Source organism: Ranitomeya imitator, chromosome 9, assembly GCF_032444005.1.
Source record: "Ranitomeya imitator isolate aRanImi1 chromosome 9, aRanImi1.pri, whole genome shotgun sequence".
Lineage (NCBI taxonomy): Eukaryota > Metazoa > Chordata > Amphibia > Anura > Dendrobatidae > Ranitomeya > Ranitomeya imitator.
The window spans coordinates 101180472-101252560 of record NC_091290.1 but is presented as its reverse complement, the minus strand read 5'-3'; positions in this window follow the sequence as shown (position 1 = coordinate 101252560).

Sequence of the window (72089 nt, the reverse complement as noted above, 5' to 3'; positions counted from 1 at the left end):
TGCACCATGTGACATGCACCATGCGACGACATGCGACATGCACCATGCGACGACATGCACCATGCAACGACATGCACCATGCAACAACATGCGACATACAGTACATACATACATACTACAGACATACAGTACATATAACATAGAGTACATACTCAGCATCACTTGTCACTTTGTTCCCCGAAGCCATTGTCACCTGTAAAAAATATTAAAATAATAAACAAACAATATACTCCCTGTCCGCAGAAATCCAATTAAAACGAGTGTCCCACGACGATCTCCCAGTGGAGAGCAGGAGCATCAGTTGATGCGACCACTCTCCAGGGGCTCCAGGAACACAATGATGGAAGGTATCCTTCCATCATGTATTCCTCACAAGGTATTCCTACGCCCCTGTGAGAAAATAGTCCCTAGTCTCACTATTGGCATTGCTGGGTGAGACATTTTCCCATGCAGCAATTGCCATAAAGTGAGACCAGTGAACTAGAGTAACCTCAGTGATGCACTGCAGGAGCCATTGTCTCCTGTCAGTGTGTCACTGAGGGTCCTATAGAGCAGTGACATCACCCAATGCAGTGGCGTAGGAAGGGGGGTGCGGGGGGGGGGCGGGCCGCCCCGGGCGGCACAGAGCGGGGGGCGGCACAATGAGGGGGGTGGGCCGGCGCTGGCTGAAGAAGAAGAGGAGAGCGGCGGCGCTATCTGCGCAGCCTGGTGTCCGCGGCGGCCATCTTACGGCGGCCGCACGTGCGCAGATGGTAGCGCTTCCCGGGGCTTCAGGAAAATGGCCGCGGGATGCAGATGGAGATCGCGGCGGCCATTTTCTTGAAGCCCTGTTCGCATTACCCGGCGTACTTTCACTTTCGATCTCCTGAGGCGATCCCAGGAAGCGCCGCCGCCGGGGGGGATCTCTGCAGACAGTGCACAGCAGCAGCTGCAGAGACAGTCAGTCTGACAGTGACTGAGTCAGAATGAATCTGGATCACAGCGGAATCGGTCGGATCAGATCAGAGGCAGACTCACTCTCACAGACTCACAGGCATGCTGCACTGCAGACTGCAGTCCCTACTCCTAGCAGGTATTTAAGCACAGTTTATGTGGAATGTTATATGTAATATTGGTTGGTTTGTGACTTTAGAGACTGAGAGGCATCTAGGGTTTACCGTTTATGTATGTACCACTTCCTTATGGTACTGTATTTTGTTGTGACCAGTGCAACACTAAGGCAGTTAGGCTACTTTCACACTAGCGTCGGATTCGGCCCGTCGCATTGCGTCGGGCCGAGATTCCGACGCTAGCGTTTGATGCGCCGCATAACGGGTGCAGCGGATGCATTTCTCCAGCACATCCGCTGCCCCATTGTGAGGTGCGGGGGGGTGGGGGCGGAGTTCTGGCCACGCATGCGCGGTCGGAAAAAGCGGTCCGTCGGCAGCAAAAAATGTTACATTTAACGTTTTTTGCTCCCGGTGGTCCGCCACAACACGGCACAACCATCGCACGACGGTTGCGACGTGTGCCAATACGTCGCAATGCGTCGGTAATGTTACTCTATGGGGCAAAAACGCATCCTGCAAACCACTTTGCAGGATGCGTTTTTTCCCATAAACGACGCATTGCGACGTATTAAAAAAAACGCCAGAGTGAAAGTAGCCTTAGCCACATTCACACGTTGTGTTCTGTCCTGCGGGTTCTCCCGCAGCGGATTTGATAAATCTGCAGGGCAAACCTGCTGCGGTTATCCCTGCAGATTTATTGCGGTTTGTCCTGCAGGTTCCGCTGCAGGATTTTACCCCTATTATTGATGCTGCATATGCAGCAATATGCAGCATCAATAGTAATGTTAAAAATAATAAAATAATTATATACTCACCCTCTGACGTCCCGATCTCCGCGGCGCTGCTCCAAAGATGCTGTGCGACCAGGACCTTCGTGATGTCACGGTCATGTGACCGCGACGTCACCGCAGGTCCTGGTCACATAGCAAGCCTGAGACCGGACGGCAGCGTGCAGCGCTGAGACTTCAGAGGTGAGTATAGCTTATTTTTAATTTTAATTTTTTTTTTTTTACCACAAATATGGTTCCTGGGGCCTGGAGGAGAGTCTCCTCTCCTTCACCCCGGGTATAACCCGCACATTATCCGCTTACTTCCCGCATGGTGTGCACAGCCCCATGCGGGAAGTAAGCGGATCAATGCATTTGTATGGATGCAGAATCGCTGCGATTCTGCACAAAGAAGTGACATGGTCCTTCTTTTTTTCCGCAGCAATTCAGCGCGTTTTTTTTCGGGATTTTCCGCATCATGTGCACTGCGGTTTTTGTTTTCCATAGGGTAACATTGTACTGTACCATGCATGGAAAACAGCTGCAGACCCGCAGCGGCAAAATCGCGGCGGTTCCGCAGTAAAAACAGCATAGTGTGAACATACCCTTAGTTCTACTTATAACAACCTAGCTTGCATTTTCTGTTTTTTTTTTTTTTAAGAGAAAATAAATACGGTGTACATTAATTTAATATTTTTGGGTCTAGATTGAGTTCCAGATATTGGTAGGACCCGTTGAAGTGCTGAGGCACGAAACGGCCGTTGTCCGCTTTGTTCACATCCCTCCCTGCATATTTTGAAAAATGTCCGAATAAAAATTGTGACCACCACACTCGGGTAAGTGCACTTTTTTTTGGCTTTTTCTCTTGGACTTTCATGTTGTTCTGCAGAAGCTGCACCCCGTTGTTATATAAAGGAATTTTGTCGGTCCTCTCTTGAACAAAGAGTTGTTTGGATAATAGGGTCTAACTACAACAGCAGTGCGGGGTATTATCTTTTTACCCTTAGGGTACCGTCACACAGTGGCATTTTGATCGCTACGACGCCACGATCCGTGACGCTCCAGCATCGTAACAATATCGCTCCAGCGTCGTAGACTGCTGTCACACTTTGCAATGTACGACGCTGGATTTCATGACGTATGTGCGATTTAGAAGCCGTTGGTTACTATGCGCACATCGTATACAATATCTTGCACACCTTTGTTACACCATGCGATCATGCCGCCACAGCGGGACACTAGACAACGAAAGAAAGTTTCAAACGATCTGCTACGACGTACGATTCTCAGCGGGGTCCCTGATCGCAGTAGCGTGTCAGACAGCGAGATCGCTGGAACGTCACAGATATATCGCTGGAACATCACGAATCGTGCCGTCGTAGCGATCAAAATGCCACTGTGTGACGGTACCCTTAGTTCTACTTATAACAACCTAGCTTGCATTTCCTTTTTTTTTTTAAAGAGAAAATAAATACGGTGTACATTAATTTAATATTTTTGGGTCTAGATTGAGTTCCAGATAAAATGCTCGTGATTATGACGTTAAAAGTGGGTCCTGCCATAATCTGCCGAAAGCTAACACTCAGGTTCCCTATTATACTCCTAGTGGCGTAGGAAGTGGGGTGCAGGGGGGGCGGGCCGCCCCGGACGGCACAATGCGGGGGGTGGGTCACCGGGCCGCAGCCGGCGCTGGCTGAAGAAAACAAGCGCGATCTGCGCTATACCACGGATTATCGCTGGCGGCGGCCATCTTCCGGAGGCCGCGCATGCACAGATGGTAGTGCTCGGCTTCCCGGGGCTTCAGGAAAATGGCTGCGGGATGCCGCGCGTGCGCAGATGGAGATCGCGGTGGCCATTTTCCTGAAGCCGAGTTCGCATCTTTTATTATATTACCCGTAACTTTCACTTTCGATCTCCTGTCAGTGTCACTGCAGCGATTCCAGGAAGCACCGGGGATTTCTGAGCGTCCGCACAGCAGCAGATCACATCAGATCAGAGGCAGAGAGGATCGCACCAGGCTGAGGTGAGCAACCGCCGGACAGCAGCCGCCCGGTGTGGTGATAAGGGGGAGGCCGCATTTATGCACTTTATTTATGTATTTGCAGTTTCTCTTTACACACCACTTTTAGGGTCCTTCAGACTTTCTTATATATTTATCCTTTTTTTTGAGGGGGGGGGAACGAGGTGTTCCCCATTATACTTTATACTTTAGGCACGCAGGGCCTGTGATGACGTCGCGGTCACATGACCGTGACGTCACGGCAGGTCCTTCTGCCAGACGATCTATGCCAACGGAACGTGGCGGTTGTCTCGCAAGGAGCGGTAAAAGCGGCGTAGGTGAGTATATAATGTTTTTTTTTTTTATTATTATTTTTAACATTAGATGTTTTAACTATTGTTGTAAATTGTAAAAAACTTGGTCACACAGGGTTAATAGCAGCGGTAACGGAGTGCGTTACCCGCGGCATAACGCGGTCCGTTACCGCCGGCATTAACCCTGTGTGAGCAAAAAAAAAAAAAAGAGTTGAGCAAAAAAAGCTTTGTAGGTCTCAGCAGTCACGTTGGTGGTCCCAGAAGTCTTGGTGGTTCCAGCGATCACGTTGGTGGTCCCAGCAATCGCGTTGTGGTCCCAGCGGTCACATTGGTGGTAAGCAGAACTTTTTTTTTTTTTTGCAGTCCCGATCATGTGATGGTAACATTCACCGGCGAAAGAATTTAACTTGTCCATCTGAGGTCTTATTTCTGCTGCATTTTTTTTATTCTAAAAAATGCATCATAGACAATTCAAATTCAGCGTACAGGCTTTACCAACTTACTCCGCTGCCGGGCCGATTGGTCATTTGGTGGGAGGGCGGGACTGTGTGTAGCAGCACCCAGACGAAGGCAGAAAGTGACGTCATTCTGGGAATGCTGGAGTGTCTGCAACCAGTCCCGCTCTTATGCCGGCTACAGGAGTGCCATCCTGGTGGCCCGGGCCCTCGTCTGACCTAACTTTATTTTTTTGTTATTTTGTTAGGCTTAGATAAAATGAAGCGAAGAAAAGAAAGTGGTGCAATGTTTAGAAAAAAGAAAAAGGCTAAGGAGGAAGAATTGAAAAAAAATGAAGGTGCACTACTAAAATATCTCAGCCACGATACTACTACTCCTGTTGCTGAGGAGATTCCTAAATTCACAGCATCAGACACAAGTGCTCCTTCAACTTCAGGAACCAATGAGCAGTGTGATGACCAAGACATTGACCCAAGTGCTCCTTCAACTTCAGGAACCAATGAGCAGTGTGATGATCAAGACATTGACCCAAGTGCTCCTTCAACTTCAGGAACCAATGAGCAGTGTGATGACCAAGACATTGACCCAAGTGCTCCTTCAACTTCAGGAACCAATGAGCAGTGTGATGATCAAGACATTGACCCAAGTGCTCCTTCAACTTCAAGAAGCAATGAGGAGTGTGACGATCAAAATATTCCTGCTATTGATTTAAAGGATGTTGGCCTTTGGCCAAGTAAAATTAATGATGATTAGTGTTGAGCGATACCTTCCGATATCGGAAAGTATCGGTATCGGTTTGGATCGGCCGATATTCAAAAAATATCGGATATCGCCGATACCGATACCCGATCCCAATGCAAGTCAATGGGACCAAAATATCGGAATTAAAATAAACCCTTTCTTTCCTTGTAGGTTCATTCTACATGAAGGAAAACAACTAAGAATAATGTAGGATGTATGGGGGAGGTGGCGGAGACATTAAAGGCAATGAGGATTAGTCCAATCAAATAGAATAGCATGATTTTTTTTTTTTTTTAAAGACGTTCGGATTGAAAAAGATATTGACTATGTAAATTTTTTTTATTTTGTCAGATATTGATGTTTCACTATTCCACGACCTTCCCCTTCTTTTTTTTCCTTTTCCCACACTTTCATCTTCATCATCATCAGCATCTTTGACATCAACTTCTTCACCTTATTCATCTTCTTCTTCATCTTCTACCTATATTTTTTTTTTTATTACATTCTTCATATTCATTTTCTTCAACTATTATTATTCTTCCTATTCTACATATTCTTTTTATTCCACTGTTATTATTCTTCCTATTCTACTTCTTCATCATATTCTCATTTGTGACAGGCATTCCCGTAGTTGTTATCTATAAAAGTTGGAAGATTACACCTTCCGTTCTGCCAGTCACAAAAGTTACATTTGTCCGCGTTCAGTTTGGCCTGCAGCATCAGGCTTTATCCAGGGGCACCACGAGGAGGAACGGACTCACCCCCATACACTGCTTAGTCTTCTTCTGCATATAATTTAGATAATATCTTTTGCTCTGATATTAAGTCTTATGCTTAATGTTCTTCTGCTCTTTGTTCTGCAGCCTCTTGTTCTTCTGCTTCTCGGTCTTCCATGTTGTCGTCTCCAGGGTCGTCGTCTCCAGTGTCGTCATCTCCGCCGTCGTCGTCTCAGCCGTCGTCGTCATCGGGGTGGTCTTCCGGGTCGTCGTCATCGGGGTGGTCTTCCGGGTCGTCGTCATCGGGGTGGTCTTCCGGGTCGTCGACGTTAGGGTCTTCAACTTGGAAATGTAGCAGAAGGTACAAGAAGGCTGAGAAAATGCCAAGAACCAGCTGATGGAACTGGAACTCGGATGGCTACCCGAAGGTTCAAGAGCCTATGGAACTACCGAGGACCAGCTGACGTTACTGGAACCCGGTTACTAAGCAGGAGGTACCCGTGCTAAAAAGCACTACCAAGGACCGCCTGACGTTGGCGGAACTCGGATACCCAGAAGGAGGCACCTAAGCCAAAGGCTCTGCCCGGAACCAGCTGACGTTACTGGAACCAGGATGGGGAGCAGAAGGTACAAGAGCAAAAGACACTGCCGAGAACCAGCTGACGGTACTGGAACCCGGATGGGTAGCCGAAGGTCCAAGAGCCAATGGAACTACCGAGGACCAGCTGACTGTACTGGAACCCGGTTACTAAGCAGGAGGTACCCGTGCCTGAAAGCACTACCAAGGACCACCTGACGTTGGTGGAACTTGGATACCCAGAAGGAGGCACCTAAGCCAAAGGCTCTGCCCGGAACCAGCTGACGGTACTGGAACCAGGATGGGGAGCAGAAGGTACAAGAGCAAAAGACACTGCCGAGAACCAGCTGACGGTGCTGGAACCAGGTGGTGGACCCGAAGGCCCACAGGAGAGGAGAGAACAGCTAGGCCGCGAGGCAGCCGCAGTTACCGAACCCCAACAGTCCTACAGGGGGAGCTGGGCCTACTGGCACTACAGAACCAGCCTTGACTACCAGTTCACGCAGCCCACATAGGAAGCTCCTAAACTGGAGGCACCCTGGAGTTGGCTAACTCGACCGCACCACGACGGGGCAAGCATAGGCGTCTCAGTGAAGTTGACACAACCCGGAAACAGCTGACGGTGCTGAAACCAGGCTTGGCACGAGGGAGTACCTGTGACAAGAACACTGCCGAGAACCAGCTGGCGGTGCTGGAACCCGGATGCGTTGCCCCAGTGTGCAAGAGCCAATGGCACGACCGAGGACCAGCTGACGGTGCTGGAACCCGGTTACTAAGCTGTAGGTGCCGGCGCTTAAAAGCACTACCAAGGACCGCCTGGCGTTGGCGGAACTCGGATACCCAGGAGGAGGCACCTAAGCCAAAGGCTCGGCCCGGAACCAGCTGACGGTGCTGGAACCAGGTGGTGGACCCCAAGACCCACAGGAGAGGAGAGAACAGCTAGGCCGCGAGGCAGCCGCAGTTACCGAACCCCAACAGTCCTACAGGGGGAGCTGGGCCTACTGGCACTACAGAACCAGCCTTGACTACCAGTTCACGCAGCCCACATAGGAAGCTCCTAAACTGGAGGCACCCTGGAGTTGGCTAACCCGACCGCACCACGACGAGGCAAGCATAGGTGTCTCAGTGAGCTTGACACAACCCGGAAACAGCTGACGGTGCTGAAACCAGGTTTGGCACGAGGGAGTACCTGTGACAAGAACACTGCCGAGAACCAGCTGGCGGTGCTGGAACCCAGATGCGTTGCCTTCCCTATTAAAGATTGTCTTCCTAGAGCCCCAACTAGCGGTGTTGGAGCAAAGGGTAAGCAGGGGGAGATGAGTGTAGGCCGAAGCCTGCACTGGAGGCAGCTTTGTGTCTGCGTTGCGTTTGCAGGACACTTTGCCGGCTACACACTGGGGGAACAGCTGGCGTTGCTGAACCCCACTAACACAATGGCGTGTGTTTTTCTCTGTGCAGCTAGCACTTGCGGGCAAAAACTAGCGATGTTAGAGCCCGTGTTGAAGCAGGAGGAGGAGGAGAGGAGCAGAGTGTAGGCCGAAGCCTAGTTGAACCAATTTCAAAGGAAACCTTTAACCCCCCCCTCAGGTGTTACAAAGTACAAGAGACACACCTTGTGCAGTATTAATGCTGCACAAGTGAAAGGTTGCTCTATTAATTTGTCTACTTGCACACGCTGAATGAAAGACATACACAATTTACCCCATTCTACAGTCAAACTGTAGTGGATGCGTGACTTGGTTTTTTGATGAGACGCAGCACAGGTGTCCAAAATAACGCCTTGGTGCTTGGCGCAGCTTCCTGAGCGTTATTTGCTGTACAGGAGTCTGCGCTCTTGTGTTATCCCTTGGCAATGCCTTGTTAGCGCTGCCCATCTTATGACATCATTTCATGTTGGCCGGTGCGGTTAGCGATGGCCATAAATCCCAGACCCACAGTGTCTTTTCATAAAGCCACACTGCGGTGCTGGGATTCGTGGCCTTGAGCAGTAAATATTTTGGCCGCTCACACACGTCCTTACACCTGCTTCAGACTGGGCGGCCTCTGCTGATCCCTTCTCGCATGCCGCGGCCATGAGGCTGCACAGTCTGAAGAAGGCGGAAGGAGATGAGTTAAGACAGGAGAAGATATGCACTGCTCGTGCCCATCAATCACACCCTCGCAGTCAAAATAATTAAGACAACGAGGAGCATTTTATTCAGGCAGGGCGGACGAACAGGCGCAAGTAGCCAACCAATGATGTCAGAAGACGGGAAGCGCTACCAAGGGGGGTGCTGCGTATCATTAGAAAGGAAAGTCACACCTCAGGGACAGTGGAATGGTCTCAAAGAGACACATTTTGTACGTGTTGAGTTCCACGTGGGCAAGGAGAAAACATCAGCCACCTTGTACAAATGCAGCAGTACTGCTGTACAAGGTGGCTGTTATACATAGAAACACCTGGGGGTGGGGGCCAGGCTCCCTTCAATTTCAGTTCATGTGCCTGCGTGGCGTTTGCAGGTCACGTTGCAAGCTGCACAGCAGGGGAACAGCTGGCGGTGCTGAACCCCACTAACACATTGGCTGGTGTTTTTCTCTGTGCAGCTAGCATTTCCGGGCAAAAACTAGCGGTGTTTGAGCCCAGGGTCAGCAGGAGGAGAGGAGCAAAGTGTAGGCCGAAGCCTGCACTGGTGGCAGCTTTTGGTCGGTTGTGCCAGCGTGGCTTGTGCTGGACACGATGCCGGCTACACAGCGGGGGAACAGCTGGCGTTGCTGAACCCCACTAACACATTGGCTGGTGTTTTTCTCTGTGCAGCTAGCATGTCCGGGCAGAAACTGGCGTTGTTTGAGCCCAGGGTCAGCAGGAGGAGGAGAGGAGCAAAGTGTAGGCCGAAGCCTGCACTGGTGGCAGCTTTTGTTCTGTTGTGCCAGCGTGGCTTGTGCTGGACACGTTGCCGACTACACAGCAGGGGAACAGCTGGCGGTGCTGAACCCCACTAACACATTGGCTGGTGTTTTTCTCTGTGCAGCTAGCATTTCCGGGCAAAAACTAGCGTTGTTAGAGCCCAGGGTCAGCAGGAGGAGGAGAGGAGCAGAGTGTAGGCCGAAGCCTAGTTGAACCAATTTCAAAGGTTACCTTTAACCCCCCTCAGGTGTTACAAAGTACAAGAGCCACTCCTTCTGCAGCATTAATGCTGCACAAGTAAAAGGTTGCTCTATTAATTTGTCTACTTGCGCAAGCTGAATGCAACACGTAGACTATTTAGCCCATTATACTGTTAATCAGTAGTGGAGGCGTGACTTGTCTTTTTAAAGAAAAGCAGCACAGGTGTCGAAAACAACACCTTTTTGCATGGGCGCAGCTTCCTGAGCGTTGTTAGTTGCTGTACAGGAGTCTGCGCTCTTGTGATCCTTTGGCCATGCGCTGTGAGCGCTTCCTGTCTTATGACCTCATTTCATGTTGGCCGTTGCGGTTAGCGATGGACATGAATCCCAGACCCACAGTGTGTTTTTAAAAAATCACACTGCGGTGCTGGGATTCGTGCCCTGGTGCACTAAATATGTTTGCCGCTCACACATGTCCTTACACCTGCTTCAGACTGGGCGGCCTCATCTGATCCCTTATCGCCTGCCGCGGCCATGAGGACACCCAGTCTGAAGAAGGCGGAAGGAGATGAGTGAACACAGGCAAACATATGCACTGCACATGCCCATCAATCACACCCTCGCTGTCCAAAAAAATAAGACACCGAGGGGCGTTGTTTCCAGCAGGGGAGATGCACAGGCGCAGCCAGCTAACCAATGATGTCAAAAGACGGGCAGCGCTAACAAGGGTGGTGCTGCGTGTCATTACAAAGGAAAGTCACACCTCAGGGACATTGTAATTGTCTCTAATGAGACACATTTTGTACGTGTTGAGTTCCACGTGGGCAAGGAGAAAAAGTCAGCCACCTTGTACAAATGCAGCAGTACTGCTGTACAAGGTGGCTGTTATACATAGAAACACCTGTGGGTGGGGGGCAGGCTCCCTTCAATTTCAGTTCATGTGCCTGCGTGGCGTTTGCAGGTCACGTTGCAAGCTACACAGCAGGGGAACAGCTGGCGTTGCTGAACCCCACTGACACATTGGTGTTTTTCTCTGTGCAGATTGCATGTCCGGGCAAAAACTAGCGGTGTTAGAGCCCAGGGTCAGCAGGAGGAGGAGGAGAGGAGCAAAGTGTAGGCCGAAGCCTGCACTGGTGGCAGCTTTTGGTCGGTTGTGCCAGCGTGGCTTGTGCTGGACACGATGCCGGCTACACAGCGGGGGAACAGCTGGCGGTGCTGAACCCCACTAACACATTGGCTGGTGTTTTTCTCTGTGCAGCTAGCATTTCCGGGCAAAAACTAGCGTTGTTAGAGCCCAGGGTCAGCAGGAGGAGGAGAGGAGCAGAGTGTAGGCCGAAGCCTAGTTGAACCAATTTCAAAGGTTACCTTTAACCCCCCCTCAGGTGTTACAAAGTACAAGAGCCACTCCTTCTGCAGCATTAATGCTGCACAAGTAAAAGGTTGCTCTATTAATTTGTCTACTTGCACAAGCTGAATGCAACACGTACACTATTTAGCCCATTATACTGTTAAACAGTAGTGGAGGTGTGACTTGTCTTTTTAAAGAAAAGCAGCACAGGTGTCGAAAACAACACCTTTTTGCATGGGCGAAGCTTCCTGAGCGTTGTTAGTTGCTGTACAGGAGTCTGCGCTCTTGTGATCCTTTGGCCATGCGCTGTGAGCGCTTCCTGTCTTATGACCTCATTTCATGTTGGCCGTTGCGGTTAGCGATGGACATGAATCCCAGACCCACAGTGTGTTTTTAAAAAATCACACTGCGGTGCTGGGATTCGTGCCCTGGTGCACTAAATATGTTTGCCGCTCACACATGTCCTTACACCTGCTTCAGACTGGGCGGCCTCATCTGATCCCTTATCGCCTGCCGCGGCCATGAGGACACCCAGTCTGAAGAAGGCGGAAGGAGATGAGTGAACACAGGCAAACATATGCACTGCACATGCCCATCAATCACACCCTCGCTGTCCAAAAAAATAAGACACCGAGGGGCGTTGTTTCGAGCAGGGGAGATGCACAGGCGCAGCCAGCTAACCAATGATGTCAAAAGACGGGCAGCGCTAACAAGGGTGGTGCTGCGTGTCATTACAAAGGAAAGTCACACCTCAGGGACATTGTAATGGTCTCTAATGAGACACATTTTGTACGTGTTGAGTTCCACGTGGGCAAGGAGAAAAAGTCAGCCACCTTGTACAAATGCAGCAGTACTGCTGTACAAGGTGGCTGTTATACATAGAAACACCTGTGGGTGGGGGGCAGGCTCCCTTCAATTTCAGTTCATGTGCCTGCGTGGCGTTTGCAGGTCACGTTGCAAGCTACACAGCAGGGGAACAGCTGGCGTTGCTGAACCCCACTGACACATTGACTGGTGTTTTTCTCTGTGCAGATTGCATGTCCGGGCAAAAACTAGCGGTGTTAGAGCCCAGGGTCAGCAGGAGGAGGAGGAGAGGAGCAAAGTGTAGGCCGAAGCCTGCACTGGTGGCAGCTTTTGGTCGGTTGTGCCAGCGTGGCTTGTGCTGGACACGATGCCGGCTACACAGCGGGGGAACAGCTGGCGGTGCTGAACCCCACTAACACATTGGCTGGTGTTTTTCTCTGTGCAGCTAGCATTGCCGGGCAAAAACTAGCGGTGTTTGAGCCCAGGGTCAGCAGGAGGAGGAGGAGAGGAGCAAAGTGTAGGCCGAAGCCTGCACTGGTGGCAGCTTTTGGTCAGTTGTGCCAGCGTGGCTTGTGCTGGACACGATGCCGACTACACAGCAGAGGAACAGCTGGCGGTGCTGAACCCCACTAACACATTGGCTGGTGTTTTTCTCTGTGCAGCTAGCATGTCCGGGCAGAAACTGGCGTTGTTTGAGCCCAGGGTCAGCAGGAGGAGGAGAGGAGCAAAGTGTAGGCCGAAGCCTGCACTGGTGGCAGCTTTTGTTCTGTTGTGCCAGCGTGGCTTGTGCTGGACACGTTGCCGACTACACAGCAGGGGAACAGCTGGCGTTGCTGAACCCCACTAACACATTGGCTGGTGTTTTTCTCTGTGCAGCTAGCATTTCCGGGCAAAAACTAGCGGTGTTTGAGCCCAGGGTCAGCAGGAGGAGTAGAGGAGCAGAGTGTAGGCCGAAGCCTAGTTGAACCAATTTCAAAGGTTACCTTTAACCCCCCCCCTCAGGTGTTGCAAGGTACAAGAGCCACACCTTGAACAGCATTAATGATGCACAAGTCAAAGGTTGCTCTATTTAATTTTGCTCCTTGCACACGCTGAATTAAACACGTACACTATTTAGCCCATTATACTGTCAAACAGTAGTGGAGGCGTGACTACTAGTCTTTTTAAGGAGACGCAGCACAGGTGTACAAATTTACACCTAGGTGCTGTGCGCAGATTCCTTACCGTTGTTATTTGCAGTACAGGAAACTGCGCTCTTGTGTTATCCCTTGGCAATACCCTGTTAGTGCAGGCCGTCTCATGACCTCATTTCATGTTGGCCGCTGCGGTTAACGATGGCCATAAATCCCAGACCCACAGTGGCTTTTCCTAAAGTCACACTGCGGTGCTGGGATTCGTGGCCTTGTGCAGTAAATATGTTCGCCGCTCACACATGTCCTTACACCTGCTTCAGACTGGGCTGCCTCAGCTGATCCCTTATCGCATGCCGCGGCCATGAGGCCGCACAGTCAGAAGAAGGCGGAAGGAGGGGAGTGAAAACAGGGGAACATATGCACTGCTCGTGCCCATCAATCACACCCTCGCAGTCAAAATATATGAGACAACGGGGGGCGTTGTGTCGGGCAGGGGGGACGCACAGGCACAGCCAGCCAACCAATGATGTCAGGAGACGGGCAGCGCTAACAATGGGGGTGCTGCGTGTCATTAAAAAGGAAAGTCACACCTCAGGGACATTGTAATGGTCTGTAATGAGACACATTTTGTACTTGTTGAGTTCCACGTGTGCAAGGAGAAAAAGTCAGCCACCTTGTACAAATGCAGCAGTACTGCTGTACAAGGTGGCTGTTATACATAGAAACACCTGGGGGGGTGGGGGGCAGGCTCCCTTCAATTTCAGTTCATGTTCCTGCGTGGCGTTTGCAGGAAACGTTGCCAGCTACACAGCAGGGGAACAGCTGGCGGTGCTGAACCCCACTAACACATTGGCTGGTGTTTTTCTCTGTGCAGCTAGCATGTCCGGGCAGAAACTGGCGTTGTTTGAGCCCAGGGTCAGCAGGAGGAGGAGAGGAGCAAAGTGTAGGCCGAAGCCTGCACTGGTGGCAGCTTTTGTTCTGTTGTGCCAGCGTGGCTTGTGCTGGACACGTTGCCGACTACACAGCAGGGGAACAGCTGGCGGTGCTGAACCCCACTAACACATTGGCTGGTGTTTTTCTCTGTGCAGCTAGCAGTTCCGGGCAAAAACTAGCGGTGTTTGAGCCCAGGGTCAGCAGGAGGAGTAGAGGAGCAGAGTGTAGGCCGAAGCCTAGTTGAACCAATTTCAAAGGTTACCTTTAACCCCCCTCAGGTGTTGCAAGGTACAAGAGCCACACCTTGTGCAGCATTAATGCTGCACAAGTAAAAGGTTGCTCTATTTGTTTTGCTCCTTGCACACGCTGACTAAAACACGTACACTATTTAGCCCATTATACTGTCAAACAGTTGTGGAGGCGTGACTTGTCTTTTTAACGAGACGCAGCACAGGTGTCAAAATTTGCACCTAGGTACTGGGCGCAGATTCCTGAGCGTTGTTATTTGCTGTACAGGAGTCTGCGCTATTGTGATCCCTTGGCCATGCGCTGTGAGCGCTTCCTGTCTTCTGACCTCATTTCATGTCGGCCGTTGCGGTTAGCGATGGACATGAATCCCAGACCCACAGTGTGTTTTCAAAAAATCACACTGCGTGGCTGGGATTCGTGGCCTTGTGCAGTAAATAGGTTTGCCGCTTACACATGTCCTTACACCTGCTCCAGACTGGGCGGCCTCAGCTGATCCCTTATCGCCTACCACGGCCAGGAGGCCGCACAGTCTGAAGAAGGCGGAAGGAGATGAGTTAAGACAGGCGAACATATGCACTGCTCGTGCCCATAAACCACACCCTCGCTGACAAAATAAATATGACAACGAGGGGCGTTGTTTCTAGCAGGGCGGATGCACAGGCGCAGCCACCTAACCATGATGACAAAAGACGGGAAACGCTACCAAGGGGGGTGCTGCGTATCATTACAAAGGAAAGTCACACCTCAGGGACAGTGGAATGGTCTCAATGAGACACATTTTGTACGTGTTGAGTTCCACGTGGGCAAGGAGAAAAAGTCAGCCACCTTGTACAAATGCAGCAGTACTGCTGTACTAGGTGGCTGTTATACATAGAAACACCTGGGGGGGTGGGGCCAGGTTCCCTTTAATTTCAGTTCCTGTGCCTGCATGGCGTTTGCAGATCACGTTGCCGGCTACACAGCAGGGGAACAGCTGGCGTTGCTGAACCCCACTAACACATTGGCTGGTGTTTTTCTCTGTGCAGCTAGCACTTCCGGGCAAAAACTAGCGGTGTTTGAGCCCAGGGTCAGCAGGAGGAGGAGAGGAGCAGAGTGTAGGCCGAAGCCTGCACTGGTGGCAGCTTTTGTTCTGTTGTGCCAGCGTGGCTTGTGCTGGACACGTTGCCGACTACACAGCAGGGGAATAGCTGGCGGTGCTGAACCCCACTGACACATCACCTAGTGTTTTTTCTGTGTAGACAACACTTCCAGGTGGCAACTGACAGTGTTGAAACCCAGGGAATCAAAGAGGAGCAGAGTGTAGGCTGAAGCCTGCAGTGGAGCAAGTTGAAAGGGAACCTTTAACCCCCCCCCCCCCAGGCATTTGTTGCTGAAAGAGCCATCTTGTACAGCAGTAATACTGCACATGGAAAATGGTGGCTCCGAAAATTATGCTCCTTGCAAACGCTGAAGTACACACTCATATAATGTGTCCCCTCACACCGTCAAACCATCCCGGAAGTGGGACTTTCCTTTGTAATGTGACACAGCACAGCCGTCATTCCAACCCCCTTGGTGCCGGGCGCCACCTCCTCAACGTTGTTTGGTTCTGTCACGGAGCCCGCGCTGTAATGTTATCCCTTGGCCATGCACAGTTAGCGGTGCCCGTCTTCTGACATCATGTAGGTGTCAGGCTGGCAGTGCCTGTGCGTCCAAGCTGCCCGAGATCCAACCTTGCAGTGTCATCTAATGTAGTCCCACTGCGGGCCAGGGATCCATGGGCATGCGCAGTGCATATCATCGCCTCTCACTCACCTCCTTCCTGCTTCTTCAGACTGTGCGGCGTCACGGCCGTGGCATGCTATTGGGGATCAGCTGACGCCGCCTAGTCTGAAGAAGCGTGAAGAAGGGGAGTGAGAGGCTAGTATATGCACTGCGCATGGCCATGGATACCAGGCCCACTGTGGGATCACATTAGACGACACTGCGAGGTGTGATTTCGGGCAGCGTGGACGCACAGGCGCAGCCAGGACGACAACAAATGATGTCAGAGGACGGGCAGCGCAAACTGTGCATGGCCAAGGGATAACATAACAGTGCAGGGTCCATGACGGAATCAAACAACGCTAAGGAGGCAGCGCACGGTGCCAAGGGGGTAGCAATGACGGCTGTGCTGCGTCACATTACAAAGGAAAGTCCCACCTCCGGGACGGTTGGACGGTGTGAGGGGACACATTACATGAGTGTGTAGTTCAGCGTTTGCAAGGAGCATAATTTCAAGAGCGACCTTTCCCTTGTGCAGTATTAGTGCTGCACATGGTGGCTCTTTCAGTAACAAACGCCTAGGGGGGGGGGGGGACAGGTCCCCTTACATTTTAGTTGTGCCAGCGTGGCGGTCGCATGACACGTTGCCGGATACACAGCTGGGGATCAGCTGACGTTACTGAACCCCAATAACAGAGGAGCGACTGTTGACTGTGCACACAGCACTTCCAGGCACCAACTGGCGGTGTTAGAGCCCAGGGACAGCAGGAGGAGCAGATTGGAGGTATTGCCGCACACACAGCTGGGGATCAGCTGACGTTACTGAACCCCAATAACAGAGGAGCGACTGTTGACTGTGCACACAGCACTTCCAGGCACCAACTGGCGGTGTTAGAGCCCAGGGACAGCAGGAGGAGCAGATTGGAGGTATTGCCGCACACACAGCTGGGGATCAGCTGACGTTACTGAACCCCAATAACAGAGGAGCGACTGTTGACTGTGCACACAGCACTTCCAGGCACCAACTGGCGGTGTTAGAGCCCAGGGACAGCAGGAGGAGCAGAGGAACAGAGTGTAGGCCGAAGCCTGATTGGAGCAAGTTGAAAGGAAACCTTTAACCCCCCCCCCCCCCAAGACGTTTGTAGCTGAAAGAGCCATGTTGTGCAGCACTAAGGATGCAAAAGGAAAAGGTTGCTCTTTTAATTATGCTCCTTGCAAACACCGAAGTAAACACTAAAAATGTGTCCCTTTATACCGTTAAACCGTTCCGGAGGTGCGAATTTCCTTCGTAATGGGACACAGCACAGCTGTCATTCCTATCCCCTTGATGCCGTGCGCTGCCTCCTCAGCGTTGTTTTAAGCTGTCACGGAGCCTGCGCTGTTCTGTTAGCCCTTGGCCATGCCCAATTAGCGCTGCCTGTCTTCTGACATAATTTGGTGTCAGGCTGTCAGTGCCTGTGCGTCCACGCTGCTCCAGATCCCACCTCGCAGTCTCATCTAACGTAATCCCACTGCGGGCCTTGGAACCATGGGCATGCACAGTGCATAACCTCGACTCTCACTCCCCTCCTTCCCTCTTCTTCAGACTGTGCGGTGTCACGGCCGTGGCATGCTAGGGATCAGCTGACGGCGCACAGTCTAAAGAAGGCGGAGGGAAATGAGCGAGAGCCCGAGGGGAAGATATGCACTGCGCATGCCCATGGATCCCAGGCCCGCAGTGTGACTCAATCAGAAGACACTGCGAGGCGGGATCTCGGGCACCGCGGCCGCACAGGCGCAGCCAGCCTGACACCAAATTATGTCAGAAGACAGGCAGCGCAAATAGGGCATGCCCAAGGGATAACAGAACAGCGCAGGCTCCGTGACAGCTTAAAACAACGCTGAGGAGGCAGCGCATGGCACCAAGGGGGTAGGAATGACGGCTGTGCTGCGTCACATTACGAAGGAAAGTCCCAGCTCCGGGACGGTATAACGGTATCAGTGAACACATTTTATAAGTGTTAAGTTCTGCGTGTGCAAGGAGCTAAAAAAAAAAAGCTACCTTTTCCTTGTGCAGCATTACTGCTGCACAAGATGGCTCTTTCAGTAACAAACGACGGGGGGGGGGGGACAGGTTCCCTTACATTTAGGTTGTTGTGCCAGCGTGGCGGTCGCAGGACACATTGCCGGCTACACAGCTGGAGATCAGCTGACGTTACTGAAACCCAATAACACTGGGTCGTATGTTTTTACTGTGCAGCCTGCACTTCTGAGCCGCAACTGGCGGTGTTGGAGCCCAGGAATAGCAGTTCAGGTGGTAGAAAGATGAACACAGCAGGAGTCCTGGATGACACCCAATTACTTAATCAGGCAGAGGAGTGGCAAATTCCTGCGAGATCCAGGCCTGGTTCATTTTCAGGAAAGTAAGCCGGTCAACGTTATCGGAGGATAGTCGCATGCGACGGTCTGTTAGTACACCACCCGCGGCACTAAAGACACGTTCCGATAAGACACTAGCCGCAGGGCAAGCCAGCACCTCCAATGCATACTGGCTTAGCTCTGGCCATGTATCCAGCTTAGAGACCCAAAACTTGAACGGGGAAGAGCCGTCTGGGAGTACAGTAAGAGGGCAAGCCATGTAGTCTGTCACCATCTGACGGAACCATTGCCTCCTGCTGACTGGAGCCGCCGGTGTTGGTGTAGACATTTGGGGCGGGCACACAAAAGTGTGCCAGAGTTGTGCCATACTGGGCTTGCCTTGGGCAGAGGCACTGCTTCTGCTCCCTCTTTGGGCAGAGCCTCCCCCACTGCCTCGACGCACTGAGCTGCTTTGTAAAGCACTAGCAGCACTCCTCTCAGTTGGACAGGAGAAGATGATGGAATTCACCAGTGTGTCGTGGTACTCCCGCAATTTACGCTCCCGGGTCAACGCAGGGATGAGGTTTTGGACGTTGTCACGGTAGCGAGGATCGAGGAGGGTGAACACCCAATAATCAGGCATGTTGAGAATGTGGTCGATGCGGCGGTCGTTTCTCAGGCACTGCAGCATGAAATCCACCATGTGCTGCAGAGTGCCAACTGGCCCAGAAACGCTGTCCCCTGCTTGAGACATGATCTCTGCCCGCTCGTCATCACCCCACCCTCGCTGTACACACTGACCACTGGACAATTGTGTCGCTCCCTCCTCTGGACGGAGCTCTTCCTCCTCCATTGACTCCTCCTCATCCTCCTCACAAATTGGCCCCTGCGTACCCCTTTGTGAGGAACCACGTGGCGCTGACTCTCCAGAAGCTGATGGAAAAGGTGACTCCTCATCCTCCACCTCTTCCACCACATCATCCCTTAACCCTTGCAAAGTTTGCTGAAGCAGGCAGATAAGGGGGACAGTCATGCTGACTAGTGCATCATCTGCACTTGCCATCCGCGTGGAATAATCAAAAGGACGCAAAACCTGGCAGACGTCCTTCATAGTGGCCCACTCTGTGGTTGTGAAGTCTGATCGGCGCTGACTGCGACTTCTTTGCGCCTGATGCAGCTGGTACTCCATAACTGCTTGCTGCTGCTCACACAACCGCTCCAACATATGTAACGTGGAATTCCACCGGGTAGGTAGGTCACATATGATGCGGTGTTCCGGAAGGCGGAATCGGCGCTGCAGAGCAGCAATGCGGGATCTGGCCAAGCTGGAACGCCGCAAGTGAGCACACTCTAGGCGGACCTTGTGCAGCAGGGCATCAAGATCCGGATAGTCCCTCAGAAAACTCTGCACAACCAAATTGAGCACATGTGCCAGACATGGGATGTGAGTGAGGTTGCCAAGGGCCAAAGCTGCCACCAGATTTCGGCCATTGTCACACACTACCATGCCTGGCTGGAGATTCGCTGGCAGTAACCACACATCGCTCTCCTGCTTTATGGCATTCCAGAGCTCCTGCGCTGTGTGGCTTCGATGCCCCAATGAAACTAGTTTCAAGACGGCCTGCTGACGTTTGGCCACGGCTGTGCTCATGTCGGTCATAGGTAAACGTTTACGGGTCCATGTGGGGGTGGACTGTGACGGATCCTGCAGAGAGGAATCAGAGGAACTGGTGTAAGAGGAGGAGTCGATGCGTACAGACTGGATTCCTGCAATCCTTGGAGTGGGCAGGACACGTCCTGCGCCACTCGCACGATCTGTACCTGGCTCAACAACATTAACCCAATGGGCAGTGAGGGAAACATATCGACCCTGTCCATGCTGACTGGTCCACGCATCGGTGGTGAGGTGGACCTTGCTACTGACGGCGTTCAGTAGCGCATGTTTTATGTTTGCCTCAACATGCCTGTGCAGGGCAGGGACAGCCTGCCTGCTGAAGTAAAAGCGGCTGGGCACCTTGTACTGTGGGACTGCCAATGCCATCAAGTCACGGAAGCTGTCAGTCTCCACCAGCCTGAACGAGAGCATTTCCAGGGACAACAGTTTGGCAATGCCTGCATTCAGAGCCTGTGCTCGGGGGTGGTTGGCCGAGAATGCCCGCCTTTTCTCCCATGCCTGTACTACCGATGGCTGTAGAGTAGACTGGGAGTGTGAGGATGACTGGGAAGGTGGTGCTGTGGGTGGAATTACACAAGGTCTCTGGGAGGAAGCCAAACCAGCTGTGCGTGAGCTGGAGGAAGAGGCAACACGAGCTGAAGAGGTGGTAGCTGCCGCTGTTGGTTGGCCTACATCTTCAGTGTGTTTCTGTAACTCCACCGCGTGCCTGGTCCGCACATGTTTCCACATATTTGTGGTATTGAGGTTGCTGACATTTTTCCCTCTTTTTACTTTATGATGACACAGCTTGCATTTGACAAAACAAATGTCATCTGCAACTGTGTCAAAAAAGGACCAGGCACTGCAAGTCTTGGGAGCGCCCTTTTTGGCTTTGGAAAGAGACAGGCTCCTAACGGGTGCCAAAGTGGAGGCTACAGGCTCCGCAGTCTTCCCCCTCCCTCTCCCTCTTTGGCCCGTAAGAGGAAGCTCTTCCTCTGAGCTGCTCCCACCACCTTCCTGTTCCTCACGCCACGATGGGTCAAGGACCTCATCATCTCCACTACCCTCTGCCACCAACTGCTCCTCCTGGGTAGTCTCAGCAGCACAGTACGCACGAGAAAGCGGCACCTGAGTTTCATCATCAGATGCGTACTGCGCTGTGGTCACCGGAGGCACTGACCCACCTGCCTCTTCAGAGTCAGAGAGAAAAAGGTGTTGGGCATCACTGCACACTGCCTCTTCTTCCATTTCTCCAATGCTGCTTGGCTGGCCCCCTGTTTCCAAGCCAAGAGATTCAGAGAACAGAAGTAGAGACGGCTCCTGTCCTGGGCTCTCTGACTGCCTGGCCAATTTGGCAGGTGGTGAAGAGACAGATGGCTGCTCTCCAGTGCTCTGTGCCTGAGAGGATGTGGCACTAACTGAAGTCGATGCCGAGGCGTTAGCTGCCATCCACCCGACAACGGCTTCAATTTGGTCTTCACGCAGCAGCGGTGCACGGCGCTCTCCGACAAAGCTGCGCATGAAGGACTGTTCCCTGCTGAAACTGAGTGACGACGAGTCACCGGCGCCCGCAGCAGGCACAGAATCACCACGTCCTCTCCCTGCTCCTCTCCCTGCTCCGCGCCCACGCCCACGTGCCTTACTCCCTGCCCTCTTCATCTTGGTTGACAGATAAAGATAAGCAGAAAAGTACTAAGGCCTTAGTGTGCTTATTCCTGTAATGCTCCTCCTAACAGGTGTAAGAAACACTAATGTTGTAAATTGTGGACTAAACTTTATTATTTTTCAAATGTGGCCTACACATGTGTTAAGTTGTGCTTGGTGAACTTAACTTTTTTTTTGGTGCAGATCGGGCTACAGAGCTAGTTTAAATCACACGGAGACCGTGCAGACAGCCGTAAACGGCGCTGCAAGGCCAAAAAACCCTCCTCTAGGTTATCCTATATAGTGTTTTTCCACTATTTAGCTGGATACAAGTGGAAAGACACTAATAGGAATTTTTTTTTTCAAATTTTAAACTGGCTGCACTATTTGAAAAAAAGGAAATTGTTTTTCAAGGTATGAGGCAGTAACGCACCCTGAGCTGAATCCAACCGGCTATGGCTGCACACAGACTACAGGGCGAGCTGCGCTCACACAGAGACCGTGCAGACAGCCGTAAACGGCGCTGCAAGGCCCCAAAAAAACCCTCTAGGTTATCCTATGTAGTGTTTTTCCACAATTGAGCTGGAGACTGGTGGAAAGACACTAATAGGAATTTTTTTTTTTTCAAATTTTAAACAGGCTGCACTATTTCAAAAAAAGGAAAATTTTTCTCAAGGTATGAGCCAGTAACGAACCCTGAGCTGAATCCAACCGGCTATGGCTGCACACAGACTACAGGGCGAGCTGGGCTCACACGGAGACCGTGCAGACAGCCGTAAACGGCGCTGCAAGGCCAAAAAACCCTCCTCTAGGTTATCCTATATAGTGTTTTTCCACTATTTAGCTGGATACGAGTGGAAAGACACTTATAGGATTTTTTTTTGTCAAATTTTAAACAGGCTGCACTATTTGAAAAAAAAAGGAAAATTTTTCGCAAGGTATGAGCCAGTAACGAACCCTGAGCTGAATCCAACCGGCTATGGCTGCACACAGACTACAGGGCGAGCTGGGCTCACACGGAGACCGTGTAGACAGCCGTAAACGGCGCTGCAAGGCCAAAAAACCCTCCTCTAGGTTATCCTATATAGTGTTTTTCCACAATAGAGCTGGAGACTGGTGGAAAAACACTAATAGGAAATTTGAGAAAAAATGTGCAGCAGGCTGCACTAAGAGCAAAAAAGAACAACTGTGTGAGGCAGTGTGAACCCCCCCTGAGCTGAATGCAACCGGGTATATGGCTGCACACAGACGACAGAGTGAGCTGCACACACACACACACACAGAGACCTTGCAGAACGCTGTTAAAACAGCGCTGCAAGGCAAGAGCAAGGTGAACAGTGAAGAACACACAGCGTTTTGCTAAATTAGCCTTTGGAAAGGAAAATAAAGCAATTAGCAAGCTCAACTGGCCCTCAGTTAGAACACAGCGTCCTGTCCCTAACTGAAATCACAGCAGAGTGAGCGCAAAATGGCGGCAGCGCTTTTTTATAGTGCAGAGTGACATCATTTCAGCAGCCAATCCCAGCCTTGCCAGTACTTACATGCCCACCATGCTAAACAGGATGTGCCCACACTTTCATTCATTCCTCATTGGCTGCTGCGTTCAATTTGAATTCTGGGAACTTCCGATTCCGGTATCCGATACGCGGGAAGTATCGGAATTCCGATACCGCAAATATCGGCCGATACCCGATACTTGCGGTATCGGAATGCTCAACACTAATGATGATACAAGGATCTTACTGGTACGTCAAGGTGCATCAGTGGTTCAGCATCTAGACTCAGACTTTGCTGAAGTGGTTCGTGAGGGAGCATCAATCAAAGGACAAAACAGAAAACTTACACACAACTGGTTTTTTAAAACTCTGCCAAATAATGAAAAAATGTTGAGGTCATGGTTGCTGTACTCTCCTTCCAAAAAAGCCCTTTACTGCTTTTGTTGCAGACTATTTGCAGATGCAGAAACAAGTCAGTCTAATTTTGATTCAGTGAATGGATTCAACACATGGTGGAAACTTAATCCTAAAGTATACAACCATGAATCTAGTGTGGCCCATGTAGAATGTTTCACAAAATGGAAGGAGTTAGAAATTGGACTCCAACGTGGCGTAACAATTGATAAAAAAGTACAGGAAGAAGTAGAAAATAATGTGAAGAAGTGGAGGGAGATACTTGCAAGATTGTTGGATATCATTAGATTCCTTGCTAAACAAAATTTGGCTTTACGGGGTCACAGAGAAGTAATCCATCATGAGACTGATTACGAACCTAAATCAACTGGAAAAAAGGGACATTTTTTAGAATTAGTTCATTTGTTGGCGAAATATGATCCAGTGCTACGTGAACATATTCTAAGAATCAAGTTTGGAAAAAAGTTTGCTACATCATATTTCTCTCCTACAATTCAGAATGAGTTTATAGAAATTTTGGGAGGGAAAGTAAGAAGCAAAGTTGTGGAGCAAGTAAAAATAGCAAAGTATTTTTCTATGATATTTGACAGCACCCCTGATATTTCTCATCAGGATCAAATGTGCCAAGTTTTACGCTACGTTATGATAAATGGAAATGAAGTTAAGGTTGTGGAATCATTTGTTGATTTTATTGAAATAAAAGGTAAAACTTCAGAGAGTATTTCAACTGTGATTTTGCAACAATTAGAAAAATACGGAATTGACATCCAAAATTGTAGAGGACAAGCATATGATAATGCTGCTGTAATGGCTGGTCAACATACTGGCGTTCAGAGACGCATTAAGGAAATAAACAAAAAAGCTGAATTTGTTGCATGTACAAATCACTCTCTGAATTTGGCAGGTGTACATGCAGCTTCTGTTGCACTGAGTTCGGTTACATTTTTTGGAACTGTGGAGCGTTTGTTCACATTTTTTTCTTCTTCTACCCATCGCTGGGATGTTCTGATTTCAGTCACTGGTCAAAGTGTCAAGCGTGTATTAGAAACTCGGTGGAGTGCACGGGGAGATGCTGTGAGTGCAGTGAAACAAAATTACTCCAAAATTTTACAGGCTGTAGAACATTTAACTGGTGAAGAAGAAAATAGAGTTACCAGGTCAGATGCTGGCGTGTTGCTTGTTGCATTACAATCTTTTTCCTTCCTGTGCTTTCTTGGCCTGTGGGAATCTGTGCTTAAAGAAATTAATGACACACAGGTCTACCTACAGACCAAAGGATTAAATATCCAGCAATGTGACACAAAACTTGGAGCATTAAAAGCATTTTTAACAGAAAACAGAGAGGAATTAGTTAAGCATTCAGTAGCTTATGCAAAAGAAATTTGTGAAGATTTGGGAATAGATATGGATCGCCGCTCTAGAAAGAAGAAAAAGATGGCAGGTGAAGAATCGCAAGACGCTGCATTGCCATATGAAACGGAGTTGATGAGAGAAATGTACCTTTCGTTGGACAGAGTGATCCAAGAAATCACAACAAGATTTCAACAGCTTCATGCTCTTGCTGAAAAATATGCCTTCCTTACTCCATCACACCTTTTGGACGATAAGTATGAGTGTCAGCTAAATCAAGATCACGATGATATTAATAAGGAAGAGTTCCTCATTGAGAGAAAAAGGCTTAAAAGTTTTCTTTATGTTGCTGTTACACAAGACAAAAAAGAGACATGGAAGGAGGACAGTCCGCTTGAACTGTTGCAGTTTATTGTAAAATACAGTCTAGAGAACTCGGTTCCAAATATTGTCATACTCCTTCGCATTTTTCTTACTATTGCTGTAAGTGTTGCTACTTGTGAGAGGAGTTTTTCCAAGTTAAAGCTGATTAAAAATTACCTAAGATCCACAATGAGCGCCATGCGTTTAGGAAATATGGCCATTCTGTCTATTGAACATCAGCTGAGTGAAGCAATAGACTTTGATGATGTTTTCAACGATTTTGCAAACAGAAAGGCAAGAAAAGTAAAATTCTAAAATATTTGAAATCAACTTTACTCCCAAAGTGACAATTTAAAGTTTCAGTTAAACAATAAAGATTTTTTTTTCTGTCCGTGTTGTCCTGACTATTTTTGGTAACCTTTGTGTGTATTGAGTCGGGGAGGGGGGGGGGGGGGCGCCAAACTCGGGACCGGCCCCGGGCGGCAAAAGCTCTAGCTACGCCACTGACCCAATGTCACTGTTCTATAGGGGAGATCGTCGTGGGACACTCGTTATTAATTGGACTACGGCGGAAAGGTAGTATACGGTTTATTATTTTACTTTTTTTGCAGGTGCTGAAGTATGGTAAGTATGGTTAAATGAAGAATATTAAAATACTTTTTTCCGATTGTGTGTGTGTTTTATTAACCCTTTCTTACTATTGGATTAGTAATGGATAGGCGTCTTATTGACGCCTCTCCGTTATTAACCCGGCTTAATGTCACCTTACAATAGCAAGGTGACATTAACCCCTTATTACCCCATATCCCACCGCTACACGGGAGTGGGAAGAGAGGGGCTAAGTGCCGGAATTGGCGCATCTTACAGATGCGCCATTTCTGGGGCGGCTGCGTCCTGGTATTTGTAGCCGGGGGGGGGGCAAATATCCATGGCCCCTCTCTAGGCTATGAATATCAGCCTGCAGCTGTCTGCGTAGCCTTTCTGGCTATAAAATATAGGGGGACCCCACGTCATTTTTTTTTGGGGGGGGGGTCCCCCTCTTTTAATAGCCAGTAAAGGCTACGCAGACAGCTGCGGGCTGATATTCATAGCAGGCTACAGATATTGGCCCCGGCCGTCGGCTTTCCCCCTCTGGCGCAGAAAACTGCGCGGGAGCCCATGCCTTTTTTTTTTCGTTTTTTTTTTTTTTCTTTTTAAATTCATCGCTCATTAAGGCCTCTTTCACTCTTGCGTCAGTACGGGTCCATCGCTATGCGTCGGGCCGACGTACCGACGCACGTTGTGAAATTTGTGCACGACGTGGGCAGCGGATGCAGTTTTTCAACGCATCCGCTGCTCATTCTGAAGTGCGGGGAGGAGGGGACGGAGTTTCTGCCGCAAATGCGCGGTAGAAAATGGCGGGCGAGCCGGCCAAAAAAATTTTCAATTGAACGTTTTTTTTGTGCCGACGGTCCGCCAAAACACGACGGATCAGTAGCACGACGGAGGCGATGTCTGGCCATCCGTCATGATCCGTCGCTAATACAAGTCTATGGGTAAAACGTATCCTGCGAGCACATTTGCAGGATCCATTTATTTGCACCGGATCGTTTTTTTTCCGCCAGATCCGTTTTTTTTCAACCGGATCCGTTTTTTTCCGCCGGATCCATTTTATTCCACCGGATGTTTTTTTTTCCGCCAGATCTTTTTTTTCTCATAGAGTTGTATTAGCGCCGGATTGCGCCTGGTGGCCACACGTTTAATCCGTTTTTGCAGGATCCGTCAAAAAAGCTGTTTCCACCGGACGGAAAACACATACAGAGGAACGGTTTTTCGGTACGTTGAAAAAATGCACAGCGACGGATCTAGCAAAAAACGGATGAAACATGTGGCCATCAGACGCACTCCGGCGCTAATACAACTCTATGAGAAAAAAACGGATCTGGCAGAAAAAAACGATCAGGTGGTAAAAAACTGATACGACGGAAAAAAAAAGATCCGTCAGAAAAAAAAAGATCCGGCGAAAAAAAACGGATTCTGCAAATGTGCTCGCAGGATACGTTTTGTACTAATAGACTTGTATTAGCAACGTATCCGTCGTGTTTTGGCGGACACAACGCACAAAAAAAAGTTCAATGTAACTTTTTTTGTGCGACGTGTCTGCCATTTCCGACCGCGCATGCGTGGCTGGAACTCCACCCCCTCCTCCACGCTCATCACAATGGGCAGCGGATGCGTTGTAAAACTGCATCCGCTGCCCACGTTGTGCTAAAGTTAGCATAACGTCCGTCGGTACGTCTGGCCGAAGGTTTGCGACGGCCCCGTACCGACGCAAGTGTGAAAGTAGCCTTACATCTGAATTTGCTGAGTATAATGCAGCCACCCCAGAGTATAATGTAGCCCCCATAGAATATAATGCAGCCCCCCATAGTATATCAGACAGCCTCCCCCATAGAATATAATATACCCCCCATAGTATATAAGACAGCTTCCCCCATAGAATAGAATATACCCCCGCAATAGTATATAACACAGCCACATAGTATATAACACGGCCTCCCCCATAGAATATAATATACCTCCCATAGTATATATCAAAGCCCGCATATAATATAGCACAACTTGCATAGTATATAGCACAGCCCACATAATATAGCACAGCCCGCGTAGTAGTATACAGCACAGCCCGCGTAGTAGTATACAGCACAGCCCGTGTAGTAGTATACAGCACAGCCGGGGTCGTAGTATATACAGCACAACATGCGTAGTAGTATATACAGCACAGCCCGCGGAGTAGTATACACAGCACAGCCCACACAGTGGTATATACACAGCACAGCCCACACAGTGGTATATACACAGCACAGCCCACACAGTGGTATATACACAGCACAGCCCACACAGTGGTACATACACAGCACAGCCCACACAGTGGTATATACACAGCACAACCCACACAGTGGTACATACACAGCACAGCCCACACAGTGGTACATACACAGCACAGCCCACACATTGGTATAGACAGCACAACCCACATCTCATCCCCCCGATAATGGCTCCACACTCTCCTCACCTTTCCTCTTGCCTGCGCTGCTCCTGTCTCGGCGGCGGCAGTATGCCCGGGACACAGCAGGTGTGCGATGATATGACGTCATCGCGCACCCGCAGTGTCAGAGGCAGAGCGGGGAATGATGGGAGAGGGAGCGTCAGCGGACGCTCTCTCCTCCATCATTGCATTGAACTATACTGGCGTCATAGACGCTGGTATAGTTGAATGCGGCGGCGGCACTGGCGGGAGGAAAGAGTGCAGCGGCCCACTACTGGCACCGGCCCTTCTAGCATTTGCCAGAAGTGCCTGATGGCCAGTCCGGCCCTGGTCACTGCCCACACACTTCCCTCCTCCTGAACTGCAGCGTTTCTCGGACCCTCATCCGCAGCAAAACTGCAGATATTTTTTACATCTCAATGAAAGTGTAAGGCCGGAGTCACACTACAGCGAGATACGGCCGAGTCTCGCAGGTTAAATACAAGTTCTGGCACCGGCACTCCGGAGCGGAGCGTGCGGCTCCATGTATTGCTATGCGTCCGCACGCTCCGCTCCAGAGTGCTGGTGCCAGAGCTTGGTTTTAACCTGCGAGACTCGGCCGTATCTCGCTATAGTGTGACTCCGGCCTAAGGGTGCAGAAACGCTGCAGTTCAGCACAAAAGAAGTGACATGCTGCGGAGAAAAAAAAAAGCTGCGTTTCGGTGCGGTCTTTTCCGCAGCATGTGCACAACAAGTCTGAGGCTCCCATAGACTTACATTGGTTGTGCACAACACTGTGGATTTAATGCAATTCCGTACGGCAAAAAACGCTGCGGATCTGAAATCAAATCCACAACGTGTGCACACAGTCTTAGCATTTAGTGAACCTAGCAAAAAGGCAAGCAAAAAACAAGTGTGGGATTGCACTTTTTTTGCAATTTCATCATACTTTGAATTTTTTTCACATTTTCTACTACACGATATGGTAAAACCAATGGTGTCGTTCAAAAGTAGAACTTGTCCCGCAAAAGATAAGTCCTCACATGGCCATAGTGACCGAAACATTATGGCTCTGGAAAAAAGGGGAGCGATAAACGAAAAAAGCTCAAGGGGTGAAGGGGTTTAGAAACATGGAAATGGACATATCTATGGAAATAGATATATAGATATATCTGTATGTATCTATCTATCCCACATCTATATAATTCTATCTATCTATCTATCTATCTATCTATCTATCTATATGTAATGGAGTGTGGGTTGGACAAATGTAAAAGAGGAGTTGGACAGAAATGACACCACAAATCTTTTTGAAGAGAGAGGAGGGAGAGGAGGGAGTGGTTTGGGTGTGTTTTTGGAGGGGGTGTGCTAGGTTCGGGCTTAGTGGCAGTGCAAAGCATCATGGAACTTGTAGTATTAGGGCACAATAAGGAAGTTGTCGATTAACCTCATGAGAGCTGAATCCAGCACTGAAGATGTGCTGCTACAGCATGATAACAGCTAATATTGCTAAAATAAACACAGTAGATGTTTTCAGTGGCACATAATAGCAAGATTTATGAAAAAAAATAAAAAACTTTATAGTAGTGGACAACTTCTTTAAATGTCACCTGCTTAACCCAGCAAGAAGTACGTCGGCGTCTAAAAATCACTAAAATTGACAAATCTCCTGGCCCGGATGGGATACACCATCGAGTACTCCAGGAATTAAGTACAGTCATTGATAGACCATTATTTTTAATCTTTAAAGAGTCCATAATAACAGGGTCTGTACCACAGGACTGGCGTATAGCAAATGTGGTGCCAATATTCAAAAAGGGGACAAAAACTGAACTCGGAAATTATAGGCCAGTAAGCTTAACCTCTACTGTGGGTAAAATCCTGGAGGGTATTCTAAGGGCAGTGGCGTAGGAAGGGGGGTGCGGGGGGGCGGGCCGCCCCGGGCGGCACAATGCGGGGGGCGGCCGGCGCTGCAGGAGGAGGAAGGAAAAAAAAAATAAAAGACGCGGGCACTTTAAATCTTCGGGCGGCACCGTCCGCCGCCAAGACCAGGCTCCCCTCACCCCCGACCCCCGCTCTAATACTCACCTCTCCTGGTTCCTGCAGCAGCTGCAGCGTCTTCAGCGTCCTCTGACTCTGCGACGTCTCAGGGCAGAGGGCGCGATGACGTCATCGCTGTGCGCGCCGCTCTGCCTCTCTGTCCTGAGCGCTGCAGAGCCGGAGAGACGCTGACTGGCTGCACCGGACCTGCGCTAGGAACGGGAGAGGTGAGGATTTTACTTTTTTTTTTTTTTCTTTATGTCTGACTCTGGGGGCAATGCTGGAGACACTGGGGCAATACTGGAGACCATGGGGCAGATTGCTGGACACACCGGGGCAATACTGGAGACCATGGGGCAGATTGCTGGACACACTGGGGCAATACTGGAGACCATGGGGCAGAATGCTGGACACACTGGGGCAATACTGAAGACCATGGGGCAGAATGCTGGACACACTGGGGCAATACTGGAGACCATGGGGCAGATTGCTGGACACACTGGGGCAATACTGAAGACCATGGGGCAGAATGCTGGACACACTGGGGCAATACAGGAGACCATGGGGCAGATTGCTGGACACACTGGGGCAATACTGGAGACCCTGGGGAAGATTTCTGGACACATTGAGGCAATGCTGGAGACCCTGGGGCAGACTTCTGGACACACTGAGGCAGATTTCTGAACATACTGGGGCAATGCTGGAGACCCTGGGGCAGATTTCTGGACACTGGGGCAGATTGCTGGACACGCTGAGGCAGATTGCTGTGCACGCTGGGGCAGATTGCTGTGCACGCTGGGGCAGATTGCTGTGCACGCTGGGGCAGATTGCTGTGCACTCTGGGGCAGATTGCTGTGCACTCTGGGGCAGATTGCTGTGCACTCTGGGGCAGATTGCTGTGCACTCTGGGGCAGATTGCTGTGCACTCTGGGGCAGATTGCTGTGCACACTGGGGCAGATTGCTGTGCACACTGGGGGCAATGCTGGGCACACTGGGGGCAATGCTGGAGACCCTGGGGCAGATTTCTGGACACACTGGGGCAATGCTGGACACTGGGGCAGATTGCTGGACACTGGGGCAGATTGCTGGACACACTGGGGGCAATGCTGGACACACTGGGGCAATGCTGGACACACTGGGGCAATACTGGAGACCCTGGGGCAGATTTCTGGACACATTGAGGCAATGCTGGAGACCCTGGGGCAGATTTCTGGACACACTGGGGCAGATTTCTGGATATACTGGGGCAATGCTGGAGACACTGGGGCAATACTGGACACTGGGGCAGATTGCTGGACACGCTGGGGCAATGCTGGACACTGTGGCAGATTGCTGTGCACACTGGGGCAGATTGCTGTGCACACTGGGGCAGATTGCTGTGCACACTGGGGCAATGCTGGAGACCCTGAGGCAGATTTCTGGACACACTGGGGCAATGCTGGACACTGGGGCAGATTGCTAGACACACTGGGGGTAATATGCTGGACACACTGGGGCAATGCTGGACAACATGGGGGTAATATGCTGGACACACTGGGGGCAGGACTTGAGGCATGGGCAGAATGTCCATGTGTGTTGTGACTTGTATTTTTCAAGATTATTGTACTTGTTTTATTATGTATACCCCTCCTCACATGTAAAGCGCCATGGAATAAATGGCGCTATAATAATAAATAATAATAATAATAATAATGTAGATACGGGGCATGATTGGAGACACGGGGCAGGATTGGATCATGGGGCAGGATTGGATCATGGGGCAGGAAGGATACGATGGAGGCTGGTGGGGCAGGATGGGGAGATCATATGGGGTAGAATGGATACTCATGAGGGCAGGATGCGAGAACATATGCCTGGAGCCAGGAATGAGATAAACGGGGCCAGGGTGGGGAATATTATTACCATAGGGGCTAATTAAGGGATATTATTACTGCAGTGATGTATTTATTTTATTTTTTGAGGACACTGTTTTAAATGAGGGGGCGGTCCTGTTACTGTGCAGAGTGACACTGTGTCACCTTTTTTTCTTCATGTGGTGTAATGTAGAAGTTGTGAAAAATTAAGTAATGTGTTCTGCAAGCGGAGCTCGAGATAACTGTGTTATTTCCTGCAGAAACGAGTCCTGGCTGGAAGGAATGATGGCGGTCTGTGCTGGATGAAAGATGAAGGACTTCACCTAGAGACGTCACTGGTGAGTCAGTGTTACCTATACACTGACACTATACACTGTATACTATATACAGCGGTCCTGTGTACAATGTCACCAGTGATCACTGTATTATCTATACATTATATACAGAGTTCCTGTTTATAATACCACCAGTGATCTCTGTATTACCTCTACACAGACACTGCATACTAAGTACAGATCTCCTGTGAATACTGGCACTTATGGTGATAGTATTGTGTTTTTTTTTTTTATTACTGATCAGTATTGTAGTATTCAGTCACTATGTGGTGGTAATATGTGGTCTGGAAATGGTGCGGTGGTATTTGTCCCTTGTATGTAGTATTATTCGGTCACTATGTGGTCTGGTCATGGTGTGGTGGTATTAAGTCACAGGTTTGGCATGTGGGGGTGACACCATTAGGCCCAGTTTAAGTTCTACAAAACAGGAAAACCATTTTTGGTAACCTTTGTGTGTATTGAGCCGGGGGAGGGGTGGGGGGGGCGCCAAACTCGGGAACAGCCCCGGGCGGCAAAAGCTCTAGCTACGCCTCTGTCTAAGGGATCTTATGCTGGAGTATCTGAAGAGGAATAACCTTGTGGTTGTCCACAATAGCTTGTTTACAATACATCAGAGATGATAAGTACCCCGTTGTTATAACTGGTATATATATGTGTTACAGAATGGGATTACAGTCTTGTATCAGTACTGTGCCCATGCAGCCTGTTAGAGATTAATGTTTATGGCCATAGGATTGGGGCCCATGATGTCACATCCTTGGAAGGTATTAGCTTATCAGCAGGGCTTGATTTTAGGGTAAGCCGTCGATGAGTGCGGGCGCCATATCCGCTGAACAGTAGGGTGCCAACCCCCACAGTCAGGCAGGCTGTAAAAATCAGCAGGGAACAGTTATAGTGAGGTACTTGGTGTTTAATATGCACTTTTTTTGCACTTTATGTTATCTTGTTATTCACCCTTTTTACACTGTTCTATGGTTTCCGCTAATCAATTAGTTATTATTATTATTATTTATTTATATAGCACCATTAATTCCATGGTGCTGCACATGAGAAAGGGTTACATCAAAATAAAAATATCACATACAGTAAACAAAACTAACAATGACAGACTTGTACAGAGGGAAGAGGACCCTGCCCTTGCGGGCTTACATTCTACAGGATTATGGGGAAGGAGACAGGAGGTCGAGGGTTGCAGTAGCTCCAACGGTGTTGAGGTGGCTGTGTGGTCTTTACAGGCTGTAAGCTTCCTTGAAGAGGTGGGTTTTCAGGTTTCTTTTGAAGGATCCAAAAGTAGTGGATAACCGGATGTGTTGGGGCACTGAATTCCAGAGGATGGGTGATATTCGGGAGAAGTCTTGGAGGCGATTGAGTGAGGAGCGAATAAGCGTGGAGGAAAGGAGGAGGTCTTGGGAGGACCGGAGATTACGTGAAGGAAGATATTGAGAGATTAGTGTGGAAATATATGGAGGAGAAAGGTTATGGATGGCTTTGTAGGTCAGTGTTAGTAGTTTAAACTGGATACGCTGGGAAATTGGGAGCCAGTGAAGGGATTTGCAAAGAGGTGAAGCAGGAGTGTAGCGAGGAGAGAGATTAATTAGTCGGGCAGCAGAGTTAAGGATGGACTGGAGGGGTGCGAGAGTGTTAGAAGGTAGGCCACAGAGGAGTATGTTGCAGTAGTCGAGGCGGGAGATGATTAGGGCATGCACGAGCATTTTGGTAGAGTGTGGGTTGAGGAAAGGACGGATTCTGGAAATATCTTTGAGCTGGAGGCGACAGGAGGTGGCGAGAGCTTGGATGTGCAGTTTGAAGGACAGGGCAGAGTCAAGGGTTACTCCGAGGCAGCGGATTTTGGGGACAGGGGAAAGTGTGATTTCATTTATTTTGATAGATAGATCAGGTAGGGAAGATATGTGTGACGGAGGAAAGATAATGAGTTCAGATTTGTCCACATTGAGCTTGAGGAAGCGAGAGGAGAAGGAGGATATGGCCGATAGACACTCTGGGATATTGGAGAGCAGAGAGGTGACATCTGGGCCAGAGAGGTAGATCTGAGTGTCATCGGCATATAGATGGTACTGGAAGCCATAGGACCTTATGAGTTGTCCCAGGCCGAGTGTATAGATTGAGAAGAGTAAGGGTCTTAGGACAGAGCCTTGGACTCCAACAGAGAGGGGGCCAGATGAAGAGGTAGTATGGGAGTAGGAAACACTAAATGTGCGGTTAATTATAGATAGGCAATCACTGTCCTTTTTCATTTTTTCCTGTCATGCCAGAATGGTGGTTCAATTGTATAACATTATCCATAGCTGACAGACAGGAGATATAGGGAAAGCCGCCGTCGAGCGGGGGCATCTATCTCGTATATATTTCTAGGGTGCCAACCTCCGCTGCAAGGCAGGGAAAATCAGTATTAACGGTGTGAGGGGTAGCTTTAGTCTAGCATGGTTGGTTGCATGTTGATTGTCTGTTCAATGTTTTAAAGTGAACAATAAATATTAAGTTTTATATATGATCTGTTAAGATACAAGGTTTTTTTTTTTTGCAGAAGATAGGCCAGTACACAAGGAGACATGAAGAGGCCATAGGAGAGCAACAACCCAGCAGCAGAACCGCTACCTCAGCCTTTGTGCAAGGATGAACAGGAGGAGCACTGCCAGAGCCCGGCAAAATGACCTCCAGCAGGCCACAAATGTGCACGTGTCTGCACAAACGGTTAGAAACCAACTCCATGAGGATGGTCTGAGTGTCCAATGTCCACAGATGGGGGTTGTGCTCACAGCCCAACACCGTGCAGGATGCTTGGCATTCGCCACAGAACACCAGAATTGGCAAATTCTCCACTGGCTGCGTTTGCTCTTCACAGATGAAAGCAGGTTCACACTGAGCACATGTGACAGACGTGACAGAGACTGGAGGCACCATGGAGAACGATCCGCTGCAACTTCCTTCAGCATGACCGGTTTGGGATTGGGTCAGTAATGGTGTGGGGTGGCATTTCTTTGGAGGGCCGCACAGCCCTCCATGTGCTCGCCAGGGGTAGCCTGACTGCCATTAGGTGCCGATATGAGATCCTCAGACCCCTTGTGAGACCATATGCTGGTGCGGTTGGCCCTGGATTCCTCCTTATGCAGGACAATGCCAGACCTCATGTGGCTGGAGTGTGTCAGCAGTTCCTGCAAGTTGAAGGCATTGAAGCTATGGACTGGCCCGTCCGTTCCCCAGACCTGAGTCCGATTGAACACATCTGGGACATCATGTCTCGCATCATCCACCAACGTCACGTTGCACCACAGACTGTCCAGGAGTTGGTGAATGCTGTAGTCCAGGTCTGGGAGGAGATCCCTCAGGAGACCATCCGCCACCTCATCAGGAGCATGCCCAGGCATTGTAGGGAGGTCATACAGGCACGTGGAGGCCACACAGCACAACAGAACATCATTTCCTTGTCTTATGGCATTTCCACTGAAGTTGGACCAGCCTGTAATTTGATTTTCTACTTTGATTTTGAGTATCATTCCAAATCCAGACCTCCATTGGATATTAATTTTGATTAACATTGATCATTTTTATGTTTTATTGTTCTAAACACATTCCTCTATGTAATGAATAAAGATTTGCAACTGAAATATTTCATTCAGTGACATCTAGGATGTGGAATTTTAGTCTTCCCTTTATTTTTTGAGCAGTGTATATTGCAAGCTGGGACATAGTGTTCATGGTCGCGAAAGGGAAGACAACAACCAGGCGGAACGATCCCTGCACTGCAATAATTTAAATAAAACACACATACTACATACATACATACATGCATACATACTACATACATACAACATACTACATACAACATACATACTACATACATACATACAGCATACCATACATACATACTACATACATACAACATAATACATACATACTACATACATACAACATATTACATACATACAACATACTACATACATACTACATACATGCAACATACTACATACTACTACATGTAGTACATGTACATGTATGTTGTATGTATGTAGTATGTTGCATGTAGTATATATGTAGTATGTATGTAATATGTTGTATGTATGTAGTATGTTGTACATAGTATGTAGTATGTTTTATGTGTGTAGTATGTATGTAGTATGTTGTATGTATGTAGTATGTATGTTGCATGTATGTAGTATGTTGTATGTATTATGTTGTATGTATGTAGTATGTTGTACGTAGTATGTATATAGTATGTATGTATGTAGTATGTTGTATGTATGTAGTATGGTGTATGTATGTAGTATGTTGTATGAATGTAGTAGGTATGTAGTATGTATGTAGTATGTATGTTGTATGCAGTATGTATGTAGTATGTTGTATGTAGTATGTATGTGGTATGTTGTATGTATGTAGTATGTTGTATGTATGTATGTATAATGACATACCAGAAGTGACCATATATAATGACCATATTTATAAGGAAAACTCAAAATAAATATATGAAAACATAAAAGAACCAAGAGTTTTTAAATCCTAAAGTATAAGGAAAAATGTATCCATAAATAATCACAAATGTCCAGAAAAATGACTATCAAAATATCTTTAATATTAATACAAAAACACATACTAGACATAAAAAAATACATACAATACAATAAACAAAAAAATTACTGGATAGGTCTAATGAACGATAACGCAAACTGGCGGGGGTGGGCAATCCTACAAAAAGAGGGGAGAGGTACTCAAAGATATAAATAATATATCCCAGCAACAAAATATAAGAGCTGGAAGGCACGAGTGTGCACATATATCAATACATACATGCTAGCCACCTTAGGGAGAGACCCAAGTTGGGCTAAATGTAGCGGGACGAAAGAGACCGAAAAGCCCTCTACTCAAAGGAAATACATAGTGGATGCTTTCCTGAAACGGAAAGTACTTGCAAGCAGCATAATACAAAGAATAGCAGGTTTACCCAGAATCCTTTGCAGTAGGCGGAGCTATGCAAATCAACGATCGCTTGCTCACCGAGCCCCACTCCATACAGCCAACCAATTCCAGCCCTGTGCTGATGAGGGCCTAAAGCCCGAAACACGTGTCCACAGGTAGGAATTGGTTGGCTGTGTAAATTTAGAAACTAATCCGCAGCATTGCACGCTTGGCGGTTCCAAGCGCTGTGGATTAGACAGGGGTGGAAAGAGATGATTTGCATAGCTCCGCCTACTGCAAAGGATTCTGGGTAAACCTGCTATTCTTTGTATTATGCTGCTTGCAAGTACTTTCCGTTTCAGGAAAGCATCCACTATGTATTTCCTTTGAGTAGAGGGCTTTTCGGTCTCTTTCGTCCCGCTACATTTAGCCCAACTTGGGTCTCTCCCTAAGGTGGCTAGCATGTATGTATCGCTTGCTCACCGAGCCCCACTCCATACAGCCAACCAATTCCAGCCCTGTGCTGATGAGGGCCTAAAGCCCGAAACACGTGTCCACAGGTAGGAATTGGTTGGCTGTGTAAATTTAGAAACTAATCCGCAGCATTGCACGCTTGGCGGTTCCAAGCGCTGTGGATTAGACAGGGGTGGAAAGAGATGATTTGCATAGCTCCGCCTACTGCAAAGGATTCTGGGTAAACCTGCTATTCTTTGTATTATGCTGCTTGCAAGTACTTTCCGTTTCAGGAAAGCATCCACTATGTATTTCCTTTGAGTAGAGGGCTTTTCGGTCTCTTTCGTCCCGCTACATTTAGCCCAACTTGGGTCTCTCCCTAAGGTGGCTAGCATGTATGTATCGCTTGCTCACCGAGCCCCACTCCATACAGCCAACCAATTCCAGCCCTGTGCTGATGAGGGCCTAAAGCCCGAAACACGTGTCCACAGGTAGGAATTTGTTGGCTGTGTAAATTTAGAAACTAATCCGCAGCATTGCACGCTTGGCGGTTCCAAGCGCTGTGGATTAGACAGGGGTGGAAAGAGATGATTTGCATAGCTCCGCCTACTGCAAAGGATTCTGGGTAAACCTGCTATTCTTTGTATTATGCTGCTTGCAAGTACTTTCCATTTCAGGAAAGCATCCACTATGTATTTCCTTTGAGTAGAGGGCTTTTCGGTCTCTTTCGTCCCGCTACATTTAGCCCAACTTGGGTCTCTCCCTAAGGTGGCTAGCATGTATGTATCGCTTGCTCACCGAGCCCCACTCCATACAGCCAACCAATTCCAGCCCTGTGCTGATGAGGGCCTAAAGCCCGAAACACGTGTCCACAGGTAGGAATTGGTTGGCTGTGTAAATTTAGAAACTAATCCGCAGCATTGCACGCTTGGCGGTTCCAAGCGCTGTGGATTAGACAGGGGTGGAAAGAGATGATTTGCATAGCTCCGCCTACTGCAAAGGATTCTGGGTAAACCTGCTATTCTTTGTATTATGCTGCTTGCAAGTACTTTCCGTTTCAGGAAAGCATCCACTATGTATTTCCTTTGAGTAGAGGGCTTTTCGGTCTCTTTCGTCCCGCTACATTTAGCCCAACTTGGGTCTCTCCCTAAGGTGGCTAGCATGTATGTATCGCTTGCTCACCGAGCCCCACTCCATACAGCCAACCAATTCCAGCCCTGTGCTGATGAGGGCCTAAAGCCCGAAACACGTGTCCACAGGTAGGAATTGGTTGGCTGTGTAAATTTAGAAACTAATCCGCAACATTGCACGCTTGGCGGTTCCAAGCGCTGTGGATTAGACAGGGGTGGAAAGAGATGATTTGCATAGCTCCGCCTACTGCAAAGGATTCTGGGTAAACCTGCTATTCTTTGTATTATGCTGCTTGCAAGTACTTTCCGTTTCAGGAAAGCATCCACTATGTATTTCCTTTGAGTAGAGGGCTTTTCGGTCTCTTTCGTCCCGCTACATTTAGCCCAACTTGGGTCTCTCCCTAAGGTGGCTAGCATGTATGTATCGCTTGCTCACCGAGCCCCACTCCATACAGCCAACCAATTCCAGCCCTGTGCTGATGAGGGCCTAAAGCCCGAAACACGTGTCCACAGGTAGGAATTGGTTGGCTGTGTAAATTTAGAAACTAATCCGCAGCATTGCACGCTTGGCGGTTCCAAGCGCTGTGGATTAGACAGGGGTGGAAAGAGATGATTTGCATAGCTCCGCCTACTGCAAAGGATTCTGGGTAAACCTGCTATTCTTTGTATTATGCTGCTTGCCACCACATATATCAAAAAAGAGTAACCACAAAGTAGCCCTCCTATCAATGGGGAACGACACCAAGGATCACGGGAGCTGCTGCATTACAAAATAAGCCATATGGCTAGATGATGTGCCCTCATGACTCCTAGAATAAAAGTGCCAATAGTGCGCATATACCAATAACCATGTCTTACCCAGGAAAGCCAGACACCGACCACGCAGGTACCCCAACGCGCGTTTCACCGCTGCTTCTTCAGGGGGCAGTGTGCAAATGTGCAATGTTCAGGAGTTAAATATCCCCATGTGAGAAAGCATGAACCAATCACCGGCATAGAGACAGCATAACTCTGGCCGCGTCTAATGAGCGCATGAGAACGAGGTCCACCGCAGCCAATCATCCCCGCCGGCGTCATAGAGCAGTGAGTGTTGGGACGAGGTTCCCATAGTAACATATACACTCACCGGGCGCTGTGCGGCATGGTTTGGGTGTTGTCATAGTAACAACTCTCCCTCCCCTTTTCCCTGCATTCATAGCGGTGTGGTTTCCTTCTGCCGCGGGCAGCGCATGCGCTCTGATGCCCCCATCGCCTCTGATCCACAACGAAGTCTACTTCACGCGGTGAGTGTATATGTTACTATGGGAACCTCGTCCTGACACTCACTGCTCTATGACGCCGGCGGGGATGATTGGCTGCGGTGGACCTCGTTCTCATGCGTTCATTAGACGCGGCTGGAGTTATCCTGTCTCTATGCCGGTGATTGGTTCATGCTTTCTCACATGGGGATATTTAACTCCTGAACATTGCACATTTGCACACTGCCCCCTGAAGAAGCAGCGGTGAAACGCGCGTTGGGGTACCTGCGTGGTCGGTGTCTGGCTTTCCTGGGTAAGACATGGTTATTGGTATATGCGCACTATTGGCACTTTTATTCTAGGAGTCATGAGGGCACATCATCTAGCCATATGGCTTATTTTGTAATGCAGCAGCTCCCGTGATCCTTGGTGTCGTTCCCCATTGATAGGAGGGCTACTTTGTGGTTACTCTTTTTTGATATATGTGCACACTCGTGCCTTCCAGCTTTTATATTTTGTTGCTGGGATATATTATTTATATCTTTTGAGTACCTCTCCCCTCTTTTTGTAGGATTGCCCACCCCCGCCAGTTTGCGTTATCGTTCATTAGACCTATCCAGTAATTTTTTTGTTTATTGTATTGTATTGTATGTATTTTTTTATGTATTTTTTTATGTCTAGTATGTGTTTTTGTATTAATATTAAAGTTATTTTGATAGTCATTTTTCTGGACATTTGTGATTATTTATGGATACATTTTTCCTTATACTTTAGGATTTAAAAACTCTTGGTTCTTTTATGTTTTCATGTATGTATGTATGTAGTATGTGTGTTGTATGTATGTTTGTGGGGTTTTTTTTTACATTCAACAGATTAGCCGGATGATGGGACTACTACTGTCCCATCATTGGCTAATGTGTCAATCACTGACATTGTAGCAGGCAAAGCCAGATGGGACTTGTAGTCCCATCGGACGATGCCTGCACACAGACACAAAGACCGCCGAGAGGCCCACACAGATCCCCGGCAGGCCCGCACAGACCCCCGAGAGGCCCGCACAGACCCCCGAGAGGCCCGAACAGAACACTGAGAGGCCCGCCCAGACACCGCCCGCACACACAGACACACAGTCTCCACCCATGCACCACCCACACTCCATTATAGTGCATCATGACATCATTTCAGCAGCCAATCACAGCCATGCCATTAGTTAACATGCCTAACATCCATAACAGGATGTTCCCACACTTCTTAGGATTCCTCATTGGCTGAATAAAATCAAACTGGCTCATTGCATTATGGGAACTTCCGATTCCGGTATTCGATATTGTAAAAGTATCGGAACACAGTATCGTAACTTCGATACCGTGAATATCGGCCAATACCTGATATTGCAGAATCGGAATGCTCAACACTAGTTATAGAAGAGCGGCAGAACAATATTACAGGATGAACTCAGATTGGGGGACATTATACACTGACGAGCAGGGGCTGTCTGGCAAATTGTAGCCTGGGGGCAAGCACACAGCAGTGACCCATGAGTAGTGGCCCATCCTTAAAGGGGTTGTCTGATCTTGGAAGTAGTGAACACTGGCGCTGTACAGTCCGGGCAATGAAAAAGAGAGGGAGAGGCTGAATAGGGGAGGGGGGAGAAAGGGAAAAGAAATGGAGCTGCTGGTGGGATGGCAGGGTCTGTGCTATACTCTGTCTAAAATAATTATACTGAAATATATACCAATGACCCACCTGCGCTTATGGAATAAAAATAGTGCATGCACTTCAGCAAGGTAAACAAAGCCAATTGCGCTCTGATTAGTATGATAAATGCAATAAGCGGGCTGTGCCTTAAAACCGTATATATGTACTGACACACTCCTAATTTCAGTGGGATGGCGATCTATCCACTAGAGGCTGACAGTATTAGAGTGCCCGTTAGTAATTGAACATCCACTTACTAGTACCGAAGGTCAGGATGGTTGCGGGGGTCGGTGGATATCCAAGTTTCTTGTCGACTGGCGTGCTGGGCTGCGACGTGGAACTGCGGGTAAATGCCGAGACCGGCTGTGCCCAGATCAATCGCTGTACGCTGGGGCATCTGGAGGTACAGAAACCGCCAACTCCTGGAAGCAACGCCGGAGCAGTAGCAGTGTGTGTGGGGGCGTGGCCGAGATCGTGACATCACAAGTTGGGCGGGCGCGTGTCAGGGGAACCAATCCAACGCGTTTCGAAGGAGGTGCTCCTTCGTCAGGGCTGGAGTTCCCTGAAGGACCCGTCCTAATATAGCCTCCGCCCCCCTGATTCAGACCTGCCCCTATAGTTTACAGATGGTGCCATTAACGTGCTGCCTTGGAATAAAACCTGTACCGCAATGAATATTGGACATGCATAGGCGAACGTATGAGTGGGGCTATAGGTGGATCTAAAATAGAAGGCTACTCAGTAGTAACGACCATCCTAGCTTTATTACCTATATGATGTGTGTGCGTGACCATGAACACACTAAGAAAAGAAGAAGGGGGGGGTCAGGTGTGCAAGAGTTAAAAACATTATTTAGTGATACTTTATTTTAATTCTGCTAAAACTTGCACTGCACATATAAAAGGCCAGATAGATATGCACTTGATTCTATGCTAGGATACGAACTAAAAATTGGTTAAAAGACAATAAAGAGGACAAGCCTTTGTTTATTTACAAAATTAAAATTAGAATAACATCTAGCTATAAATCTGCATGGTTGATCATGGTTGAATAAGATCACCATGAGGTACTGGCTATAAATTTGTGCCTCCGTACCTGTGATTAAATTAAATAAAATAAAATGTCTCCTGCTTGGCTAATATGGTATATAAAAGGTTAAAAGAATGACCATACTATTGGAACGCATATAGCTGTATTTTCTGGTTGAGCCCTTTAGGAGCCAAACTGTCCAGTGTAAAAATCCATTTGGATTCAACCCTGGACATCATTTTTAGAAAATCCCCTCCCCTAGGGTTTTGTTGGACTACTTGTATACCACAAAACAGGACATTGGTACAGGATCGATTGTGCTTTTCTAGAAAGTGGCGAGATAGGGGGTGCCCTTTAAAACCTTTCTGGATGTTGTCCAGATGTTCTTTAATTCTGACCTTCAGGGGCCTTTTAGTTCGGCCTACGTATATTTTCTGACACGGACAAGTAAGTGTGTAAATAACCCCAACTGTTTCACACGAGATCGAGTTCTTAATAGAGAAGCTCTTGGTGCCACTTGAATCCAGAAATGTGGTTTGGGTACATCTTTTACGGAATGTGCGTGTGCAGCAAGAGCAATGTCCACATGGTGTGAAACCCATAGAACGGTCTTTCGCCGCTCATGTGGATGCACCTTTTTTTTACCAGAATCGGTTTTGTTGCAGGTGCTACAAAGAGACCCAAATTTTGTGCCTTTGTGTAGACAAATCTGGGGTTCTCGGATAAGAGGTCCCCAATGATCTTGTCTCCTTGTAGAATGGGCCAGTGTTTCCTAACTATACTCGTGAATTTTTTATACCCTGAATGGATCCTTCAGATCCGTGCAGTTCCTTCTGATACGGGTATATAGGCCCTTAGGGATGTTAGTGAGCCAGACTGGGAGGTGACAGCTTTACATAGTAACATAGTAACATAGTTAGTAAGGCCGAAAAAAGACATTTGTCCATCCAGTTCAGCCTATATTCCATCATAATAAATACCCAGATCTACGTCCTTCTACAGAACCTAATAATTGTATGATACAATATTGTTCTGCTCCAGGAAGACATCCAGGCCTCTCTTGAACCCCTCGACTGAGTTCGCCATCACCACCTCCTCAGGCAAGCAATTCCAGATTCTCACTGCCCTAACAGTAAAGAATCCTCTTCTATGTTGGTGGAAAAACCTTCTCTCCTCCAGACGCAAAGAATGCCCCCTTGTGCCCGTCACCTTCCTTGGTATAAACAGATCCTCAGCGAGATATTTGTATTGTCCCCTTATATACTTATACATGGTTATTAGATCGCCCCTCAGTCGTCTTTTTTCTAGACTAAATAATCCTAATTTCGCTAATCTATCTGGGTATTGTAGTTCTCCCATCCCCTTTATTAATTTTGTTGCCCTCCTTTGTACTCTCTCTAGTTCCATTATATCCATTATCCTTGATGTATATATAGCTGTTTGAATCCACCTCCTTGTGGAAACATTTACTTTTTAGTGTGTTGTTTTCCACATAGATTGTGAGATTTAGAAAGTTGATTTCAGAATGGCTTATAGTAGGTGTAAATTCCAAACCAAATTGGTTATTGTTTAGATTGGAGATGAAAGAATTAAGTTCGGTGGTTGTACCCTCCCAAATAAACAACATATCATCGATGAATCGACGCCAGAGTTTCAAGCCAGCATGTAGTGAACCGTCTTTGAAGATATATTGTTGCTCCCAGTTGCCTACGTATAGGTTAGCATAACTTGGCACAAAACGTGTGCCCATTGCGGTGCCCCACGTTTGCAAGTAGTATTGGTTCTCATACTGAAAATAGTTGTGCTTGAGTATAAACTCTATACTCTCCAAAAGAAATTGGATTTGGGATTCTTTGTACATAACTAAGGAGTGTAGGAATAACTGTGCTGACTCACAACCCTTTTCATGGTTAATTACGGTATATAAAGACTTGATGTCAAGGGTACATGAAGTGGCTTTGCCAAATGATAGATTCCAAAATTTGTATGGTATGGGTGATGTCCTTAAGGTAGGCCGGAATCAGTGGCATGCATTTCTGAAGGTGTAAGTCCACATATTTCGAGAGGTTGGCAGTGAGACAATTTATGCCCGATATAAGGGGGCGGCCTGGTGGGTTTACGGTGTTATTGTGGATTTTTGGTGTATGATAAAAAATGGCTATTGTCTGATCTTAAGCTACATGTCTACAGTCACTATGTGTGAATCCTCATATTGTGCACACTGTGCGCCGTGAAGATTCTCTGGTGCCGGCGCCAGGAACAGGTGATCTTGTGACCACAAGCATGCGATATATATATTTCCAGCCACATCCCAACTAGACTGTTTCAGGCCTTGTTCAATACAGTTGCATTAGGCCATGCAAGTCTAGTTGGCATGTGTGCAAATCACAAACTTGCAGTCACACACCCGCCAAATAACCACAGCACTGCGAGCGATGTGAGGATTTACAAGTCTGTAGTCACATAGAATGACACAGAGTGAATGCACCAATGACACACACACATACAGCCCCACTGTATAATGACACACACACACACACACACACACTATATAATGACACACACACGCACAGCCCCACTGTGTAATGACACACACACCCACTGTATAATAACACACACGCACTGCTCCACTGTATAATGACACTCACACTCAGCCCCACTGTATAATGACACACACATCCCCACTGTATTATGAAGCATACACACACGCACAGCCCCACTGTAAGATACACAAGCACAGCCTCACTGTATAATGACACACACATGCACAGCCCTACTGCATAATGACGCATACACATGCACAGCCTCACTGTATAATGACACACACATGCACAGCCCTACTGCATAATGACGCATACACATGCACAGCCTCACTGTATAATGACACACACACGCACACAGTCCCACTGTATAATGACACACGCACACAGTCCCACTGTATAATGACACACACACGCACAGCCCCACTATATAATGACACAATGACACACGCACAGCTCCACTGTATAATGACACACACGCACAACCCCACTGTATAATGACACACATGCACAGCCCCACTGTATAATGATACACACACACAAAGCCCCACTATATAAAGACACACACAGCCCCGCTGTAAAATGACACACACACAGGGCCCCACTGTATAATGACACTTGCAAAGGAAAACACACATAGGAAAACACACGTACACACATAGGAAAACACACACACATACATGGGAAATGCATACACACACACACATAGGAAAACACACATACATACACACACACACATCCAGGGAAACACACACCTACCCAATAAAACACATACACACAGGAAGAGAAAGATACACTCCGGCACACTGGGGTAAATTTAAGCAAATTTTTTTATAACCCAAAAAATCCAGATAGTGGACTCCAAAAATCAAAGATGCAGACTGGTATAGTTTATACAGACATGTATAATTCATTCAACATTTCGGCTATCTAGCCTTTTTCAAGAAATGTCTGTTTCTGAAATATATAACAAAAACAAAATAAGTATTATTGTAAAACAAAATATCATGGTCTGACCATCCATCGAGAGTAAAGAAAAGCCAAACAATTCAACATGGGTGATACAACATGCGTAAAACAAAAGAGACATACCGTAATCGATCAATGAGGAGCATATGACTAATTTAGAGAGCATCTATTATATTAGCTTTGAACGCTGAACAAAAGAAAAGACCACCTCTTACGTAGCAGTGTGATAAACAGATCACCTAAGTGTTATATCGGGAGGGCTGTCAGCCCCCCTCCCCCCAGTCACCAAAGTCGAACATATGACTAATGTAACATGCAAGAAAATAGCGTGGAGAGTTTATACTTTACTTTTATGGTAAGTCCTCATAAGGAAAAAAAGGGGTGTAGATCCCACTGCATGTACAAAGTACAGATTTAAAGGGTAGAATAAAATTCAATATATTACAAATGAGGAAAAATATTTGGCTGGTTTAACCCCTTCCCGACCTTTGACGCCACGTTGGGGTCATGAAAGTCGGTGCCAATCCGACCTGTGACGCCTATGTGGCGTCATGGAAAGATTGCGTCCCTGCAGATCGGGTGAAAGGGTTAACTCCAATTTCATCCGATCTGCAGGGACAGGGTGAGTGGTAGTACAGCCTGGGGGGGTGGCTTCACCCCCCCATGGCTACGATCGCTCTGATTGGCTGTTGAAAGTGAAACTGCCAATCAGAGCGATTTGTAATATTTCACCTATTAAAACTGGTGAAATATTACATTCCAGCCATGGCCGATGCTGCAATATCATCGGCCATGGCTGGAAACACTGGTCTGCCCCCCCCCCCCCCACTGCTACCGATCCCACCCCCAGTCCTCCGATCAGTCCTGTACACTGCTCCGCTCCCCTCCGTCCTCCTGTCCGCTGCCCCCGTGCTCCAATCCCACCCCCCGTGCTCCAATCCAACCCCCCTGCACTCCGATCCACCCCACCGTGCTTCAATCCACCCCCCGTGCTCCGATCCACCCCCCGTGCTCCGATCCACCCCCCGTGCTCCAATCCACCTCCCCCGCGCTCTGATCCACCCCCCATGCTCCGATCCACCCCCCCGTGTTACCCCCACTCCATCATACTTACCGAGCCTCCCAGGGTCCGTCCGTCTTCTCCATGGGCGCTCCCATCTTCCAAAATGGCGGGCACATGCGCAATGCGCCCGCCGAATCTGCCGGTAGGCAGATTCGTTCCAATGTGCATTTTGATCACTGTGATAAAACCTATCACAGTGATCAAAATAAAAAAAATAGTAAATGACCCCCCCTTTGTCACCCCCATAGGTAGGGACAATAATAAAATAAAGAATTTTTTTTTTTCCACTAAGGTTGGGGTTAGGGTTTCGGTATGTGCACACGTATTCTGGTCCTCTGCGGATTTTTCCGCAGCGGATTTGATAAATCCACAGTGCTAAACCGCTGCGGATTTATGGCGGATTTACCGCGGTTTCTCTGCGCATTTCACTGTGGTTTTGCAACTGCAATTTTCTATTGGAGCAGTTGTAAAACTGCTGCGGAATCCGCAGAAAGAAGTGACATGCTGCGGAATGTAAACCATGTAAGCAGTTTTTCTGCAGCATGTGTACTGCGATTTTTGTTTCCCATAAATATACATTGAACTGTAAACTCATGGGAAACTGCTGCGGATCCGCAGCGTTTTCCGCAGCGTGTGCACATAGCCTAATTCTAAAGGTATGTGCAATGTGCACACGGTGCGGATTTGGCTGCGGATCCGCAGCGGATTGGCCGCTGCGGATTCGCAGCAGTGTTCCATCAGGTTTACAGTTCCATGTAAACCTATGGAAAACCAAATTCGCTGTGCCCATGGTGCGGAAAATACCGTGCAGAAACGCTGCGTTGTATTTTCCGCAGCATGTCAATTCTTTGTGCAGATTCCGCAGTGTTTTACACCTGTTTCTCATTAGAAATCCGCAGGTGAAATCCGCACAAAAAACACTGGAAATCCACGGTAAATCTGCAGGTAAAACGCAGTGCCTTTTACCCGCGGATTTTTCAAAAATGGTGCTGAAAAATCTCACACGAATCCACAACGTGGGCACATAGCCTTAGGGTTAGGGTTGGAATTAGGGTTGTGGTTAGGGTTAGGGGTGTGTTGGGGTTAGGGTTGTGGTTAGGGGTGTGTTGGGGTTAGGGTTGTGATTAGGGTTATGGCTACAGTTGGGATTAGGGTTAGGTGTGTGTTGGGGTTAGTGTTGGAGTTAGAATTGAGGGGTTTCCACTGTTTAGGCACATCAGGGGTCTCCAAACGCAACATGGCGCCACCATTGATTCCAGCCAATCTTGTATTCAAAAAGTCAAATGGTGCTCCCTCACTTCCGAGCCCCGACGTGTGCCCAAACAGTGGTTTACCCCCACATATGGGGTACCAGCATACTCAGGATAAACTGCGCAACAATTTCTGGGGTCCAATTTCTCCTGTTACCCTTGTGAAAATAAAAAATTGCTTGCTAAAACATCATTTTTGAGGAAACAAAAATGATTTTTTATTTTCACGGCTCTGCGTTGTAAACGTCTGTGAAGCACTTGGGGGTTCAAAGTGCTCACCACATATCTAGATAAGGTCCTTGGGGGGTCTACTTTCCAAAATGGGGTCACTTGTGGGGGGGTTTCTATTGTTTAGCCACATCAGGGTCTCTGCAAACGCAACATGACGCCCGCAGAGCATTCCATCAAAGTCTGCATTTCAAAACGTCATTACTTCACTTCTGAGCCCCGACATGAGCCCAAACAGTAGTTTACCCCCACATATGGGGTATCACCGTACTCAGGAGAAACTGGACAACAAATATTGGGGTCAAATTTCTCCTGTTACCCGTGGGAAAATAAAAAATTGTGGGCTAAAAAAATCATTTTTGAGAAAAGAAATTTTTATTTTTATTTTCATGGCTCTGCGTTATAAACTTCTGTGAAGCACTTGGGGGTTCAATGTGCTCACCACACATCTAGATTAGTTCCTTTGGGGTCTAGTTTCCAAAATGGGGTCATTTGTGGGGGATCTCTAATGTTTAGACACACAGGGGCTCTCCAAACGTGACATGGTATCCGCTAATGATTGGAGCTAATTTTCCATTTAAAAAGCCAAATGGCGTGCCTCCCCTTCCGAGCCCTGCCGTGCGCCCAAACAGTGGTTTACCCCCACATATGGGGTATCAGCGTACTCAGGACAAACTGGACAACAACATTTAGGGTCCAATTTCTCCTATTACCCTTGGCAAAATAGGAAATTCCAGGCTAAAAAATCATTTTTGAGGAAAGAAAAATTATTTTTTATTTTCATGGCTCTGCGTTATAAACTTCTGAGAAGCACCTGGGGGTTTAAAGTGCTCACTATGCATCTAGATAAGTTCCTTGGGGGGTCTTGTTTCCAAAATGGGGTCACTTGTGGGGTAGCTCCAATGTTTAGACACAGGGGCTCTCCAAACGTGACATGGTGTCCGCTAACAATTGAAGCCAAATGGCGCGCCTTCCCTTCCGAGTCCTGCCGTGCGCCCAAACAGTGGTTTACCCCCACATATGAGGTATCGGCGTACTCAGGAGAAATTGCCCAACAAATTTTAGGATCCATTTTGTCCTATTGCCCATGTGAAAATGAAAAAATTGAGGTGAAAAGAAATTTTTTGTGAAAAACAGGTACTTTTTCATTTTTACGGATCAATTTGTGAAGCACCTGAGGGTTTAAAGTGCTCACTAGGCATCTAGATAAGTTCCTTGGGGGGTCCAGTTTCCAAAATGGGGTCACTTGTGGGGGAGCTTCAATGTTTAGGCACACATGTGCTCCCCAAACGCGACATGGTGTCTGCTAACGATGGAGATAATTTTTCATTCAAAAAGTCAAATGGCGCTCCTTCCCTAGGATCCATTTTATCCTGTTGCCCATGTGAAAATGAAAAAATTGAGGCTAAAAAATTTTTTTGTGAAAAAAAAAAAATTTTTCATTTTTACGGATCAATTTGTGAAGCAACTGTGGGTTTAAAGTGCTCACTATGCATCTAGATAAGTTCATTGGGGCGTCTAGTTTCCAATATGGGGTCTGTTGTGGGGGAGCTCCAATTTTTAGGCACATGGGGCTCTCCAAACGTGACATGGTGTCCGCTAAAGAGTGGAGCCAATTTTTCATTCAAAAAGTCAAATGGCGCTCCTTCTCTTCCAAGCCCTGCCGTGCGCCCAAACAGTGGTTTACCCCCACATATGACGTATCAGCGTACTCAGGACAAATTGGATAACAACTTTAGTGGTTCAGTTTCTCCTTTTACCATTGGGAAAATAAGAAAATTGTTGCTAAAAGATCATTTTTGTGACTAAAAAGTTAAATGTTCATTTTTTCCTTCCATGTTGCTTCTGCTGCTGTGAAGCACCTGAAGGGTTAATAAACTTCTTGAATGTGGTTTTGTGCACCTTGAGGGGTGCACTTTTTAGAATGGTGTCACTTTTGGGTATTCTCAGCCATATAGACCCCTCAAACTGACTTCAAATGTGAGGTGGTCCCTAAAAAATGATTTTGTAAATTTCGTTGTAAAAATGAGAAATCGCTGGTCAAATTTTAACCCTTATAATTTCCTAGCAAAAAAAAATATGGTTTCCAAAATTGTGCTGATGTAAAGTAAACATGTGGGCAATGTTATTTATTAACTATTTTGTGTCACATAACTCTCTGGTTTAACAGAAAAAAAATTCAAAATGTGAAAATTGCGAAATTTTCTAAATTTTCGCCAAATTTCTGTTTTTATCACAAATAAACGCAGAATTTATTGACCTAAATTTACCACTAGCATGAAGCCCAATATGTCATGAAAAAACAGTCTCAGAACCACTAGGATCCGTTGAAGCGTTCCTGAGTTATTTCCTCATAAAGGGACACTGGTCAGAATTGCAAAAAACGACCAGGTCATTAATGTCAAAATAGGCTGGGTCATGAAGGGGTTAATACCTGTGGATGTCTTGGGAAAGGAGTATCCGCATGTGCATCTTCAGGCAGAAGGGTCCAGGGAAGAGCCAGTGAAAGTGTGCGGTGGTGGGTCCAAGTGAAAGTGGAGCTTGGTGCCATTTTTTTATCTGGTCTCGATGCGTGCATGTACGCAAAAACTTCTGGGTTACAGTTGACTGGATTCAAAGTGTAGTGCACATGCGTCTTCCAAAAATGGCCGAATAATGGCGATAGAAGCCGATATCTGTGGGAAAAGGGTGCGCATGCATGTACCCCACGAGTCGAGTACATAATGTTCACGGATCTCCGCCTGTATACTAACAAAGAAGACAAAAAGGGTGATTATTTGTTAGCTGATTGACACCCACACACACATAGGAAAACATACACAGGAAAACACACACAGAGGAAAACACACACACAGGAAAAAACACACACACATAGGATCACACACATACAGGAAAACACATATACACACATAGGAAAACACACACGCACAGGAAAACACACACACAGGAAAACACACATACACACACATGAAAACATACACACACAGGGAAAACACACACTCAGGAACACACACACAGGAAAACACACATACACACACACACAAAGGAAAACACACATAGGAAAACGCACATACTCAGAAATGCACCTGCATATCGAGGCGGCTGGCGGGATGATGTGACCGCGCACTACAGGTGAGCTACAGTTAGGTCCATACATATTTGGACAGAGACAACATTTTTCTAATTTTGGTTATAGACATTACCACAATGAATTTTAAACAAAACAATTCAGATGCAGTTGAAGACATTTGCAGCTAGAATATTCATTTACCACATTAACAATGTATAGAGTGTGTTTCTGAATCATTTGATGTTAGCTTCATTGGAAAAAACTGTACTTTTCTTTCAAAAATAAGGACATTTCTAAGTGACCCTAAACTTTTGAATGGTAGTGTAAATAATTACATGTTGACAGTTGGAAATACACAGAGGAAAAATGAAGAGGAAGAGCCAACAATAAAGACCAAACAAAGTATGGTGAATAATCAATAGTATTTATTACTTTACATAATGAACAGGAAATAATAATAGAAACAACAAATCAATGTATACAATAATTAAAAACAAGGCCGTTTCTCTATTAGACTATGGACTTATATACAAAAATATAGTTACTACCAAAAGTTATAATTAATGATAACGAGTAAATACATGAGGAACAACCACAGAATAGTAAAGTCCATATAAGGAGTTATACAGAATATATATCAAATAATAAAGTGCTTAGTGCAAAACAACTCCAGTGAGTGTCAAAATACAGTTGTGCTCAAAAGTATACATACCCCAAAAGAATTTTTGCTTTCTTGGCCTTTTTTCAGAGAATATCAATTACGCCAAAACTTTTTCTCCACTCATGGTTAGTGGTTGGGTGAAGCCATTTATTGTCAAACTACTGTGTTTTCTCTTTTTAAAACATAATGACAACCCAAAACATCCAAATGACCCTGATCAAAAAATCACATACCCCATTTCTTAATACCATATATTGCTTCCTCTAACATCAATGACAGCTTGAAGTCTTCTGTGGTAGTTGTGGATGAGGTTCTTTATTTTCTCAGATGCTAAAGCTGCCAACTCTTCTCAGCAAAATGCCTCCTGTTCCTGTAAATTCCTGGGCTGTCTAACATGAACTGTGTGCTTGAGATCTCCCCAGAGTGGCTCAATGATATTGAGGTCAGGAGACTGAGATGACCACTCCTGAATAGTGTTGAGCGATACCATCCGATACTTGAAAGTATCGGTATCGGATAGTATCGGCCGATTCCCGAAAAATATAGGATATCGCCGATACCGATACCCGATACCAATACAAGTCAATGGGACATCAAGTATCGGAAGGTATCCTGATGGTTCCCAGGGTCTGAAGGAGAGGAAACTTTCCTTCAGGCCCTGGGATCCATATTAATGTGTAAAATAAAGAATTAAAATAAAAAATATTGATATAATTACCTCTCCGGAGGCCCCTGGACATCACCGCTGGTAACCGGCAGCCTTCTTTGCTTAAAATGAGCGCGTTTAGGACCTGAGAATGACGTCGCGGCTTCTGATTGGTCGCGTGCCGCTCATGTGACCGCCAAGCGACCAATCAGAAGCCGCGACGTCATTCTCAGGTCCTAAATTCCTAGAATGAGGAGTTTAGGACCTGAGAATGACGTCGCGGCTTCTGATTGGTTGCGTGGCGGTCACATGAGCGGCACGCGACCAATCAGAAGCCATGACATCATGGAAATCCCTAAAAGCGCTCATTTTAAACAAAGAAGGCTGCCGGTTACCAGCGGTGATGTCCAGGGGCCTCCGGAGAGGTGAGTATATCAATATTTTTTATTTTAATTCTTTATTTTACACATTAATATGGATCCGATACCGATTCCCGATACCACAAAAGTATCGGAACTCGGTATCGGAATTCCGATACCGTAAGAATCGGCCGATACCCGATACTTGCGGTATCGGAATGCTCAACACTACTCCTGAACCTTCATTTTGCTCTGCTGTAGCCAATGGCAGGACGATTTGGCCTTGTGTTTTGGATCATTGTCATGTTGGAATGCTAAAGTACATCCCATGTGCAGCTTCCGGGCTAATGAGTGCAAATTTGCCTCCAGTATTTGCTGATAATGTGCTGCATTCAACTTTCTTTCAACTATGACTGACCAAGTTTCCTGTGACTTTGTAGCTCACACATCCCCAAAGCATCAGTGATTTCATCATAGGCCTTGTTGACCTCTCTCCAAATGTAACTTTTATGGTTTTGGTAAAAAGTTCAGTTTTGGTTATCACTCCAAATTACCTTGTTCCAGAAGTTTTGAGGCTTATCTCTGCTGTTTTGCGTATTGAAGGCGAGATACTTTGTGGCATTTGCGCAGTAATGGTTTTCTTCTGGCGACTCGACCATGCAGCCCATTTTTCTTCAAGTGCCTCCTTATTGTGCATCTTGAAACAGCCACACTTAGAGTTGAGCGACCTTGACCTTTTTAGAGTCGAGCCGGGTTTTGCGAAACCCGACTATGTCCAAAGTCGGGTCGAGTGAAATCGGCCGATTATGACGTAAAGTCGGGATCGACCGAAACACGAAACCCAATACAAGTCAATGGGGCAGCATAGTCGGCAGTGAGTGGGGGCCAGGAAAACACCTAGAGTGCCCATTTTAATGTCAAAACCATCCATTCTTCTTAATGAAGCTTGTCAAGCGTAATTTACCTTATAATAATTGGAAGGCATTTGAAATTGGGGGTCATTTGGCTAAAGTTGTGGGGGATAGGGCTGGTTCAAGTAATTAGTGGGCCCAGGAAATCTGGACCACGTCACGGCAGTGGAGCAGGGAGAGGTAAGTATTTCAACTTTGCAAGTGCTGTGAACCTGAGCAAGCAGGGGGGGCCCACTCGTTGGCATTGGCACTGGCACAGGGCCCCTCAAAGTACAGCGGTGTGTTTGCACGGCGGGGGCGCCTCCCACCGGCAGCAACACTTTTGCGTACTATGAGAGGCCCTGTGCCAGTGACGTCGCCAACTAGTATTCCTCCCCCCACCTGATGAAGGAACCTGCACTTTCATCTGCACCTTCCTCTTTGTCCCCGTGTAAGGTGGTATGGTATGCGGGAAGAGCAACCTGACTTTCAGCAGGGTCACAATGTTGTTGTGTAGCGTGCACGGGGAATGTTGCGTTATGGGTCAATGTACCAGCAGACTCATCTATCACTGGCTGGGCAATGGGCACGATGAAGTGGAAACACAGATATAGGCCCAAAGAAGAAAGTGGGCTAAATGCAGTTCAAAATTGGTAACACAGGAATAACCAGGGGGCATTGCAGTGGAGGACAACTGGAATGAGAGGCTGACACAGAGAGTAGGGCCAAATCAGTAAGTAGTCGAAATGCAGTTCAAAATTGGCAACCGTAGTAAACAGGCGGCACAGCTTTGTTCAGTGGAGGAGAACAGCAAGGAGTGGCAGACACCGATAGTAGGCCCCAACCCAACTAGTAGGCCAAATGCAGTCTAACATTAACAACTACTTAACGAGAGGCTGAAAATGGAATTTCAGGACAGGAAACCAGGAGAACAGCAAGGAGTGGCAGACACCGATAGTAGGCCCCAAACCAACTAGTACGCCAAATGCAGTTGTTCCATTTAACCACAATTTAATGAGAGCCTGAAGATAGAAGCTCAGGAAAGGCAACCTGGGGAACACCTTGGAGTGTAACACACCATCTCTCTCCACCCCATACCCATTTTGTAGGCCTAATGCTGTGTACTTTTCTACAACTACTAAACGAGAGTCGGAAGACCGAAGCAATGGCAAGGAAACCTGGGGAACACCTTGGAGTGTAACACACCATCTCTCTCCACCCCATACCCAATTTGTAGGCCTAATGCAGCCTACTTTCCGACACCTACTAAACGAGAGCATGAAGATCGAAGCTCAGGAAAGGCAACCTGGGGAACACCTTGGAGTGTAACACACCATCTCTCTCCACCCCATACCCATTTTTTAGGCCTAATGCAGTGTACTTTTCTACAACTACTAAACGAGAGTCGGAAGACTGAAGCAATGGCAAGGAAACCTGGGGAACACCTTGGAGTGTAACACACCATCTCTCTCCACCCCATTCCCCATTTTGTAGGCCTAATGCAGCGTACTTTTCTACAACTACTAAACGAGAGCATGAAGATCGAAGCTCAGGAAAGGCAACCTGGTGAAAACCTTGGAGTGTAACACAACCTGTCTCTACACCCCATACCAAATTTGTAGGCCTAATGCAGCGTAGTTTCCACCAACTACTAAACGAGAGCCGGAAGATCGAAGCTCATGAAAGGCAACCCGGGGAACACCTTGGAGTGTAACACAACCTCTCTCTACACCACGAAAGGGCTGATTCTTAGGAAGGAAGGCTGTTGTAAATAAGCATTGCGCGTCCGAGGGTGATTATATTCTTATTCGGTATCTACTCACCCTCGGACCCGCCATGCTTCTTGATTTGTAATTAATGTTTATTTGCAATGTGCTTTTGACTTACTCAATTATTTTTTTAATTATTGATTTTATTAAATTAATAGTTTAACATCTTATTGGAAATAATTTAAAGGAGACGCGACAGGACAACACTCGGTGGATGCCATATCTGTGTTAACAACTCCAAAAAACTTTCAGTTAACTTCTTGCAGGAGAAAGAAATTGTAGCTGTTGGACCTTTGTAGTACAGTTCCAGATATTTGTTGTGTGTTTGTTTTGATTGTTAAAATGTCTGCATTTGAGATCTCAACACGATCTTATTTTTTATAATCAAATTAATTTTTTAAATATTTTATTAGGTTGGTTCAAGGGGTACACGGGCCGCAGTAGACAGGTCAGTGGAGGCCTAGTGGAAGGAGGGACCGCAGATGCGCCACTGTTTCACCCATACACAATTAGTAGGCCTAATGCAGCGTAGTTTCCAACAGCTACTAAACGAGAGCCGGAAGATCGAAGCTCAGGAAAGGCAACCTGGGGAACACCTTGGAGTGTAACACAACCTCTCTCTACACCACGGAAGGGCTGATTCTTAGGAAGGAAGGCTGTTTTAAATAAGCATTGCGCGTCCGAGGGTGATTATATTCTTATTCGGTATCTACTCACCCTCGGACGCGCCATGCTTCTTGATTTGTAATTAATGTTTATTTGCAATGTGCTTTTGACTTACTCAATTATTTTTTTAATTATTGATTTTATTAAATTAATAGTTTAACATCTTATTGGAAATAATTTAAAGGAGACGCGACAGGACAACACTCGGTACACGGGCAGCAATAGACAGGTCAGTGGAGGCCTAGTGGAAGGAGTGACGGCAGACAGGCATCAAAGGCCTAACATTGGGCTGGCTGTAGGCAAGTTAAAATTGGTTCCAGGGGAACACGGCCATCAGTGGCCTGGTCAGTGTAGTTGTAGTTGAAAGAACGGGACGCAGACAGGCTTCGAAGGCCTAACATAACAAACTTGGGCTGGCTGTAGGCACTTTTAAATTTGTTCCAGGGGTACATGGGCAGCAGTGTATGGTCAGTGGAAGTCTAGTGGAAGGAGTGACCGCAGACAGGCTTCCAAGGCCTAACATAACAAACTTGGGCTGGCTGTAGGCACTTTTAAATTGGTTCCAGGGGTACACGGGCAGCAGTGGTCTGGTCAGTGGAAGTCTAGTGGAAGGAGTGACCGCAGACAGGCTTCCAAGGCCTAACATAACAAACTTGGGCTGGCTGTAGGCACTTTTAAATTGGTTCCAGGGGTACACGGGCAGCAGTGGTCTGGTCTGTGGAAGTCTAGTGGAAGGAGTGACCGCAGACAGGCTTCGAAGGCCTAACATAACAAACTTGGGCTGGCTGTAGGCACTTTTAAATTGGTTCCAGGGGTACACGGGCAGCAGTGGTCTGGTCAGTGGAAGTCTAGTGGAAGGAGTGACCGCAGACAGGCTTCCAAGGCCTAACATAACAAACTTGGGCTGGCTGTAGGCACTTTTAAATTGGTTCCAGGGGTACACGGGCAGCAGTGGTCTGGTCAGTGGAAGTCTAGTGGAAGGAGTGACCGCAGACAGGCTTCCAAGGCCTAACATAACAAACTTGGGCTGGCTGTAGGCACTTTTAAATTGGTTCCAGGGGTACACGGGCAGCAGTGGTCTGGTCTGTGGAAGTCTAGTGGAAGGAGTGACCGCAGACAGGCTTCCAAGGCCTAACATAACAAACTTGGGCTGGCTGTAGGCACTTTTAAATTGGTTCCAGGGGTACACGGGCAGCAGTGGTCTGGTCTGTGGAAGTCTAGTGGAAGGAGTGACCGCAGACAGGCTTCGAAGGCCTAACATAACAAACTTGGGCTGGCTGTAGGCACTTTTAAATTGGTTCCAGGGGTACACGGGCAGCAGTGGTCTGGTCTGTGGAAGTCTAGTGGAAGGAGTGACCGCAGACAGGCTTCCAAGGCCTAACATAACAAACTTGGGCTGGCTGTAGGCACTTTTAAATTGGTTCCAGGGGTACACGGGCAGCAGTGGTCTGGTCTGTGGAAGTCTAGTGGAAGGAGTGACCGCAGACAGGCTTCGAAGGCCTAACATAATAAACTTGGGCTGGCTGTAGGCACTTTTAAATTGGTTCCAGGGGTACACGGGCAGCAGTGGTCTGGTCAGTGGAAGTCTAGTGGAAGGAGTGACCGCAGACAGGCTTCGAAGGCCTAACATAACAAACTTGGGCTGGCTGTAGGCACTTTTAAATTGGTTGCAGGGGTACACGGGCAGCAGTGGTCTGGTCAGTGGAAGTCTAGTGGAAGGAGTGACCGCAGACAGGCTTCGAAGGCCTAACATAACAAAATTGGGCTGGCTGTAGGCACTTTTAAATTGGTTCCAGGGGTACATGGGCAGCAGTGTATGGTCAGTGGAAGTCTAGTGGAAGGAGTGACGGCAGACAGTCTTCGAAGGCCTAACATAACAAAATTGGGCTGACTGTAGGCACTTTTAAATTGGTTCCAGGGTAACACGGCCAGCAGTGGCCTGGTCAGTGTAGTAGTTGTAGAAAGAAGTGACCGCAGACAGGCTTCGAAGGCCTAACATAACAAAAATGTCAAAACAATGGTATTGTCAGTGCCAGGCATTGAAGGATGTCAGCGCCTAGACTACACATTGGTGAAGCTGTGAGAGATAATTTTGCTAGTGGTAGAGCACTGTTTGAGCTGGGGGGGGAACTGTCTTGTGGCCGGCGGTACAGGCACAGGGCCCCTCATATTACAACGGTGTGTCTGACGTTGGGTGCGCACCACCACCGCCAGAGACACTTTATTGTACTATGAGGGACCCAGTGGCAGTGCCGTCGACCAAAAGCGGCCACACCCACCTCTTCAGACAAACAGCACTCTCAAGGGTCCAAGCGCAAAGTGGCGATAGCACGGCCCCGTGTGGGGAGTTTGGCCATTTCGTGAGGTGGAAACATGTCGTATGCTGGACAATCAGGTGAAGAAAATTACGAGATTGGAAAAGTCATTCAGAATAGTCCACAGGCAAGACCTTTTCATAGGAAAGCTAGGTGTCAGCCGGGCAGGGTGGGGCAAAAGATTTTGAAATCCAGTTGTGGTTCATTTTAATGAAGGTTAGATCATCTACATTTTGGGTAGCCAGACGAGTCCTTTTTTCTGTTAGTATTGAACCTGCAGCACTGAATACTCTTTCTGATAGGACACTAGCTGCCGGGCAAGCAAGCTCCTGCAATGCATATTCTGCCAATTCTGGCCAGGTGTCTAATTTGGATGCCCAGTAATCAAATGGGAATGACGGTTGAGGGAGAACGTCGATAAGGGATGAAAAATAGTTTGTAACCATACTGGACAAATGTTGTCTCCTGTCACTTTGAATTGATGCTGCAGTACCTGTCCTGTCTGCGGTCATAGAAAAATCACTCCACAACCTGGTCAGAAAACCCCTCTGGCCAACGCCACTTCTGATTTCTGCCCCTCTAACACCTCTGGTCTGCTGGCCCCTGGAGCTCGTGTGAGAACGATCACGGGCGCTGTGTGCAGGGAATGCCAGAAGCAAACGGTCAACAAGAGTTGATTGTTTTGTTGCTAATATTAGTTCCAAGTTCTCATGTGGCATAATATTTTGCAATTTGCCTTTATAGCGAGGATCAAGGAGGCAGGCCAACCAGTAATCGTCATCGTTCATAATTTTTGTAATGCGTGTGTCCCTTTTGAGGATACGCAAGGCATAATCCGCCATGTGGGCCAAAGTTCCCGTTGTCAAATCTGCGGTTGTGCTTGGTTGAGGGGCAGTTGCAGGCAAATCTACGTCACTTGTGTCCCTCAAAAAACCAGAACCCGGCCTTGCCACGCCACCAATTTCCCGTGCCCCCGGGAAAGCTTCCTCATTAAAAATATACTCATCCCCATCATCCTCCTCATCCTCCACCTCCTCTTCGCCCAGTACCTCGTCATGTACACTACCCTGACCAGACAATCGCTGACTGTCATCAAGGCTTTCCTCTTCCTCTGGTGCAGACGCCTGATCCTTTATGTGCGTCAAACTTTGCATCAGCAGACGCATTAGGGGGATGCTCATGCTTATTATGGCGTTGTCTGCACTAACCAGCCATGTGCATTCCTCAAAACACTGAAGGACTTGACACATGTCTTGAATCTTCGACCACTGCACACCTGACAACTCCATGTCTGCCATCCTACTGCCTGCCCGTGTATGTGTATCCTCCCACAAAAACATAACAGCCCGCCTCTGTTCGCACAGTCTCTGAAGCATGTGCAGTGTTGAGTTCCACCTTGTTGCAACGTCTATGATTAGGCGATGCTGGGGAAGGTTCAAAGAACGCTGATAGGTCTGCATACGGCTGGAGTGTACAGGCGAACGGCGGATATGTGCGCAAAGTCCACGCACTTTGAGGAGCAGGTCGGATAACCCCGGATAACTTTTCAGGAAGCACTGCACCACCAGGTTTAAGGTGTGAGCCAGGCAAGGAATGTGTTTCAGTTGGGAAAGGGAGATGGCAGCCATGAAATTCCTTCCGTTATCACTCACTACCTTGCCTGCCTCAAGATCTACAGTGCCCAGCCACGACTGCGTTTCTTGCTGCAAGAACTCGGACAGAACTTCCGCGGTGTGTCTATTGTCGCCCAAACACTTCATAGCCAATACAGCCTGCTGACGTTTGCCAGTAGCTGCCCCATAATGGGAGACCTGGTGTGCAACAGTGGCAGGTGCGGATGGAGTGTTTGTGCGACTGCGGTCTGTGGACGAGCTCTTGCTTCTGCAGGAGGACGAGGAGGAGGAGGAGGAGGAGGGGGTGCGAACGGCTACAGACAACTGTTTACTAGACCGTGGGCTAGGCAGAACTGTCCCAAACTTGCTGTCCCCTGTGGACCCTGAATCCACCACATTTACCCAGTGTGCCGTGATGGACACGTAACGTCCCTGGCCATGCCTACTGGTCCATGCATCTGTTGTCAGGTGCACCTTTGTGCTCACAGATTGCCTGAGTGCATGGACGATGCGCTCTTTAACATGCTGGTGGAGGGCTGGGATGGCTTTTCTGGAAAAAAAGTGTCGACTGGGTAGCTCGTAGCGTGGTACAGCGTAGTCCATCAGGTCTTTGAAAGCTTCGCTTTCAACTAACCGGTAGGGCATCATCTCTAACGAGATTAGTCTAGCTATGTGGGCGTTCAAACCCTGTGTACGCGGATGTGAGGCTAAAGGCCCCTTCACATTAAGCGACGCTGCAGCGATACCGACAACGATCCGGATCGCTGCAGCGTCGCTGTTTGGTCGCTGGAGAGCTGTCACACAGACCGCTCTCCAGCGACCAACGATGCCGGTAACCAGGGTAAACATCGGGTAACTAAGCGCAGGGCCGCGCTTAGTAACCCGAAGTTTACCCTGGTTACCATCCTAAAAGTAAAAAAAAAACAAACACCAGATACTTACCTACCGCTGTCTGTCCTCCAGCGCTGTGCTCTGCTTCTCTGCTCTCCTCCTGTACTAGCTGGGAGCCGGAAAGCAGAGCGGTGACGTCACCGCTCTGCTTTCCGGCTCACAGCCAGTACAGGAGGAGTGCAGAGCACAGCGCTGGAGGACAGACGGCTGTAGGTAAGTATCTGGTGTTTGTTTTTTTTTACTTTTAGGATGGTAACCAGGGTAAACATCGGGTTACTAAGCGCGGCCCTGCGCTTAGTTACCCGATGTTTACCCTGGTTACCAGTGAAGACATCGCTGGATCGGTGTCACACACGCCGATCCAGCGATGTCTCCAGGGAGTCCAGCGACGAAATAAAGTTCTGGACTTTATTCAGCGACTAACGATCTCCCAGCAGGGGCCTGATCGTTGGTTGCTGTCACACATAACGATTTCATTAACGATATCGTTGCTACGTCACAAATAGCAACGATATCGTTAACAATATCGTTATGTGTGAAGGTACCTTTAGTATTTCCTTTTTCTAACCATAGTCTCATGTAGGGTGAGCTGGACTGGAGAGCTGGAGATCGTGGAACTAGCGGGGGTGCCGGTGGACATGGCAGACTGAGAGACGGTGGGAGATGGTATTGTTGCCGCCGGTGCCCTAGATGTAGTGTTTCCTACTACGAAACTGGTGATTCCCTGACCCTGACTGCTTTGGCCTGGCAAAGATACCTGCACAGATACAGCAGGTGGTGCGCTAAATGGTGGTCCTACACTGCCGGAAGGGATGTTGCGTTGATGACTAGCTTCATTGGCCGAGGGTGCAACAACCTTAAGGGACGTTTGGTAGTTAGTCCAAGCTTTCAAATGCATGGTGGTTAAATGTCTATGCATGCAACTAGTATTGAGACTTTTCAGATTCTGACCTCTGCTTAAGGAAGTAGAACATTTTTGACAGATGACTTTGCGCTGATCAATTGGATGTTGTTTAAAAAAATGCCAGACTGCACTCTTTCTAGCATCGGATACCTTTTCAGGCATTGCAGACTGAGCTTTAACCGGATGGCCACGCTGTCCTCCACCAGGTTTTGGCTTTGCCACGCGTTTTGGGCAAGATACGGGCCCGGCAGATGGAACCTGTGGCGATGTTGATGCCTGCTGCGGCCCCTCCTCCTCCTCTGCTTCAGAACTGCTGCCGCCTGCACCCTGTTCCCCCAATGGCTGCCAATCGGGGTCAAGAACTGGGTCATCTAATAACTCTTCTTGTACCTCCTGCGCAACTTCGTCTGTGTCACCGTGTCGTTCGGTGGTATAGCGTTCGTGATGGGGCAACATAGTCTCATCAGGGTCTGATTCTTGATCAGCACCCTGCGAGGGCAATGTTGTGGTCTGAGTCAAAGGACCAGCATAGTAGTCTGGCTGTGGCTGTGCGTCAGTGCACTCCATGTCAGATTCAACTTGTAATGGGCATGGACTGTTAACTGCTTCACTTTCTAAGCCAGGGACGGTATGTGTAAAGAGCTCCATGGAGTAACCCGTTGTGTCGCCTGCTGCATTCTTCTCTGTTGTTGTTTTTGCTGAAGAGGACAAGGAAGTGACTTGTCCCTGACCGTGAACATCCACTAACGACGCGCTGCTTTTACTTTTACCAGTTTCACGAGAGGAGGCAAAAGAGCTAGAGGCTGAGTCAGCAAGATAAGCCAAAACTTGCTCTTGCTGCTCCGGCTTTAAAAGCGGTTTTCCTAATCCCAGAAAAGGGAGCGTTCGAGGCCTTGTGTAGCCGGACGACGAACCTGGCTCCACAGCTCCAGACTTAGGTGCAATATTTTTTTCCCCACGACCACCTGATGCTCCACCATTACCACTACCCTCATTACCAGCTGACAATGAACGCCCCCGGCCACGACCTCTAACACTAGACTTCCTCATTGTTTTAAAAACGTAACCAAACTAACGTTATTTGTTGCAGTCACACAACTTACACGGTGAGCTATAACTTCAGTATGATTTAGCTACCCCTTTACAGGTTGGTGAGACCACAGCGAAAATCAGGCCCAATGTTACACACTCTGTTTTTGGTGGCTGCAAATTAGAGAGATGCCCCACACGCAGGACTGTCACTGAAGCACAAATGTTAATATTAATGTCACACTATTATTTTTTTTTTATTTTTATTTTTTTCAGGAACACTTTAGAAACCCCAAAAAAAAAAAAAATAGATTTTTGCAGGGAGAATTTAGAAAACAAATGTAACAAACTATATGCTTTCTATGGGCCACTGAGTGAGAGATGACGCACACAGGAATCAGGAGTGGCACACAAGCCCAGAGGCCAATATTTTTCTACCAATGATTGATGGAGTTATTTTCTCTGGTAGATTTTGGAACCCAAATCAAGGAAAAAAAATATAGGCTTTCTATGGACCACAATTGGAGAGAGAGAGAGAGAGAGATGGCACACCCAGGAGTCAAGACTGGCACACAAGCAGAAAGGCCAATATTAATCTCCCACTGTTTTTTTTGTTTGTTTTTTTTTTTTTTTTTCAGGGAGACTTTAGAAAAAAAAATAATAAAAAAAATATGATTTTATCAGGAAGAATTTAGAAACCAAATAAAATAAAATGATTTTTTCAGGGAGAATTTATAAAACAAATAAAAACAAAAATAGGCGTTCTATGGCCCACTGACTGAGAGATGACGCACACAGGAGTCAGGAGTGGCACACAAGCCCAGAGGCCAATATTTTTCTACCAATGATTGATGTAGTTATTTTCTCTGGTAGATTTTGGAACCCAAATCAAGGAAAAAAAATATAGGCTTTCTATGGACCACAATTGGAGAGAGAGAGAGAGAGAGAGAGATGGCACACCCAGGAGTCAAGACTGGCACACAAGCAGAAAGGCCAATATTAATCTCCCACTGTTTTTTTTGGTTGTTTTTTTTTTTTTTTTTTCTGGGAGACTTTAGAAAAAAAAATTATAAAAAAAATATGATTTTATCAGGAAGAATTTAGAAACCAAATAAAATAAAATGATTTTTTCAGGGAGAATTTAGAAAACAAATAAAACCAAAAATAGGCGTTCTATGGCCCACTGACAGAGAGAGAGAGAGATGGCACGCTTAGTACTGGCACACAAGCCCAAAGGGCAATATTAATCTCCCTTTTTTTTTCAGGGAGAATTTCTAAAACCCAAAAAAAAATAAAAATAGGCTTTCTATGGCCCACTATTTGTGAGAGAGATGGGACGCTCAGGACTGGCACAGATGGCACGCTCAGGACTGGTACAGAAGCCCAGAGGCCAATATTAATCTCCCTTTTTTTCTGGGAGAATTTATAAAACCAAAAAAATATTTAAATAGGCTTTCTATGGCCCACTATTTGTGAGAGAGATGGCACGCTCAGGACTGGCACAGATGGCACGCTCACAACTGGCACACAAGCCCAGAGGCCAATATTAATCTCCCTTTTTTCAGGGAAAATTTATAAAACCAAAAAAAAAATTAAATAGGCTTTCTATGGCCCACTATTTGTGAGAGAGATGGCACGCTCAGGACTGGCACAGATGGCACGCTCACAACTGGCACACAACCCCAGAGGCCAATATTAATCTCCCTTTTTTTCAGGGAGAATTTATAAAACCAAAAAAAAAAATTAAATAGGCTTTCTATGGCCCACTATTTGTGAGAGAGATGGCACGCTCAGGGCTGGCACAGATGGCACGCTCACAACTGGCACACAAGCCCAGAGGCCAATATTAATCTCCCTTTTTTCAGGGAAAATTTATAAAACCAAAAAAAAAATTAAATAGGCTTTCTATGGCCCACTATTTGTGAGAGAGATGGCACGCTCAGGACTGGCACAGATGGCACGCTCACAACTGGCACACAAGCCCAGAGGCCAATATTAATCTCCCTTTTTTTCAGGGAGAATTTATAAAACCAAAAAAAAAATTAAATAGGCTTTCTATGGCCCACTATTTGTGAGAGAGATGGCACGCTCAGGGCTGGCACAGATGGCACGCTCAGGACTGGCACACAAGCCCAGAGGCCAATATTAATCTCCCTTTTTTTCAGGGAGAATTTATAAAACCCAAAAAAAAATAAAATAGGCTTTCTATGGCCCACTATTTGTGAGAGAGATGGCACACTCAGGACTGGCACACAAGCCCAAAGGCCAATATTAATCTCCCACTGTATTTTTATCAGGGAGAATTTATACACCCCACAAAAAAAAATACAGAAAAATGAAAAGGCTTTCTATGGCCCACTATGTGAGAGAGATGGCACACACAGGGATGGCACTCTAGCAGAAATGCCAAATTGCCAATCTTAATCTCCCACCAAAAAAAAAAAAAAAAAAAAAAACAGGGAATGTCCTACAATTACTATCTCCCTGCCTGCAGTAATCTCAGCCAGGTATGGCAGGCAGCTACTATCTCCCTGCCTGCAGTAATCTCAGCCAGGTATGGCAGGCAGCAATAAGGAGTGGACTGATGCACAAATGAAATAAAAAGTGTGGACAAACAAAAAAGATAGCTGTGCAGAAAGGAAGGAACAAGAGGATTTGTGCTTTGAAAAAAGCAGTTGGTTTGCACAGCGGCGTACACACAGCAATGCAGCTATCAGGGAGCCTTCTAGGGCAGCCCAATGAGCTACAGCGCTGAGGGGAAAAAAAAAAAAAAAAAACTTCCACTGTCCCTGCACACCGAGGGTGGTGTTGGACAGTGCAAATCGCTGCAGCACAAGCGGTTTTGTGGTTAATGGACCCTGCCTAACGCTATCCCTGCTTCTGACAAAGCGGCAGCAACCTCTCCCTAAGCTCAGATCAGCAGCAGTAAGATGGCGGTCGGCGGGAACGCCTCTTTATAGCCCCTGTGACGTCGCAGACAGCAAGCCAATCACTGCAATGCCCTTCTCTAAGATGGTGGGGACCAGGACCTATGTCATCACGCTGCCCACACTCTGCGTTTACCTTCATTGGCTGAGAAATGGCGCTTTTCGCGTCATTGAAACGCGACTTTGGTGCGAAAGTCGCGTACCGCATGGCCGACCCCGCACAGGGGTCGGATCGGGTTTCATGAAACCCCGACTTAGCCAAAAGTCGGCGACTTTTGAAAATGTTCGACCCGTTTCGCTCAACCCTAGCCACACTGCTTGTTTTCAGAGAGTCCTGTATTTCAGCTTATATTTGTGAGTTTTTCTTTCCATACCGAACAATTTTTCTGGCAGTTGTTGTAGACATTTTTATTGGTCTAGCTAACATTGGTCTTGTTTCAACAGATCCCCTGATTTTCCATTTGGTAATCAGTTTGAAAGCTGCTTACTGGCATTATCAATTCCTTAAATATTTTTGTATCCCTTTCCTGAATAATACAGTTCAACTACCTTTTCCCATAGATCCGTTGACAACTCTTTTGCTTTTCCCATGACTCACAATCTAGAAATGTCAGTGGCTGGATGAGAGATGCAAGAGTCTGCCTGGATCCCAGAAACTCCCTTGCATACACACTGATTACAAGCAAACAGGTCACAGGTGAGAATGTTGCCTTTAGTAGGCATTCATCCAATTTGTGTCAACTTGTGTGCATGTTATCAGGCCAAAATCACCTGTGTATGTGAACTTTTGATCAGGGTCATTTGGATGTTTTGCGTTGTCATTATGATTTTAAAATAGAAAACACAGTAGATTGACAATAAATGAATTCACCCAACCACTAACCATGAGTGGAGAAAAATGTTTGGTGTTATCATTCATATTCTCTGAAAAAAGGCCAAGAAAGAAAAAATTCTGCCGGGGTATGTAAACTGTAAGCACAATTGTACATCCGTGCTGTGAATATGCATAATCATTTAGATTATGTAAAGGCACACTAGAACAAAAAAGATTGTATATTAAGCTGAGTGGAGAGAAGCTGCATAATTGTATGAGATCAGTCCAAAAATGGAGGAGTAATTGTACTTACAGGGATGAGTGCGGGTCTCACTCTCCTGGATGGTGTCTTGCCCAATAGTGTTAACAATATTTGCCTCCTGGCTTACTGAAAATAAATGTCTATATAATTAAGTTTAAATGTCATGTCATCACAGACATTATGTTAGGAGTCGAGTTTCCTCTGCTGCACAGGGGGAATCTCGATCCGTGTCTGCTGCGGTCTCCCATTCTGCTTCGGCCGCAGTGGGCTCTGCTCAGCAGAGGTGTCGCTCCCAGTGTCTCGCTGGGACTGATTCTGTGCAAAGGGTTACTGCTGCCTTTTCCGGCTCTCCTGTTGTACCCTGCACTGATCTGCGGCGAGCGGGCTTCCCTGGGACTAAGTCCTTATTTGCACACACTGAGCATGCCCAGGGCAAGATCTCCCGTTGGAGATCGAGGGTCACATGCTCAAGTACTGCAGCACATCCCATTGGTCCTTTTGGCAGGTCCTGAAAGGGCAAAACTTCTGTAGCTGTTTCCTGTGCTGCAACTATATAAACTGCGCATAACCGCACGGCCATGCGCTAGTATTGTCTTGATAATATGTGTGTGTGTTGTGAGTGAAAGTCGCTCTTTAAAATACCCTCCCTATTGGATGACTGTTCGCGGAAGGTGTATGTTTGCTATCTAGCGCCCGGCTTATCCAACAGCACGTTACACACATAACAGCGTCTAGTTGCTGTGACCGCCTGTACGGCGCCGTGCGCTTCCTCTGCGCTTTCCTTACCCAAGCTTGGGTGGTTAGTGGCGTCCGTCAGTGCGGCACTGCATGCACTCTCGTGCCTTTATATACTATTTTTATAGTTTCCTTACACACCCAGTTGCGGTGTTGTGCCAGCAAGTGGTCTAATCGGACTTCAATCCTGTGTTGGGGTTGTGTTCGCTTACTTCTTGCTCGCGTTCTATGTGTGGTACCGCGGTCCTGTGACTCAACAGGATCGCTTCCTTCACGCAGGGTGAAGTTAACCCGTGCGTGTATACTTATAGTACCGCCATATAGTCCGTCTTACTAGCAGCAGGGTTTTTACCTGCACGGTGGACCTCGGACTGCGAACGCACCTAGTTTCATATCTTCTATACTTGGTGCGTTCCGCCAGTCCTTAACATAATACTAGCGCCAAGGTCTGGCTAGTAATGACGGACGATCAGCGTTTACAGCGGTACATCCAGCAGCTGGAGGGAAGGTTGGCGGCTCTAGAGCGTTCAACCTCAGCTGTGGATGTTACTGCTGTTGCTGTTCAATCTGCAAGTGTGGCTGCAGCTACCTTGTCCACCGCCGCCCCTGTACCGACGCTATCTCGCCTCCCGCTACCAGAGAAATTTTCTGGTGACAGTAAGTCCTGTAGGGGTTTCGTGAGTCAGTGCTCAATACATCTCGAGCTTCTGGCCTCTCGTTTCCCCACAGAGCGGGCTAAGGTGGGCTTTATCATATCCTTATTGTCGGACAGGGTGTTGCAGTGGGCTACGCCGCTGTGGGAGCGTGGCGATCATGTGGTGCAGAGTGCTCCGTTATTCCTGAGCACTCTGAAACAGGTCTTTTTAGGACCTCGTGTCACCCATGATACGGCGCTCCAACTGTTGGCATTGACTCAGGGCTCGTCCATGGTCAGCCTTTTTGCCGTCCACTTCCGCACTCTAGCATCTGAGCTGGAGTGGTCGGATAAAGCCCTTTTCCCTATATTTTGGAGGGGGCTGGCTGACCACGTTAAGGACGCCCTGGCCACTAGGGAGATTCCCGCCACACTGGAAGAATTAATAACAGTATCTACTCGTATTGACCTCCGTTTTCACAAGCGGAGGTTAGAGCGAGCCCAGTGTAGGCAGAGGTTTCGGCTGGCTCCCACCTTCGCCAAACCTTTGGAATCTCCAGTCCAGGCTCCTGAGCCCCATGAACCTGAGGTAGTGTCACGATCGGGATCTAAGTCCCGGACCGCTCGTGCACCCCAGGTTTGCCATGTATGCCAACAGTCAGGACATCTTGCCACCAGATGTCATCAGCGGTCGAAGAAACGTCAGCGTCTAGTGGTAGTAGGTGGAGGTGCACTAGACACTGCGACGTTTGCCTCCAAATTGTCCTTTAAGGGGACAATTACTTTTGGCTCATCCTCCCACTCGGTAGAGCTCTGCGTGGATTCTGGGGCGGAGGGCAATTTTATGTCTTCTGCTTTCACCCAACGTCACGCAATACCCCTGGTTATGCTACCTCAACCAGTAACGGTACGAGTGGTGAATGGGTCGACACTCCCCGCACAGATAACACATCAGACCATCCCTTTTACTCTGTCCATGTCACCATCCCATCAGGAGATTATATCTCTGCTCATCATTCCTGAGGGGATTGATGAGGTCCTGTTGGGGATACCTTGGTTACGGTACCACTCTCCTCACATCGAGTGGTCCTCAGGCAGAATTCTGGGATGGGGTGAATCATGTGGGGGTAGGTGTCACCGAGAGTGCGTTCAGGTTGCTACTACTGAGGTACCCGCAGATCTATCCTCTCTCCCCAAGCAATATTGGTCTTACTCAGACGTGTTCTCCAAAAAGGCGGCGGAGACCCTTCCTCCCCATCGCCCCTATGACTGTCCTATCGATCTCTTGCCTGGTGCGGAGCCTCCCCGGGGTCGAGTTTATCCATTATCTCTCCCGGAGACGGAGGCCATGTCTCAGTACATTCAAGAGAATCTGGCAAGAGGGTTTATCAGGAAGTCAGTGTCACCTGCTGGGGCAGGGTTCTTTTTCGTGCAGAAGAAGAATGGGGAACTACGTCCATGCATAGACTACAGGGGTCTTAACGCTATCACCGTTAAGAACAAGTATCCTTTGCCCTTGATATCCGAGCTCTTCGATAGGCTTCGGGGAGCTAGAGTGTTTACTAAATTAGATCTGCGGGGTGCTTATAACCTGATTCGCATCCGTGAGGGGGACGAATGGAAAACGGCGTTTAACACCAGAGATGGGCACTATGAGTATCTGGTGATGCCCTTCGGGCTCTGTAATGCCCCAGCCGTTTTCCAAGACTTTGTCAACGACATCTTCCGGGATATGCTTTCCACCCCAGTTGTAGTCTATCTGGATGATATTCTCATGTTTTCTCCAGATATAGACTCCCACCGGAGAGATGTTGGCAGAGTCTTCGACCTCCTATGGGCAAACTCTCTTTATGCTAAGTTGGAGAAGTGTATGTTTGAGCAGGAGTCTTTACCGTTCCTGGGCTATATCATCTCCGCCCAGGGATTGGCTATGGATCCTGCCAAACTACAGGCTGTGATGTACTGGCAAGAACCCCATTCTCTTAAAGCGGTGCAGCGCTTTATGGGGTTCATTTACTATTACCGCCAGTTCATTCCCCACTTCTCAACTCTGGTAGCTCCCTTGGTAGCCCTCACCAAGAAGGGAGCGAATCCCAAATTGTGGTCAGAAGAGGTCTCCAAGGCCTTCACTTCTATTAAGTCCCACTTTGCTTGCGCTCCCATCTTACATAGTCCCGATGTGGATAAGCCATTCCTAATGGAGGTGGATGCCTCATCCGTTGGTGCTGGAGCAGTCCTCTATCAAAAGGATGCTCAAGGTCGGAAGCATCCATGCTTCTTCTTCTCTAAGACCTTCACGCCAGCGGAGAGAAACTACTCCATCGGGGATAGGGAGTTGCTAGCAATGAAATTGGCCTTTTCAGAGTGGAGACATCTTCTGGAAGGTGCGCGGTTTCCCTTCCAAGTTTACACGGACCACAAAAATTTGGTCTACTTGCAAACAGCCCAGCGGCTAAATTCTCGCCAAGCCAGATGGTCCTTGTTCTTTTCCCGGTTCCACTTTTCCCTTAATTTTCTCGCCGGGGAGAAGAATATTCGTGCTGACGCTCTCTCTCGCTCCCTTATGTCAACTGAAGAGGAGGAAGAGGAGCCTCGGCTTATTGTCCCTTCTGAGAGCCTGAGAACCGTAGCGCTGGATTCGCTGGAGTCTGTGCCTCCGGGCAAGACTTTTGTGCCCATTAATTTGCGACCGGAGGTTCTCTCTTGGGCTCATTCGTCCAGGGTGGGTGGACACTTTGGGACAAAGAGGACATCTGAGCTACTGGCGAGGACGTACTGGTGGCCGCATATGGTCCGGGATGTCAGGGATTATATTCTGGCGTGTGTCTCCTGCGACAAAAATAAATCTCCGCGGCAAAGGCCAGCTGGGTTGCTCTATCCCTTGCCGGTGGCAGATAGGCCCTGGGAGATGGTCGGGATGGACTTTGTCGTGGGTTTACCCAAATCTCGCGGCTGTACCATCATTTGGGTCATCACCGATCATTTTTC